Genomic DNA, 67,938 nt, shown 5'->3' on the forward strand with positions numbered 1-67,938 from the left:
AGTTGATGGATGCCCTCCTAGGATTCCTCTGTCAGAAGCTGATTTGCAGTTTGATCTTGACCGAAGGTACTTGATTATGAGAACTTAGCATTATTGCTTTTATTTATGGCATGCACACATATGAAAGTTTATGTATCCTCATGGTAGCAGTGTACGATTCATGTTGATCTTGTGGTAGTGCTTGCAAATAGAGTTTGCCTATTAATGATAGAATGCAGTAGTCTAACTTCCTTTTAATAAAATACAATATAATTCTCAACCCTTTTGATGCAAATGTCTTCGCCATTGTGTATTAACAGTCAAGAGCTGTTTGCAGGAGGCCAGGTCAGAGCCGAATTACTACCCCTAGGAAAGAGACTGACACATGCCGCATATATTCTGGAGTTTCTGAAGGTTTTTTTTTTTTGGTCTTCAGAATTTCTAGTGTTATCGTCAGCCATCATTGTTGCTGTTTCATATCGCAGCTTTATTATCTTTTTGTGTTTAACCAGATATTTCATGACAAAATGCAGGAGTGACTACTGGAACACCAATCCATGTATTTGTACCAAATACTGATCAGAGAGGACATGTGAGTATTCACTTATTATATGTTATTGGGTCTAAATGGGAAACTTAAATGTGTTTGAACAATTCTTTAGTTGGTCGTTTTATTTCTGGCATAGCATTTAAAATGCATGCAATCTATTTTGAATTATCATATGAAAGAAATCTATTTCACACCTCTCAAGGCCCATTTTGCAATTGTAGAGGTGATACTGTTTCTGGACAGTGAATGAGACCTCATTAATTAATCAAATGATGTAACTAATAAACAGTAGTCATCAGTTAGACAATGTGCAAATATGTACTAGTCTGGAGCACAATCTAATGAATCGTTTCAGTTTAGGATCATGACCTTAACATGTGAGAAACATTTAAAGGAAATCTTACATATGAGGAACATTTGCTCAATTTTGACTTTGTTATTTGTTCTTATGGGGTCTAGAAGGATTCATTAGTGATGTCTTTCTACTTTCAGGATTACAACGAAATGTCAATAGCTTATAGGCCCTCTCATGCTGATGCCACTTATGACATGAAATATGGTGTCAGGGCAGTGAAGGTAATGCCTTTTAGTATCATCCCAATATTGTGGATTCTGCCATCATTTTAGGAGATGCAGATTTGTTTGGACCCAAGTATCTGATTTCAACTTGTAATTGAAGGGTGGTGGTAGATCTTCAGCCAGAGAAACCATTGGGAGAGTTGCCCCAGGGGCTATTGCTAAGAAAATTCTCCAGCAGTTTTCAGGAACTGAGGTATGTTTCAAGCTGGTGGGATTGATCTTTTTTATCCTTTCTTGTTATATATGATCGTAATTTACTGCATCTCTTCTCTGAAGTTACGATAATGCTTGTACTTGGTTCAGTAGTTTTGTGGAGTATTTGTTTAATTTGTTTGCACTTATAAAATGATTAATGTGTGATTTTGCTACCAAGTCAAAAAGGAAAAAGAAATGATAACTGTGACCCTGACCATGTTGTAAATATCTGTCTCCTGTGTCCAATGGATGTTTAGATCCCTAAAACATAGCTTTAACTATGTTTTCAGGATTCAATGCTTAGGAGAGCAGACTACACTTCTGTTACTGAAATGTTTGTCTTTTTTTTTTTTGGTTTCTCTTAATGTTCATTTTTTCTTCAGGTTCTTGCCTATGTCTCGCAAGTTCACCAGGTTGTGCTCCCAGATGGTTCAGTTGACCATGACACTCTAACTCTTGATCAGGTTTTGGACTCATCCCAATTATTAAGTCTTGATCTCAAACTAATTGTGGTTGGCTACATGAGTTCTTTCTTTGATTTCCCTCGATTTGATGTCATAATTTCTGAAAGGCATTTATTCCAAGATATTACACATTTCGGTCTACTTTCACCCTTCTACTTCATCTAGATTATTGGCTCCCCTTTATTACTGGCCAATTTATTGTAGCCGTTATCTAACTATTTTCAACTAAATGTTGCCAGGTAGAGAGTAACATTGTACGGTGCCCAAATCCTGAATATGCTGAGAAAATGATTGCTGCTATAGATGCTGTTCGGACAAGAGGAGATTCTATTGGTGGTGTTGTCACGTGCATAGTAAGGAATGCCCCACGTGTATGTACTCTCTCTCTCTCTCCTCATACTCACATGCTTCAAGTGCATGGGCCTGTGTTAATTTTAAAACTTTAGGTTGCTCTTGACGTTAAAATGATGGAAATGCTTTAATTTGTAGCATCCAAAGTCTCCTGGAAGTTTTCTCCAGAACTGAAAATCTGTATTTGTATGTCAGGGCCTTGGTTCACCGGTTTTTGATAAACTTGAAGCGGAGCTTGCTAAGGCTGTAATGTCGTTACCTGCAACCAAAGGGTTTGAGTTTGGCAGTGGATTTGCAGGTTAAGAAATTTTTTATACTTTTATGTTACTATTGTTGAATTTGCCTAAAATTCTTTTGAATTGAGTTGGCCAATAGGTGAATACATACTTGAAGGCTATTGCTTGTATGATTATTTAGCTGCTTTGTTGCATTGTAAATTTGTTCTAAATGCTGTCAATAAAAACTGTTGCAGGTACTTTTCTGACTGGTAGCGAACATAATGATGAGTTCTTTACCGATGAACATGGAAAAATAAGGACAAGAACCAACCGCTCTGGTGGGATACAGGTATTTGGTTTATCTGTTATTCTCCATCTCTCTCACCCTAGCATCACTCTTTTGGGCTTCCCATCACCAATGCAACGAACAATTGCTGGTTTATTTGTGTTCTCCAATTCCTTTATTGTTGGGCTAAATTCATGAGTATTATGAGATTGTAATTTTGACTTACAGGGTGGAATATCCAATGGGGAAATTATGAATATGAGAGTAGCTTTCAAGCCAACAGCTACCATTGGTGTAAGTTTGATCTCTTTTTGCTTGCTTATTTGTTTCCTACGCCGTGTGGCTATTATAGTTTGTGTTATATATCTTCATGTCATATAATATTTTATTTTCTAAGTTCTGTTGGGATTAATAAAGCTACAAGCTATGAACTTTGCAACTCTCCAAGGTTTTCATAAAATAATCCTAAAGTTTCTGTTGCTCTTCAAGTAACTCAAACTGCACAGAGTTCATCTTCTGAGTAGGCTGTTGTTTTTGTGAACTAGCAGACCTTTAATTTTGCCTGCCTATGTATATAGCCTAGAGTTACCTTGACTATGGATGAAAAATAAGTTGGCTGAATGCTCTGATATAGTTGGCAGTTATGAGCATTGCTATTCTTTTGCTGCTCAGCATCATAAAGCCTCTGCCACCTAGGTTAACTAATTACACTTGTTGTATTAAAATGGAATTTAACTGCAACTCTAATTTTGTTTTACATCATGCATTTCAAAAGTTTTGGCTTCTTAGTTCAGTTAAAATTGGTGTCTTTTTATGAAATTTTCTGCAGAAGAAGCAGAACACAGTGACTCGAGAAAAGAAAGAGATAGAACTAATCGCCCGTGGTCGTCATGATCCTTGCGTTGTCCCCCGAGGTATAGGTTTCCCTTCCTTCTTTCTCATCTGTCCAAGATTTGTTTTTATTGTCTTTTTTTTTTTTCTGTAATCCCCTATTTGCAAGCCTTTGCAACTGCATTTTTCAACGACGGCTACGTTCCTTGAGAACTATGATGAATTTCTTACATCCATTGTGAAATTGTATTAAGGATATTTGATCTTCACCCATTTTTTGCGTATCTTCTTGTTCTTCACTTCCAAACAATATCTAACTAATAGTTTGGATTTCCTCTGTATTTGATTGGGTGATGCAGCGGTGCCTATGGTGGAAGCTATGGTAGCCCTTGTGCTTGTGGACCAATTGATGGCACAATATGCACAATGTAATTTGTTCCCCATCAACCCAGAGTTACAAGAACCCTTGAGCTTGAATTTCCCGAATTTTGAGCCGGCAAATATATAGACTTGAATGGTGGCAAAGTGGCTGAAATATCTATCTAGGTTGTTATCAACTCAAATCTTCTTAATTTCAAGTGTTAAATACTCCATTTTGAATGAGAATGTTCAGGTTTTAATCCACCTAGTGGACCAAGAGTTCATGGCCATTTCTTTTTCCCCCAACTTTGTTATGTGTTTTCTTTATAATTACATGGTAATGTAGCTTTCATATCTTGACTATTATTTGATTTCTTTTCCCCAAGCTTGTAAACGAATTTACAAGACATTAATAAATGGTTGTTGGAAGAGTTGTGAAATACTTTGATTTGATGGTCTTTTCTATTATGCTATATAATTTCTTTTTATCCTTTTTAAGGACTAGTGCCAAATTGATAAGATGAAGCCTTGCTTAATTTCCATTTTTTCTTTTTCTTTTTTTATTTACATAGTTTCTATATCTTTTGAGAATGTAACTAAGCTGGACCAATTGTAGAACTGTCATAAACCCTAAATTCTGCAAATGTAAATTTTCTTCTATTGAAGTTTTATCTGACAATATTTTGATAGGGAGGTACCATACTTTAAGGCCCAGTTGCCACCAGGCTGAAGGAGTGAAGGGTATTTAGCCAGGCCCCTGTCAAGATTTGGATGAATCTGGCCCAAAATTATGTAACCTATAATTTTTCTCTGTTTTTTTAAGTTCAAAATCTTCATCCAAAAACCTTGATTTGACACTAAAAGGCAAATTAATGGGTAGAACAACAAATAATTTCTAGAAGTCTATAAGGTATTCTAGTCGAATTAGAACCTTTTTTCGTGACAACAAGATCAAGTCAAAATCTGATTTTTATGAAACTGTACTGTCATGTTAAAATAATCTGATATGCTGACCTTGCTACAGTATGTTTTTCTGTAAGTGATATTGTGATCTGTAATCAATTTCATTAAATTTCTGATGCAAATGATCCACAAAGGTGAGAAGACAAAAGTTGGGCAGCTGTTGTTCAAAAACTTCATACCTAACTCTTTCATGCTCTACTTACAACCCATTTGTTAGGTCCATTGATTCAGGAGCCAGTCTAGCTTGCCAATTTGGATGACCTTTTTGTTCTTCTTGGAATGCCAATCAGAATTATGACATTTGTGGGAGGGTTGGTACTTCATGTTTGAAACTTAATTTGTCCACTTACTGCCTATGCAATACAGTCTAAATTTTGTCTTAGCCATGAATGGTTAAATCCTGTTGCTGATATGCAGTGCAGAAATGACTACACATTTTCAACCGACCGACTTTGTGTATCTTCAACATAAACAGTAAGCAATCTTTCCCATCCATTTTCGGTGCAGGAAACAAAGACTAGTCAGGTCAGTCAAGTATTGGTCAGTTTGTGGCCAAGTCAAGCTTACAGCCAAAACATTTCATGACCCTCAATATTCATAGCTTTGCTTAGGCTTCTGTGGTTAATTTTAGGGTCAATGGAAGCATATGACTGCATAATTCAAGTCAGCCAAGCAAGAAGTTTGCTGAGCATTAACTTCAGTTAGGAGTTAAATCAAACCTACAGCAGCTTGTAGCCAAATACTTTCTGCCAATGGCCCTTGTTCCCAGCAAAAATGTCAAAAAATAAAAATAAAAATAAAAGAAAAAAAAGACCGGTCAAAGGGTCGATCTTAATTTTACGATTTGAATTGGACTTACGAGTCACAAAAATCAAACAAAAAGATAACCGAACATTTGATTCAATGATAAGTGTATATATTTATCTATTTAAAAGAATAAATTTGAATTTCTTTACAAAATTTAAAAGAAAAAAAAAAGAACTTGACATTTGATTCAATAGGGTTAGGTTTTTCTTGTTAATTTTAGGTTAACATACACAGCAAATCTCAGCTGTCAATTTGCCTAACTTCATAAACAAAATGATGGTGAAAAATGGGTTCCTTTCCAAAAGAGCTGTCATCTACAGTTTTCTGACAGTTAATTTTCTCATTGCATCTTGCATTTTTCTTTCATGACTTCATGAAAGAACAATGTGAACATAACACCTACCTCTGAAAAATGCAAAAACTCTGGGAAAAAAAAATTTAGTATGATTAATTTTTAGCTGTTTTTGAGTGAATAATTACCATCTGCCAACTCAAATTAACCAATGAAAGTCTTCTAATTAAGGTTGTGAGAGTTTTTATTTATTTATTTATTTGAAAAAGAATAATTTCAAATGAGTTTTTTGAATAAGTGCTTGTGTCATAAACCTGTATTTTTAATTAAAAAATATATTTATTAAGTAAAAAAGATTTATTTATAAATCTAAGATTCATCTCATGTGGGATTCCAGATAATATATACTTACTATTAAATCGAATATTTAGATGTAAGAGATTTTAATTAAAAATAAACAAATAACAAAAAAGTCTTCTGAAAAAATTAATAAATAAAGATTTTTCTTAATTTAGCAAATGTTATTAAGGACTGTAAGTGACAAATTCTCTTCAAAAAGAGTATAATGACAATGTTAACTTTTAGTTAAATTTGTTCAATGACACAAGTATTAGAGGCTATTTCTCTTTAGAATTCAATAATTAACAAACACCAACCTCACAAATATGTTACTCTTAATAGCATGCTTCAATTATGATTGAACAAACTGCCATCTCCCTTTTACTTGAAAACAAATAATTAAAATAATATTAATTTTTTTAAAAAGGCATTTTCACAAATAATTCTAGTAATATGCCCATTTGATCACATCAAAGCTCAATTCAAAGCCATTAAAACAAAGAAATCTTTCATATCTTTCTTCTGAAAGTGAAAGAAAACGATATGTCTATTCTTTCCCCAAATTACATTACCTTAAATTATCTTTCACAGACTATATAATGTATACAAACTGAAAAGGAAAAATGTTCACATGATTCCCCTTTTTTCATGTCATCTTGTTCAGTTAACATCCCATTAAACTAGCTAGTCACACACTTTTCATATTTCATAATCATATATATAATAATAATATAATAATGAATCATTGAATATGTTTTATTTTAATTTAATTAATTTCTTGATGTTTATCAGTAACCACTAGTCTTTATCTACAAGAAGAATGAGTCAGCATGGTCATCATCAGAATATTAATATCATATTGTCTTATGTTAGACACCCTAAGCACAATCCTAGTCTATTTCTTATAAAGCAAAGGGCAACGTCTGAATAGGAAAATAAGTTGGCCAATAACCCTAACTAAAGGATGTGATCCCTTTAATTATTATTATAAGAAAAAGCAGATTCCAATCATAATAATAATAATAATAAAGTTAGGTTTCAATAGAATACACAAAAACCAGATAATATATATATATATATATATATATATATATATATATATATATATATATATATATATATATATATATATATATCATGCAAGAGGAGATAAAGGGGAGATATGAATGAATTAAACTACAAAGACAAAGGATGGTATAGGACCCCAATAATGCATTCTGTATTTCAAAGAAAAGGAAAGTTTGTAGGACATATGACCTAACAAGGACAAAATGGAACATATTCTTATCCTTTGTTTATAAGGAGCTAGCATTTTTTAAATGACACATGGTATTTGGTTTGATAAAAATTGTAGGTCGAGAAAATGATCGATAAATACATAATCAATTCGTGACATGATCAATAATAATTTTAATCAATTTCAGATGTAAATTAATTTCATTTTTTCTAATTTTGTTTAACGGTCGGTTTGGGTAATGGTATATATAATTAGAATTATAAATAAGGACTTGACTTGGGAATGGTCGTACTAAGTCATCAACTAGAAATGTCAGTTTAGGGTTCATATTGCTTTAATTTTCTCTAGGTTTGGCTTGCTTGATTATCCAAACCTATTCAAATTTTGTTCCTCATCATCATTTTCCTTTTCTTTATGCCTTGGGTAGGAAGTATTTACTATAATAACAAAAAGAGGTCCAAATTAGGGATATTTTTTCTCCACATGATTATTACAATAATTACATCCTGTGGTCTCCTTTTGGCATCTTGATGTAAGCATAACATATAATAATAATAATAATAATAAAACAAATTTGGGTCTTTTCACCTTTTTTTTTTTAGCAAATGCATTCCAACCATCATTCCCTACATTAATCAAAAGGTGGAAGAGAATAGTGAAAATTAAGGGCTAAAAACAGACATGCTGAACATGTTTTCAACCATTCAATTTTGTCAAAAAAAGGGGGTTCTCAAAAGGGGTTTAAAGCAAAGGTGAATTTTGGGTGAAAATAAGCTGGAAAAGAAAAAAAGTTGGGATTGATTTCTCCTATATCTAGGGTTCATGTGCATGAAAGTAGGATGACTTACCCAATTCACTTTATTAGATTTTTTATTCTTTTTTCCACACATTATGTTATCATTTTGTTAGAATGTTGCTGAAATGAAGATGATGAGAATTTTGGTTGGTCTTCAATCAATTTGTGAAGAAAGCCTGTTTTTGTGGTAATTTGTCTGATTAAGCTTTTAATATGGTTGGTGAAGGGATATTCATGCTTTGATTAGACCATGATCTGATTGCTATTTTTTCCATAATTGAGATTAAGATTCACCAGCTGGTTTTCCTTTTTTTTCCTTTCCTTTTTTTAGCTATAGATCTAGGGAGACAGGTCAACACCAATTATTTGAAGCTTTGGGTATGTCTTGTTTCCTTTTCTTTTCTGTTTTTTATTTTATATTTATTTTAATTTTTAATACATTTAATTATTTCCTCAGTTAGGGTCAAAGGTGTGATCTTAATAGATCATGCAGACGATAACCTAATAACATTCTATCGACATAATCATTATATTTAGTTATTTACCATTGTTTCTTAATTTCCTCTTTGTATAATTAAATTTTATTATAATTGAAGTGACCCTGTTACAGAAGAGAGTTAAGAACATCTCCAATAGAACACCTCAATCGTGAGAACATGATAAAATGTCTTAAATTTATTTTTTAGAAATAGAAGAATTAGGGTTCATAGCTAATTTTTCCATTTGATTCAAGATCATTTAAAAAAAAATAAAAGGTGGAGGGATTTAATAGTATCTTATACTCTATGTACCAAAAAACAATGATAAAGCCTCTGGCTACCAAATTGCATCAACATTTATAAGGGTTGCTAGAAGCCTAGTACGCTAGCATGATGCCACTGCTTACACCATGCCAGTTTGGGCATCAATCATGGACTCTAGAACCATTGAGTAAGGTTTAAAATTCTTGATTTCTAACATTAATGTTTAGTCGTTTTAACATTACGTATTACGTAACATAAAATGACATATTAATATATCATATTGAATAATGATAAGACATGTTGATTTAGTGTGGTGATATGATTACATGATATTTTCACTTCCCATATTAATATTGTATTAGTATTATATGAGTATAAAATGATAAATAACGTTTCGACTAACTGTTAATACAAATTTATTTAATTTAAAATAAAAATATAGAGATTTCATTAAATGAGGAACAATAACTTATTTAAATTTTTTAATAAATTTAAAATTTTTTAAAGCATTATGGCATTTTTTTTATATGTTTACAAAATTCGTCTAATCTTATCATGCTTTGTTACAAAAGATTTTCAATTCAAACTTGAATATCAACATTAGAATGAGTGAACAAAATAAATGAAATCAAGGGTATCTTGTTATGTAACTTAGCCAATAAAATTAGATAAAAAAGAAGAAGAAGAAAAAGTAAGACATCCCTTTGAAACAAAGTATGGTATGTCCTCAAGGATCAATTTTGGACCTTAGATTAAAAATTAATTTTGCTTTTTCAAGATGCATTTTTGGAACTTAGATTAAAAATTAATTTTGCTTTTTCAAGATGCATTTTTGGAACTTAGATTAAAAATTAATTTTGCTTTTTGAAGATGCAAAGGGAGTAGAGGGGGTGGTGGGTTTCTAATTTATGGACCCAGTAAAATGAAATGCTGAGCATTCTAAAGAGAAAAAAAGCCATATGATATGGCTTTTTCATATGGCTTTTTTTTTCCCCATTTGGTATGGGCACAATACAATAATTTTCTTTCTTCTTTCCCTTTACTTTCCTTTTGTAACTTTTCTTGAAAGTTGTTATAAGTCAATTTTTGAAGGTTGTGCAAGCACCCATGCCCTTTCTTTTTCTTTTTTTGTTTTATTAAAGTCAAAAAAAAAATCTATATGAAGAAACTCTTTTCCCCTTTCCTAACTTATGCCTATCTTTTTCTAAATGCAAATAGCCTTATACAATTATGTGTTACATCTCCCACCCCCATTGCCCTCACAACCCCACGTGTGCTTTTCTATTAATTCATTCAGTCATAATCTAACAATAATGTTCATCGATACCCTTGAATGATTGTCCAAATCAATGAAAAAATTGGGTATAAATTGTTAGCTAAACCTATCTAATTTTGCATGTTGAAGTCCATAAACTCCACTCATTAGCCTTGATAAATTGACAACTTACCCTATCACTTTCACACTAATGAGTTTATTTTTGGGAATATTCTATCCGAGTCAATTTCAAAAAGGTTGAGATTGAGAAGCCATGCCCAATGGAAACCACTAATTGGATACTGCCCCAATAGGGTGTGAGGGAAAGGCATGCTCATAGTCCCTAGGAATTTTCACCTGCCATCATCCTTCTAGAGTCTAGAACTCAAGAACCAACACAAATCATTTGATAATATTTTAAGTAGGGAGGCGAAAGAAAAAGAGCCAACAGCATTAAGAAAGCTCAAGAAAGAAGCAAGCATCAACTACCACCCACCAGCACTCTTTTAAGATTAAGTAAAAAAAATTTACAAAAAGAAGAGTTTGCAATTTGTTTTTGCTTCAAACAATCATAAGATGATGAACAATTTTTGTAAAGGATAAAACTAAAAAGAGGAGAGTCCTACACTTTTAACAGAGTTTCAAGGTGCAAGAATGAAAGTTGTCTACATGTAGAAAGGGTTCATTCATTTCCCTAGCCTCTGTCCAATGGTGGCCCATCCACCAATCCTACAATCTCAAAGGATAAGGTCGGTTGCTTGAGAAAAAGATACTCTAAAATCCCTTCTCCACCACCACAATTTCTATGCAATAAATTTAAAAATGAGGAAAGACAAAACATGGAAAGGAAAAACCACAGGTCAGACAAAGAACTTTGGCTACGTTTCTGGGTTTGGGAATAAGAATTGATAGGAAAAGGGAAGATGACAAGATAAAAACAATTAGGATTTGGGAGAAAAGAAAAAGGTGGGGAATAGGAAGAAATATATGAAAACAGTTTTTCCCACCTCATAACTTTCATTTTTGTTTTGAAAAATCCAAAGATTGTACAGCCGGATTCTAGTTTGACCTCCAAAAGCTTAAGACTGTTGCTGCTTTTGATCTTGGTTCCTAGCTACCGTAGAAAGGTTGAGTGGACACCATCATGCCTGTCCTCTAGTAGGCAAAGTATCCCACTAAGATCTTGCAACCCGTTTTTACAGTAGTTTGTTTCACTCAATTCCCCTGGACTCTTCCTTTGCTCATCTTCACTTAGAAAAAGTAAAAGCTGCTATGTTACTTTCTGCTTCTTCTTTCTTTTTTTTAGATATCATTTTTTTAACCTGCAATTTAAAAACAAAATTTACTGTAAGAAAATGTCTTTCAAAACTGATATGCTAACCAGGCAACAATGTAAAAAGCAATTGAAAAATGTGCTTTCTTGCACTTTCTCCTCTTTATGAACAAGCATACAGGGCTCAACCTTTTCCTTTGTTTTTTTTGGGGGGAGCGGGTTGGTTTACCATCTTTATTTTGTCTGTCACTATTCAAGTTAGTTGAGAGTTCTGGACCAGTTTTTAACTTCCTGCCTATCTCTAAGTGTTAAACAGTAAAGAGACTTGTTTAAAACAGTGACAAGTTAAATTCTACCATAACAATTGTCAGATATTATTACAATCTTTAAAAGAATGAAAGGACAGATTGCACAATAAAGAACATATAATCCACATGATCTTTTTATAAACTCAAGCTATCATATTTCAATGGTTGCTTGATTGTCCTAAAGGGTATTCAAAGGGGGGGGGGGGGGGGTCCATAATTCCTCTAACTTAAGCAAGAACAACTGCTTCACTAAACTACAACATCACAAAAAAAATTGCATGGACCAGTTGAAGCCACGTGCACGAAATCAAACAAGGGCAACAAAGCAATGGAAGAATTAAAAAAATAAAAAAAGAAAGAAAATTAAATATAAATTACATGAATGTTGTTTTGAATCTTTTCTCTGAAAGATTTATGCCTGGTTTTTTGTGGTAGATGAAAAGCAAAAGGTGGTTGGTTCAATTGTTAATGGGCCAAAGAATTTTTTATAGCTTTTCAAACATAATATGATCACAAAGAGCAACCCTTTTTCCGGACTACGGACAGACCCTTTTCTATGATATTGATTCTTCTAATACTCAATGACCATAAAACCCTTCCTCCAAGTTCAATGACTGTTTTGAGGTTGTCCCTTCAAATGACTATAGTACCCCTTTAACCCTTTCAAAGGATGAGTGTCGGTCGACAGACAACATGGAGAGCTGTCTTCCCCACATCACTGTTTCCCTCCTTGTTCTTGTCCTCCACCCCCCTCCCCCTCCTTTTATTTTTTTTTTTTTAACATTAGCATTTGAACTCAAAAATTTCATGTTACAACAACAGCAACAAGCAGCAACCGGTTAAAGAAATTGACAATTCAAGCCTAACAAGCACAAAAATGTTGACAAGTCTAATACCTTATTGGATTACTTGGAAAAGTATGCGTATGCTAGAAACAAGTATTGAAGATAGAACAAAAGGAAAATTAGGGTAAGTTGACTAAGTAAACTCTGATGCAAAATAGCTCTAAGGATGGCCAGGCCCTAAATGGTGCTGATTTTGCTATTAGGTGTGGAAATTGGGTTTTCAATTCAATTGAAAGTGACATTTCAAGAGTTGAAAAGGTAAATTTGGATTTGGGAGTCATGGTCAAATGGGTCACTCTTGTTGTATTATGATGACATTCATGAGAAGAAAAAGAAAAAAGAGAGAAAAAAAGAATTTATATTTGACAAAATCAACAAAACTCTTATAAATCTGTTCACAGCTTTATAAACATTAAAAATGTCAGCATCTTCCTTATAAAACATAATACAGGTGTCCCCATTTCATCATTTTCATTAATGCAGGGTCCACTGAGATGCTTTCTTTGAACAGAGACATTAAATAAAAAATGGGGAAAAATTGAAGAATATATTAGTAAGCATGGAAAGGAAAGGCATACCTTTTGTTTTTTTTTTTTTCTCTTTCCTTTAGGTTTTGGTACAAATTTTTGTTGAGAGTAACTCCTAGTTTGTCTTAGGGGTTGCTTGCTTGAAAGCAACAGTGGGAGCTATCCTACAACTCCTCCTTTGATGCTCAAGCACAAGTTCTCCAGCAAACCAATCCAACTTCTCAAAGTTACTTTGTTCTCCAATCCTTTTACCTCCAAAGAGGACTGATTCAACATTTTTCTGCTTCAGCATTTCCTCAGCTATCCCTATCAGCATAGTTACATTGCTGGGGCTGGGGTCTGTATCTACATTAGGGCCACACCGACCTAAACTGGACCCATTTGCCTGTCACACCAAAAATTGATTGGAAAAGAGGAAAAAAAAATGATCAGTGATTCCATGATTTACAACAAAACTAACATCAATGTCTTAAAAGACTGATGACTAAGAAAAACAGAATTTGTTCATCCATCAAACATAGTAAATTAATCAAAAGGTCCCAGAAATCATGGTCCCTGTAGTTTTAGCTTTTCCAACATAACAATTAAGGTTGTACTGAAGCAAAATTAAAATACCCAAAGCCCTGCCTCCAATTAATTTGTCTATGAAACCGACCAAAAGGGCAGGAAAAACAAAACACCAATGGGCCAAATTATTATGGAGTCCACCATTTTTTGTTTCATTTCATTGGTCACTTGCCAAACCCCCCTTTAGTGGTTCATTAAAATGGCACCTAACCAGATTGTTTTTCCGCATTCACCTTTATGAATTCTACTTTCATCAGCCACTGAAAACTATCATACAAAAAGCTAGTAAATGCAATACAGAACAACCTGCATACAGCCTAGCTTTTTATCACTGGCTATTGGGAAATATATGACCACTCAATTTCTTATAGTACTCTTTTGGGTGAAAATTGACTACTTCATATGACAAATAGAGAGGCCAGGCCATGGTCCAAACTAGAAGAAACTTCCTCCCCACTCTTTTTTCTCTTTTCTTTCTATTGGAGTGTAGTGTATGTACTTAAGAATGGCAATATAAGAGACCAGGTCCTGGCATGTTAACAGTGCAGAAAATATTTTACCGTAAGCAGCCTAATAATAAAAGCTAAGCTAATCATAGAAGGCGTGTTTACCCCTTTTTAACTAATACAGGGACATGGAATCATGAATGGCATTTTCTGCTCACTCATGATGTCCCACCACTCTTATACCAAAGCTTGCTCTAAACAAACAAGGCAAGATATCCCCCACAGCATCAAATGACAAGTAGTTATAGTTTGAAAATTTGTTCATAAAAGTATTTAAACATTCCCATATTACGCAAGAACTTGGCAAATGAACCAAAGCTTTCCCCATGGATTGAATTATGGAAAGAGAAAAAGAAATCTGAAGAATTCTCTTTGACCAAAAGAATCTTCTATTGCGTAAAGCGAAATGTGAAAGCTTTTTTCTCAAGACAATTCAACAGCTTTGGGTCCCTGTTCAAAGAATAACTGACAATTTTGACCCAAAAAAACACAACTTGGAAGAAGGTGCAGCAATGTAACTTTAGTTTAACTAAAACAACCAAAGCAGCAGTAGGCCTTGGGTTTGAGCCAACCAAAAACGCCTCGTTTTAGGAGTTTTGCCAAAGAAACAGTGCCCCCAAAGCATCACGTGCGACCCAAAACCACCATGCCTGCCCAAGGCTGAGGTCCCCTGTTTACCCGTTGGCCAAAATAGGGCATAGATTTCCATGCTTGTGCTCCATGCCCTAAACCTTACACTACTAAAAACACAAGCATCAATGACCCCATTATCCAAGGTCAAAAACAAACGTTACCATCAACATTTGAACCCTTAATTCAAGAATTCCAATGTGCAAAGGACAAGGCCCTTTAACTCCAACCAGCCTGGCTTCCATTGTCCCTTTTGCATTTGGCAATGACAAAAACCCTCATCAAAATCATCACGAACAGAGTTTGCTAAGGACAATCACATATGTTCAACTGTCTAGTCTTGATAAAAAAAATGTAAAAAATAAAGGTTTTAGGATCAGAAGGTACCAAACATCAAACATGCTTGTGTAGTGCCATGAATATACCTGAATTCTGACGTAGTTACTGCTTCTGCATTGTCCGAACGCCATGGCTACGGCTTGGTCCACCGAGTCGGCCGAACCGTCACCGGATATCCGGGCCATTGGCTTGGCCCAATCCTTGACCCTCCAATTCTTGACTTGCTCATATTCATAGCTAACTTCAAGTAGCTGACCGGTCCCCAACGACAGCACCAACAAATCCTCAACGCCTCTAACAAAAGGAAACTCCTGTTTATTATGCAACACGTGCGTAATTGCTGCAGCCGTTGGGTTGCTCATAGCCAACCCACCATCAACCGCCACGCACCTGGTCTCACCGTCAACAGACCGCATCAAAACCGGGTCGAATAAACCCGGTTCAGCTGACGTTGCCCGACAAACCTCCCATAAGGGAAAATCAAAACTATCCGTCTCCAAGGCGTCCGCCCTTGAAAACAAAAATGGCGCCGTGCTGGAAAGATCATAACACGGAATCAAAACCGGTTTTAGAGTATCCTTCAACGTCAAACTCCTTCCATCCGCTGCGAAAGCCTCCTTCATCGCCTTCTCCAAACCGGTTGAACAGGACCCGGTCGAACCGTTTTTCAAAATTTTCTTCAAAATACCGCCGTTTTTACCCGAACCGGAACGGTATATCCGCTTCCCATTATCAGCAAGGAACCGCCACGTCTCCTCAGCGGTATAAATCGGGCGGTTGTTATCTTTGGTGCCGAAAAGCATGGCGGTGAAGATACCACCAACGCCAGAACCGGCGGCGACGTCGAAAAAGTCGGCGATTCGAGCATTTGGATTACCGGACTTGGATTTCAACGCGTGTTCGAGATAAGCCAAAGCTTTCCCACAAAGAATCCCTCTCATGCCACCGCTATCGATACTCATAATACAGATTTTACCTCTCTGGTTCTTGATAGCTGACTGGGAATTCTCATCACCCTGTTGAACTAACGGCTCAACCTTCTGTTCAGAAGCCGGAGAGATCGGCTTTGGAATCCATAGCTTCTGATGATCATCGTACCCGAATAAAAATTTACTTTCCAGAATCGAAAAGATTTCGTAACTCAGCTTATCTGTGTCGATGCTCGGTTCTTGCATCTCTGAGGAAGTATTCGATGACATTATTACTTGCTGTCGCACGTTACACAAAAACCAAGAACCCAAAATTAAAAGAAGAAAAATCTCTTCGCTTTAGGAAGAGAAAATTCTTTGCATACTCCAAACTGGAATTCCTTTCTGTTCTTTCCTTTGTTTACTTCCACCTTTTCAGAGTATCTGACGCAGACTCTGCCGCTGAAGGAGTTGAGTTAATGAAAGCAGCAGTTATAATTTTCTGCTACCTTGCCATTCACGCCCGCCCAGAAGAAAAGTTTTTCTGCAAATGGTAAAATGATGAGTTTAGCTTTAATACAATAATAATTATAAGAATAGTATATAAGAATTTCCAAAGTAAGTATCACCTTATTTGACAGGAATGCTCAACCAACATTTATCAGCTTCTAAAATGGAAAATCACTCCCCATTGCGCAATCGTTATCATTATCAAAAAAAAAAAAAACAAACAAACCAACCCGAAGATCCCCAAGCCTAATTCTACCAATCCACGCCTTTCGCCTGCTTAATTTTTTCTCTTTTCTTGAATCTTCGGCTGAGAACTCTATCTATCTATTAATAATATCTTTTGTTTTCTATTTGGTTAACTAACCATCAAAGAAAACCAAAACCCTTAACAAAAAAAAGGCCAAAACCCCAAAAGAAGACAAAGAAAAGAACCCAGAAGAGAGACAGTAAGAGAGGCAAAGGTAAGAACACCCAGCAGCAGTTTGCTTCCAGAGGATGTCTGTTTATTTTAGCTTTTAAAACAAAAAAACCATTTTCTTTTTATTTAATTTTTTTTATATATAACCGCACTTACCGTTTTAAAATCACCAAATAGGTAAGCAACGGCTCTAATTGTTTGTTGGTTTTTGATCAAACGGTGGAGTTTGTCTCATTTACTATTGGTCCGTGATCAACGTTCAAAATAAGTAAAAAAAAAAAAAACTCTCTCTAACTTTTTAGTATTTTTTATTTTATTTTTAATAATCTCCCGCGCTTGTCGTTAACCGCGTGGGGCCAAGGCGTCACCACCGTCGGCAAAAGAATGGAGGAGCACCACTAATTGTGGGCAAAAATATAATTTTTTTTGGACAAATTCGCCCTTTGGGTAAAAAGTGGGTTCAATTTTGGATAAAAATGTGGGGTCTGCTTTTTGGAAGGCTGTGATAATGGTGGAAATTTTTAGTTTTTACTGTTTAACTGTCCGGTGAAAGTCAGGGGGGTTATTAGTGAAAAGAGGTGATAAATAGTGGATAAGATGACTGGTGGGAGACAAGGTGGTCAATGAGTTGACTAATTAGAGTTGTAAAGAATTTTTTTTTATTTACTGATTGGACCGTCTTATTCTATTCTAGTATTGGCTAAATATACCAAACTAATATTTATCTTACATTAATTTTAATTACTTAAATTAAACTCACACTTTAAAGTTTTATCTATAAATGACTTTCCAAGTGTTAAGCATGCACAAATTCATGAAGAATCAAAAAGGTTAATAAGTCATTAAAATATATTATGATAATTAATACTCACACCCCTAAAAAAGAATTAAAAAAAAACACTATATTGCACCCTCACTATGCAAGAGCTTTTATTTTATTTTATATAATTATTATAGGTATAATTTTTAGAAATAGTAAAAATAAAAAGATGGGTTTTTCTTCTTTTACTTTTTAATTTTATTTTTATAAAATTAATTTAATGCAACTCATAGAATGGTTAAGTGGGGCTACAAAGTAATTTTAAGTGAAGGCCAAAACAAAGTTTAGTCAGACGTGTAACAGTAGAACTTGTTTGGTTCTTTGATTTGAGAGGGACTGTTCATGACGTGAAGTCCTCTTCAATGCTCTAATTTATTTATTTTATTTAAAAAAATTATTTGACATTTTCAAGTATTCCTTTCAATTAATATAATTTATTTTTTTTCCTTTTTCTTTTTTGTTTTTAAGTACCGTAAAAGTTGATTTTTCGATTAAAGTCAAAGGTGTGATCAAAGCATATTATACAAAAGAGAACTCCGTAAATTTTTGTATTACTATATTTTAGAAAAATTTAGTATTTATTAATATGTTCTTCCTTTTATTTTTAGTATAAATGAATTAATTTAAGATCTGACTTGAAATATTTTGTTTATAAGAATAGTATGGATTTAAATTCAAATATTTCATATTTGATATAATCGATTACGTTTCGAGACATAATTCAACAAACTCAATAATTTTTAAAAAATTTTAAAATTTTATTTATAATAAGAATTGTGTAATTAAATATTATCGACGAAATTGATAAAGAAATCTTCAAACCTTTATATCAATTTATTTTATTAAAATGTATGTTAAAAATTATAAAATTATAATTATAATTTTTGTTGGTGCATTAACCAAATGTGCATAAAATTTAATTATAATTTTTTTAAAAAAATTCTCCATATTATTATTGTCTAAAAACTCTGGAGAAATGAATGTTAAAGGTTGCATTTTAAGTTATAAAAAGGTTTATGATTCTATTATTTGAATAAATGATAGTGATGAACAAGTTTTTCTATGATCAAATCATTGAATTCATATGCAGCATTGGACCCAAAAAAATCAAAAACATGAGGAAAGATTAAATCCCATCACTCTTCCTGAGGAGTGGAGGGATAAAGACAGTTCCACATTTCTTTCGTGCAGCAAATTAGTGTTGTTATCCTGACTTGTTATCGATAAGTGCAGCTTCCCACTGCTAAGCTTGTGGCCTAAAATCGTTCTCCACTAGCTTTACTGCTCCTAAGCTTAGTGCTAATGATGAAGACATTTACCTGGAATAGCATGATTTTCTTGACTTCTCCGAGGATTTAACCAACATTTTCCAATTTTTTCAACTCTATTTTTCCAAAAAAGTTTGAAAGGCAACACATGCTACTTTATCGAATTTGGAACCATACGTCACGAAACTTGTGTTATTAAGTGATAAGATGAATTTTTAACTTATGAATGAAATCTTTTTTTCACATGCTTTTTTAATTATAAATACGAATTTATGATAAGTAGTATTTGAATTTATCTACTTTTTTATTAATGTAAGATCTCAAGTCGAAATAAGTTTGGATTGAATCAAAGTGAATACAAAAATATTACAATATAATTGAGGAAAGTAGAATATCACGAATTTTATATTTTTTAAGGATGAAATGAACTTTGAGTTTTTTTTTGTGATTTTTTGGGAGAGTCGTATATCTCTTTGTTCACATTAGTATCTATATGCAGTGGTTAACTTGTTATTTTCCATTGTCATTAGCTTATTCGGCCTGAAACTCATCCATGTTTGAGGGATTCCATTGGTGCATATACAGCTTTCTTCTTTAGTTTCTGGTCTTTAATGGCTAATAACTTGCAAGACAAAAGGCATTTTTAGTCCACTAATCACGGCAGTTGGTCTCTATTTGCATGATTAGATTAAGTGGGATTTATCAAAGTCACAAGTGACCAAAGTCATTGATTTGGGAAGAAAATAGAAGATAAAAAGTCCCCATTAAGTAATTAACCTTGGATTGGAATAAATTATAGTTGACGCCAACTAGGCTCCAAATTCAGCTTTATGCTACTTCTCTTTGAGGTTAAACACAGGAATTATGATGTCCTTAATACTTCAAATACTATCTATGCTTCACAATCTTAATATTTGTCAATATCAATTAAACAAAATTATATACTAATCTTGATATTTTAGCACGAGAATCAGGGTTTTATTTTTTTTTAAAGAATTGGGTTTGAATTTTTTTTTTTTTTTACAAAATTTATAAAGCTTTGACCTCCTAGTCTCATACCCAGCTATCAGTTGCTAGTATCTAAAACTTCACCCCCCACATCCCTCTCCTCCAAAACAATTGAAAGACAAGAAAACAAAAAGCCACACTGAAAACAGCTGTGGTGATGTATGCACGTGTGGGAGAGTGTTAATGGTGTGGTTTGGCATTTATTGAGGCAGGGGATGGGCGTGAAGGGTGGTGGGGAAGTCACTCACTCACTCACTCAGTCCAGCTGCCAGTGGAGGACTGAGTGAGTGTGTGTTTGCAAGGTGGGACAGCGGAACAAGATAATAAGATAACAGTAAATATCATAGCTTTCTCTTGAATGTTTCTTGATGGCCTTCCCTTCTTTTTGTTGGATTGCCATTGCCCAATCTTCTCAAATTGCCAGACCCCTCCCTCACCCCTCTCAAACTCCATAACTCTCATGGTCACTCACATTTATCACCAGCCCATTACCCTATTAACCCTACCATGTCATTTCCCTTGTGCCCTTTTGACAATTTGTTGACAAAATGACAATCATATTCCACCTTATTTTATCAGTTTCTTCTTTTTTTATCTTCCGAAATTTTAACCTCTGAATTCGGTCCTACACTCCGTAACCAAAAGAAGAAAACTTATAAAGCATCTAAATTAGGCCATACCATTGCCAATTGCCAAGTAAGAGGCCATTATCAAAAGGTTAAGTTTTTGGCCCATTTTCTTGCCATTCAAAATCTTAGGTCCATAAATTTGTGTACCCAGGTCATGGTTACATGGGCCTTGGAATGAGCCTGGTTTGAATTAGCAAGCTGGACAAAGACCCATTTCTATATGTTGGTTCTTTGTTAAGAACCAAAAGAATTCATAGATTTTTAATTTGGTATTTGAGAGATGGAATAGTAAACTGATACATTATGAATTATTTTCAGTCAAATTGAACAAAGAAACACAAAAAAGTTGAGGTAATCTGTGTCCAAGATCATGACTTGAAAGCACAAAGTGGCACCATTGAGTAATAGAATGCACTAACATTGAGAAACCGGAGGAAGTCTTAGATGGTCCCATATATATAGACAAATTTTTCTGTGGCTAAGCAATCAAAGTTCTAAATTTCTAATGTGGTCCACTTCCAAGATATTTGGGATGCTTCTATCCATTTCCACATGGTTTTCACTCTTCTGTCGTCCATGGATAGAAAGTGCATGCCTTCATCTTCTTCCCTCACTCCCAAAACGCACATAAAAAATGCAAACATAATTCCAAAGTGGGCACTAATTCACCAAAGAAAGAACAGAGTTTGCCTCAAATTCAGGATGTATGATGTAAATATTACCTTCATTTCAATATTTTTCTACATGATCAGTTTCTTTACCCCTTTTTTTTTTTTTGGGTTGGTCCTAGCAGCAACAAATATCCTTGTGGTTGCCAATGGAAGCAGAAGGGAAAGACATGGAGGACTCAAAGAATCTATGTGACAAAGGAGGGAGAAAATCTGATACGAGTGAAAAAGGATCCTGTCAAGGGAGATGGAATAAAGGGAACTATAGCTGGGGCAGTTGCTCTTATTATTGGTACTAGTATTGGATCAGGGATACTTGCACTCCCACAGAAGGCCTCTCCTGCTGTACGGTGCTTTCTCTTAACAGGGTGTATAGTTTTTAAGTTTTTGGGAATAGTTTTGCCATGTTGGTTGTAGAGTGTAAGTAATGTTTAACTTCCTTTTCACTTACAGGGTGTGCTTCCAAGTTCAATATCCTTGATAATTTGCTGGGCATTTCTGCTAATTGAAGCACTTTTGCTCATCGAAATAAACGTTGGTTTGCGGAGAAAGAAGGGGAAGAAGGAAGAGGAGAGTGAATTTGAGGTAATTTCCATAAGGACAATGGCCCAAGAAACACTGGGAGATTGGGGTGGAACTTTGGCCACAGTGATCTATGTTTTCTTGGGTTACACTTCAATGATTGCATACAGTTCCAAGTCTGGGGAAATCCTCTTCCATTTGATCAATCTTCCTGAATCAGTTTCTGGCTTCTTGTTTACTGGAATTTTTACCATGCTTATCTCTGTTGGTGGAACCCAAGCCACTGATCAAGTCAACCAATGGCTCACTATTTCCACGATAGGTAGGATTTAGACAACATTTTAGATTTTTATCTTGATTGATTATAGTTGGTAGCCTTTGATTGGAAATACCCTGTTTAGCAACATATGGATGTTGAAAATGTGGAGGAAATGATATACAGGTTTATTAATTGCAATTGAAGCGCTAGCAGTTGTGTTCGGAGGGTGGTCAGGGCTGGAGGGAAGTGGTGATTGGGGGAAAGTTCCAGCCACCATTCCTGTCATGATATTTTCTTTGGTATACCATGATATAGCACCCGGTATAAAAAAGACTACTCTTTTAAGATGAAGCTTCAGATTTTTCCAAGCATTGAAATAATGCCTCTTGGTTTATGATTTTAGTACTTTTCTTGCAGTGCTTTGTGCTTATTTAGGCAGTGACCTTACCCGGTTAAGGGTTTCAGTTTTGCTTGGTAGCGTTGTCCCATTGTTGGCATTGCTTGTTTGGGATGCTATTGCACTTGGCCTGTCAGCACAAGCTGACCAGATTGTTGATCCTGTTGAACTGCTTATGAGGTAATTCAAACTACGATTCTACATGTTACATTGCAAATCCTCTCAGTAAACTATGATTGCAAAATCCTCCTTGCCTAATCCTCTAAGGGTAAAATGGAGTGGAGTTTCCTTCATGGTAGAAGCATTTTCACTTCTGGCAGTAGGAACATCAATGATTGGCACTCTCCTAGGCTTCTCAGAGTTCTTTAAGGAGCAGCTTAAGAACCTCTCATGGCATTCTTCTTCAATGCAGGTTAACTTATAAACTCCCCCTTCCACTCATCCTTTTCTTTCTCTCTGACGTGAACTGAGAATTGTGCATGCAGAGGGATATGAAGAAATAAACTTTCCGTCTTAGTATAGAATTATTTTTTCACAGTTCATTCAACATACTGTGTAATTGTTAAAGCTATACAGATAGCACCATTGACACCGGATGACCTACAGCAGAAACCAGACAAACCCTCAGGGCTGACAAATTGGTGGGGAAGAAATAAAACCAGCTTCACAGCAATGGCGATGGTTGTCACTCCAACTCTTTTAGTCTCAACAACAGTTCCAGATGCATTCTCTGCTGCTACAGATATTGCTGTAAGTTAAGAGGACCATAGGTTGGCTTCGTGAAATGGCATTCAGCCTTGGGCTTTTTTTGATCTTTTTGCTGGTAAATTGGTGCAGGGGGGATACTGCATGACACTGCTGTATGGAGTTCTCCCACCAGCAATGGCTTGGGCCATGCAAAACAGAGAAGGTGAGGATTCTCATCAGAAGGCATTAACAAGACCCAAGCCTGCACTTTTTGGAGTAGGACTATTTGCCTGTGCGATAGTGGTGGAGCAAATCCTACAGGATTTCTTGGCGTTGCATTTCTGAGAAGGATAAACATGCCTCCTGCTGCATCTGTCTGTATTATTATACCAATTGCTTAATTGATACTTGCAATTTGTTTAATAGTCCATTTACCAATAGTCTTTGGAATATATTAAAGGTTGTTTCTATTACTTTTCCCTGTTTCCAAGAAAATATACTAGCAACAATTGGGAAAAAGTTTGGTGCTTAAGCTCAGGATTGGCTGAATAAGAGAGCCTGAATGGCACCTTCTGTAATACTGGCATCCCTTCCATTCATAAACTCATTTTATCTATTTGAACAAATAGAAGAAATGTTGCTATATTGACAAACAGGTTCCAAATACTTCTACATAGTGCCATTGGATTGGCAGGAAGTTAAAATGCATAACTCATCAAGAATAGAGATCAAGTTCCAGGAACTGATTTGGAAAACCTATGTGATAATTGTTTTCCATTAATAAATATAAAGAGAACTGACGTCATGGTGCACACATCAAACTTTATTTCAGAACAGGAAAATGATCTACCAATACATGTTTTAAATAAGATAACCACAAATGAAATAATGACATTAAATTGTAGCCAAACATTAGCTCAATGTTTTGACATTAAAATACAGGCATGAAGGCAGTAGACACCTTCAGCCTCATGGAAGATCCTAGTTCCTCACAGTTGTGACATGCTTCAAAAGCATCTGTACAACATCTTGAGATATCCTTGCAGCTTCATTCTTCAAGTGATTGATCTTTGCATCTGTTTCTAGCTCAAGCCGCTTCACATTGGCCCCTGAGTCTCCACTACTCTGTATGGTAATCCATGAATACACCTTAGTTAAAATTTGAATCACAGATACTTGGGTCTCAAAGCAATTCTATCACTTAGAGTTCAGTTGCAGCATAAATAAAGATTTCAGATAACTGTGGAAATAGCAAAAGAAACCAAGGAAACATGCAAATGAACGAAGTTATAACTGAGTCAATGCTCAATCAATAATTGTGAGAATCTAAGCAACATACAGATTCCACAAAAGATTCAATTATTTTTAAATTTTAATTACTATTGTGATGGAAGCCAAAAAAGGGTTGGCAGCTCATATCTAAGATTTTTAGCACATTGCTGTCATTTGAACAGATAAAAATCAATATTTTCCAATTTTTTTTAGGTTCACTAGTTCATACCTCTGCTACCTTCTTCTGAAACTCGTACTCAACTTGAGCACGAAATTCAGTAATCTCTTTCTCTGCCTCTTCCTTGGCCTGTTTTAGTCTAGCCATTTTTGCTGGATAAATAAAAAAAATGAGTCAACAACAGGACCTCCATAAAAAGCAATGACTACCACAATAACAGCAACCAAGAAAGCCAAATCAACTACTCTCCTATGTTTACTACACATCTTAGCCTTCATGAAATGGTAGTAGCAATAACCAAACAGCAAAGCATTATAGTTATGATATTTTATGATAGAAGAGATGAGATCTGATTTGGTACTAAAAGACCAGGAAGAAAGGCTGTATGTTGTGGAAACTATTACAACCAATTTAATTGAGGATACATTTTCAAATTATGTGTGTCTTTGTTGTTTAACCAAGTGTCTATATCAAGTGAGATCATGTGTTCAAAATATGTTCTGTAATTATCAAATATAGCTTCTAAACAAATAAACAGAACCGCCACATAAACTAGCATCTCATTATTCTTGAACTAAGATTGCATCAACGCAACACAATAAAAAATGCATAAAGATTAGAAAATTTCACAAGTCCAGGTATGAGAAATATAGAAAATGAGATGACTGCTTACCATTTCTTGCTATATTGACAATGTGCTGAGCTTCTTGTTCTGCAGCTAGCAGCTGTTGAATACCGTTCTGGCCCCTGCTGGCTTCCATACTTGCTGAATTTTGTTACAGGTACTCTGAAATTAAGAATTGATTTTCTTTATGACAAAAATAGTACTTTAATAATTGAATAAATTGCAATAAAAACCAGTAACAAAATAAACAAAACAAAACCATTGGAATGACAGCATCAGGTAGCAAAATTGGGGTCCTCAGAGTTGGAAGTTAGTAGTCAAAAAAAGAACAGTCAGAGGTCAAGAACTTAAGAATAAGAGGTAGTAAACACAGCCTCCAATAGAACAGAGACATAGGATGGCTATATCTTCAAATGTGGTTTCAGTGGTCACTAAAAGCATTCCGTTGTGTACATGAAGGCATACATATAAGCCTGCACATGTGTTTAGTAACTTCATAAAATTCATCAGGGATCTTTATTTTCTACGAACATATACTACCGCAACCAAGAGAAGGTGCCAACATTTTCCAAGATCGATAACATCCAGCATCATCAAAGACCACTTTGACTTGATAAAATGGAAAACTTAAGCTTCAGACATAAAGTCTTCCCTTCACAATCCCAAAACTTATGATCGAATAACTAAATTTTTGCACAAAAGTCATCAATTTCCAATGGAATTTTAGATCCATAGCCAAATTAAAATTCAAAGAAACCTCCAAGACCCCAAGGACCAAATTTTCATGCCTATTGCAGATTAAATTTGTTTTCAAGGTAAAACACTACATTTTATGTACTGATCCAAATCCATCATTACATAAAAATATTATAAAAAACATTATTTGATCACCAAGATAAGTTACAATAATGCCATAACCACCACCACCACCACCAACAACAACAACAACAAGAAAAAAACAAAGTTTAACTCTTTTAATTCAGAATCAGCAATCTCCTTCCACAATATCAAAAACCCATTTTATATTAGCTCATGTACAATATCATTAAAATGACCACCATCATAAACGAAAAATGAAACTCCAATTTTTAAGCAAATTGGTATCAATAACTAACCCCTTGAATCTAGGTCCATACAAAGGCAGGAAAAAAAAAATACCCATCACGGTTTTTTCATTGAAAAATTCAAAACTTATGTGTTTGTCAAGTAGCCATTAACTGAATTGCCAGATCAAAGGGGAAAAATTAGAGCTTTAGATTTATACAATTCAAATCGAATTACTGAGTTAAAAAAGTAGTGATCTGGAGTACAAAACAATAGTAAAATATGGGAAATGAGAAAATGATAGAAACTGTGAAGAAAATGTAAAGAAATCTAAAGAGAAAAATCGAGAGTGAGAGAAGACGTACCAAAAGAACCGGTGTTTTTGGTTGAGATTTAACGAGAAAATTGAGGGGTTGGCGTTGCCTACTTATTCAATAGAGTTTCAAAGACCCAAAAAAGAAAAGAATAATTGAGTTTATCAAATGCCTATTTTGCCCTTGTTTGTAGTTGTAAATTACGAGTATGCGAACTCTATTTTGACACGTAATATTGAAGATTTCTGCTTTTTTTTCTTTTTTTAGCATTGGCAACATTAAAACAAATTTTAATTATTTATTTTACAAATAAATAAAATATTTATTTGCTGAGAATAATGAATTATGGAAAATAGATCAAGTACTTTTTCTATATTCTCTTATTTGTTTCCTTTTTATTTGCTCTTTTTGCAGCTATTACTAAAGAACAAATCCAAAGGGGTCCTTTGGATACTCGCGAGAAGTTTCACTCTGCTAGAAGTTGAGTGACTTTATAACATCTTTCGGCGTATCTATTCTGTTCTTTGTTCCTATATGTCTGATATAATTTTAGGAGGCAATCCAAAGAGTACTATATGTATAATTTACTTTGTTTCTATATATAAGTATACTTTTTTATCTAAATTTTAAATTTAAACCTTCTCTAACAGTCTAATCTCTTTATTCTAATTTTAATAAATTTAATTGTTATGATTTTATTAAAAATCGATTTAAAAATAATTGGTAACAATGTTAAAAATTTTTTTAACATGGATGATAGCGATATTTTTGTGATGACTTGTCATGTTAAGACGGATTAATTTTTTTGATTATATGACATATGTTACAATTCTCACATAGGTGAAAAATAAAGTAGGCTTTGAGAATATAAATATTAGTTTTTCACCACTTATCAAGCATGTTTTTTGAATTGAGAACGTAAGTTCATAATTTATAGATTTACTTAAAGTTCTTTTTTCAGAATTGAAAGCTATATGGGGTTGGGCTTAAGTTTAGACCCATGACAAATAGTATCAAAGCCGACTCGAATCTTTACTAATGTAGAGCTTCCATGAAAGATACAAAGATGATCCGGGTCTCCCATGAGAGATACAAGGGTTGAGGTGAACCTAAACTAGTGTAAGAGTCTCTCTCCTCTACCGGTAAAGAGTCAATGCAACAGGAACATTGTATAATTGGGTGGGATAGAATCAATAAGAAATGGGATAGGTCTTGGAAATATAGTGTTTCACCACCTATCAAACATGTCTTTTGAGTTGAGAATGTGAATCCATGATTTATAAATTTACTTAAACTTTATTTTTAGAACTTAAAGTCACATGGGATTGAGCTTAAGTCCGACTCATGACACATATCAATATCAAACTATCATATTTTATTTTAATTAAACAATGATTAATATTGTTTTGAAATTCTAAAAAATTAGATATTTATAAAAACTAAAATTATTTTTGTACTATTACGTGTCACATGATAAAAAGAAGTTCAAACTAGCATGTCCTTTCATCAGTAAAAAAATGTATAGTCAAATTGAACGATAAAAGTTCACTACTATTATGAATTGTTTTTATTAAAATTGAAATAATTAAAACCGCAAAATTATAACGATAAATGGATCAAATTTAGACTTCAATATATACTCTTCAATCATCATTAAAGGCTGGATTTGTTGTTTCTAAAAGAGATATGAATGCTTGGACAAGTTTTTCATGAACAAGAAAATGTTAAAAGATGGTACTAAAACAAAACAAATGACTGATTATTGGAGTAATATTGATGCGAGTAACATTATTATAAAAGGAAAAATCTTGTATTATGAAATTGTATATATTACAGAAGTAAATATTACAAAAAGTAAATAATAACAAATTATATAAAACTAAATTTAACTTAATTAATTAATAATATTGTAAGCTAACAAGTTAATTAGTCATTACTTATAACCTAAGTAATCAATAATATTAGGATTTCAGTGGGTGCAGTTGCCCTCATCATAGGCAAAGACTAATTTAGGCTAAGTACTTAAACATGTTTGCGTTCTCCTTGTCTCTCTCCAGATATTCTTGTGTGATGAGGTCTTCAATCTGCTTCTTGATGGCTTTAATGTCAGGCTTGAACATCCGACTCAACTGCTCAACACACTCTGAGACCAACTGTTGGTAGCCCAGAACTTTCCGACTCTTCATTACGCGCACAATTGCAGCATCGATAGCGTAACGCCGTTGTTTACCGACATCATCCACAACTTGCTTCCTTTCATCCACCGGAGGGAGAGGGATCTTAATCCTCCTCAGCTTGTCCGTGAACTTAGAGTTGAACTCAAAGTAGTCACTTTGGGAGATGGTTTTTGTGTTCGGCTCTTTACTTAGAATCTGGTACTTGGCACATGACAGCGAATGTAGTAATCTGACCAAGTCATCATGGGTCAAGTTCAACTGAGCCATGATCTCAGAATAGCTCAGACGATCAGAAGCATTGAAAAGCAGGAGGACAGCAGCCTGGTAAGTTGAGACAATCAGTTCAATAGTTTTTTGCTCGAACTTGCCACTAATGTGGCAGGTTCCCAGTGAGTATATCCATGTCAGCTTTCTGTGTTTTGTTTTTGTTTCATAAAACCCTTTGAAAACTTCTACGCACTTGACCATCTCAGCAGGGAGATTGAGATCAGATGATTTGTAACTTGGCCAGAATCCTGTGGTAAGAACAGTAACTGTTAAATCAATCCCAGGACGTGCAGCTGAGTTACTCCTAAGATAGTCCTCAAAGTTGGCCTGGTTTTCTCTTGCCAATGTCAAATCTGTGACCATGCCCTCCATCTTCGAAGTGAACTGTCCACCACGTTGCTGCTTTAGCTTAGTCAGAATACTCCTTTCGCGATCGTCATTAGCACTGCGGTCAAAAAGCAGACGCCGAGCAAGCGTCTTTCTGTAGAATTCGGCAAAGAGGTCTTTATCACTGATATAGGCAAGCAGCTTAACTACCTTCTCAAGTGTTTCTTCAATGGCTTCATCACTTAATTTCTCACTTCCACTCTTCTTGAGGACATTATCACAGAAAGTTGTCAAAAGCTCCGCACTTGAGCTGCCAGCAACAGTTTCGTTGCAAACTACCTCGAAAGCCTCTTCCAAGGCCTTGTGGAACAGAGCATGGTTTTCAAAACAATCAGTCACGTACTCCACATACTTGTCGTGCAGCTCGATTATTTTCCTGATAAGGACCTGTTCCTGCACTCCAGCTGCAGCATTTGAGGCTTTGCTACTTGCAGCATCTTCCGCCTGTTGAACCAAAGCTATACCCTCAGCAGTAATATGCTGCTTGAATATATCAGCAACAAGTTTCAAGCCTAGAGGTATTTTACTATAAAGCCTGTACATCCTGGAAAGATCCTCCACCTTGTCATCTCTAAGCAAGACCCTGCATCCAGAATGCTCCTTATCAAGTAGCTGATTAACATGCGTCACCAACAACTCATGTTGCGCTCTCTCTGACAATTTTGTCTCACTACTTGAATGCAGGTAATGACCCACTCTGTCCCTTTCCTTCTTCAAGCACTCTTCAGACTTCAACATGTAATCTGGACAAGAATCTTCCAGAATCCAGTTTGATGCCTTACGTGAATAGTAAGCACCAGTGTCCTGAAGCATGTGTGCTTCAAAATCTTCTTCATAACGGTTCATCTGTCCCATCCCAATCTCAACAAAAAAATCCAACACATTCTTCAATAACGCTCGGTCTACCTGCTCTCCCTCACGTTCTTTATCAATAAGAGTAATTACAGCATCTCTGACTTTGACATGCCCGTCCCGATATACCAGATCACGGAAGTAGAGCAGCCCAACTTCTTTAAGAGAAGGAAGTGATCTACAGGCAATCAAGTGGCGATCAAGGTAATAGAAGAGGTGTGATAGCCACCTGAGCATTACTTTATGGTTGGCCCATCTCTTAACAAGCTCCTTCAGCATGAACTCATCGTGCTTCGCTCTTATAGATGGCAATACCGTCGAAGTAATATACCCTTGTATTGCCTGTCGGTACTTGTCGTAAAGCTGCTGAGTATGATCATCAGGAGGCGTTTGAAGACACATGTTGTAGATAGTCGTGTAAAGCTTCATGTATTCTTCTGAGTTAAATGGCGGCTCTGGCCGACCTTCCAAAATCCTCTCAATCTTTGTGATCCCATCCTGCATATAACCCAATCCCTCTTCTAATCCAATAATCTTGCGATTCATTGTCGTAAAAGAGGAGCTAAGATTTCTTCAAATTAAAAATCAGAAACACAATCGAATTTGAGACTACTTCTGCACACACACACACACAAAATCCCTAAACCTAACGGAAAAGTTAATGAAAAACTAGAGAAAGACAAACAGACTTGATGACGCTAAAAAAATTGAATATATATATATATATATATATTACAGAGATGAATGATGTATGTATATGTAAAGTTAATCCTATTTATAATCCAATTCTATTTAATTAATAGTATTGTAGTCTAATTAGTTAATTAATTGTATTGTAATATATCTGCAACCTACATTGTTCAGAACTCTTATTTGAAGGTTGGGAAAACTAGAAAATCAACAAATATATATATATATATATAACCCTTGAAAACTTGCAAGTTGTTCAATTTGAAATGGAAAAACATAGTTTAGGAGCCTTGATGGACTTCCAGTGTAAAGGGGATTGAGGATGCTGAGTGGAGGGGATCTGTTCAAACCCAAGCTTCTTCTAATTGTTGATTCTTACAAGATTTATTATGTAAGATTACTAATCATGATAATATAAAGAGATATTTTAAAAAATAACTCTTAAAGATAAAATATTTTTAAAAATAATTTTTTTTATAATTTTAATTATTTTTAATTAAGTTAAACAAAATTACTCTTAATAATGTTACATGCTATTACACGATATTGCAAGTCATATTAAAAAAATGATATTGTTACACATAATGTATAAAAATATATTACACACTATCGTTAAAAAAGGTTACTACACGCTATGTTGAAAAAAAAAATTTATTATACGTCATATATAAAAACATGTTACACGCTATGATTAAAAAATGTTATTGCACACTATATTGAAAAAAATATTATTGTTACATGTCATGAACAAAAACATATTACATGCTATGGCTAAAAAAAGTTGTTACACATTATGTTGAAAAAAAAATATTATTGTTATACGTCATGTACAAAAACATGTTATACGCCATGGTTAAAAAAAGTTGTTATACGGTATGTTGAAAAAAAATATTGTTGTTGCACGTAAGGTACAAAAACATGTTACGCGTCATATTGGAAAAAATGTTATTGTTCACGCTATATTGAAAAAATATTATTGTTACACGCCATGTTTAAAAAAATTTTGTTACACTTTAATGCATAAAATGTTGTTACTTACGAACCAAACTCCAAATCCTCTCAACTCTTTCCATTTCTTTTTGTTTTTTTTTTTTTTTACAATTTGGCACCGATTAAAGTTTTTTTAACATATTTTCATAAATCAAAATACAAATTTTCTTATTTAAAACATCTATTTCAACTAAAAATTGAAAAAAATTTCTTTTAAAACCTTAGGTTTATAAATTTCAAATTATTAAGTTTATTGGTATTTAAATCTCGAATTAATCCAATTAAAAGTTATTTCAAACATATATGATCATTTTTATTATTTTAGTGTCACCCAAAATATTTAAAAATTAAATTCTCCAAATAACCACCCATCCCAAGCACATCAAAACTCTTACTTGGCATCTTGAAAGCGCGGGAGAAAAAAATCAAGAATATAACAAATGAATGTCGAAGAGAGAAATCAACAAAATTAGAGAAAGTTAGACGGTAAGAGAGAAATCAAAAGCACAAATTGAGAGAAATTAAAATGAATGATTTAATTTATTTAAAATAGTTTTGAAAGTATTTTTATCAAATTATGACTAAATATGTTAAAAACTATTAAATTTATTTTAATAATTATTTTTGAAGGAGGTTATTCCTTACAATATCCTCTAACATAAACAATGGAGAACAGGCCATTGCTTTGAAATTACTGACAAACATAATTTCCTTTGGCATCCCTTCCTTTAGGTCTAGGCTATATGTGGAAAGGAAGTTGGATCTGAGGCATGAGAAGGTGTGTGAAGCCTAAGAATTTGCTCTGGAATCAGATTCGACGCGTAAGGAAGCTTGCCATCCAAGAAATCCTCACCAAATGACTACAAAAAGTAAGGAAGACAGACTTAGAATCTTTGAGTGCATGTCATGAATTTTCAAGGCTTGCTAGGAAGAAGGAATGAAGCAAACTGACAATCAAAGGGGCCATTCCCAGTGAGTTTTTTCTGCATATAGCTAAGTAAGTTGGGGAGGATAAGGATTCAAACCTTAATTGTGCTTGCGGTTATATCACCATTGAATACATATTTGTTACCATGTCTACTCCTTGCTATAATCTGCACAGAAGCAGACCAAGTTGCTCATGATTAGTATTTAAAATGAAAGAACTCTTTCAACTACTTGGAGTAAGAAGTAATATAAGAGACACATAAAACTATATTATCTTTTGTTGGGTTTGGGGAAGGTAGCTGAATGGGGGATGAACAAACTCACCCTTGGAGTATCTCCAGTTAATTCAAAATGAGCTGCAAGTCGTCTCCCCATATCATCATCGCTTATCTCTGCATAGACAAAGAGAAGCTGCAAGGAAACCAATGAAAATTTCATTAACTTAAGGTCAGTTCCTATCCTATTTGCTAGAAACAAGGTCATTATCTTATTAAGGTCAGATCAAAGGAAGTACAACAGAAGAAACACTATAGATTGATTTGGCATGAAAACTAATAAATGTTTGTGCAGCATTGTCTCAAAGATTAAGTAACTACTTGGGGGTAAAACAAGTATATATGTTAATAATGCAGGAAAGGGAAGCTCGGACAGATTCCTTTCAGTTATGGTAAAAGCCATTTCTTTGCAGCCAGGAGCTGTGCTAGACTTCATACGAGCTATATGCATTGTCACCTTGAAATTTTTGTGCTAAATGAGAAAAACTCTTTACAGAAAAGGTAATTTATTTAACCAGTTCTAGGATAGGTGGTTTCACAGCAGTTAAGGCAAAGGCTTATGGTTTCTCCACTTAAATGGATTGAACGAAGCTCAGAAAGATGCACACATGTATGTAAAGTGCAGTCCATCAATGGAAACATTGTGCCTTTGCTCTTCCTATCTAATTGGCTGTGGCTTTTCCAATTTTTCAGAATGGAAGAGAGTAACAAATGTACATGCTGCTTTATCAAAAATAGCAAGGTACCCTCCCAAAGAAAAAGATCAGGAGAGCTAAGATCTCCATGATTTACATTAACAACTTTCTGCTATCACAGCAACTCCCAGCAACTTTTGCATCCTAACTTCTACCTGTGTTATCATTTCAAGATTTACCCTCTTTTCACATCCCATGTCAAATAAATTCAAGGCCAAAGTTAGTTTCATTATTCAATTTCTGAAGATATAATAGATTACTCAGCCACCAGAAAACGATGTTATTCCATAACAAGGTTACTATAAAATACAGTACTGACCTCTTGTCCGAGTGCTTTGGATGCCTCTTCAAATGCAGATTTGACCTCCTTTGATCCACTTTTAGTGTCAAAAAGCCATAACTGATAAGGAAGTTCCTAGAGATGTCAAATCCACAATTGCATTTTCTGGATAAGAATATTGTTTTAATGACATAAGGTATTACCTGTTTTAGTGAGTTTTGAAAAATTAGTGGAGCTCTTTCTTCTGTAAAAGTGGTCACGAAAATAGGTTCTGCATCATCGTTTGCTGTTACATTGAGAACACGAATATTGCTCCTTACCCAGCTCACAATCTCATTCCTGGAATTAACCATGTTAGACTAATCAATTATGAATTACAAAGTGAGTTATACAACAGATGAAAAAGGGTGCTGTGTTTTTTTTAACACTTTTGATAATAATTGCAGGACTTTAAAAAGCAAGTCATCAACCCACTAATGCATCAAGCTTAGCATTTAGAGGGGAACAAAGAATTGCTATAAAAAAAGGGAAAAAAAATTGAACAAAGAATAACCCTTGTTATTGGTATGGGTTATCATGCAGATGTACCAGTATATATATAATGATTAATGCCTATATATGGTCCAATATAAGTCACGGTTCAGTACTTCCTGACAAAAAATGTGGATGGCACAAACAATGGACTCTCAACCAACTTTTGTGATCATTGCTTAATGTTTTGCATAAAAGAAATTGGATTCCAGGGATACCTACTATACTTTCCTTCCATGTCCCCACTTTTTCTAGGTGAGAAAATTATACCAGGGGTAATAATCTCTCTCTATATATTTGTATGTATGAGGGAAGCAGTTCTTTTACAACACTCATTCTACTTTTCTCGTCTTCTAAGTCACCTATTGTTGAGTGCAAAGACCAATTTTGGTCATCAAAACAATCAGAGTTCTTGAGACAAAATCCAACAAAAACAAATCAAACACAAAAACATACCTAGTTCTTTTAGAGTCATAAGGCTTACAAACTCTACCCGCAAGCAAAAACACTGTGGGATATCCAGAAACTTTATACTTCACTGCCAACTCACTTTCCCTGGTAGCATCAACTTTTGCAAAAGCCACCTGATCACCCTTCAACAAAGTGGCAGCTGCTTCAAATTCTGGTACCATTTTTTGGCTCCAACCGCACCAAGTGGCATAGAAGAGAACCATCACATATTTATTCTCGGCTATGAAACTGCTGAAATTCTTTCCAGTCAAAACCACCACATCTTTCTCTCCATGAACAACAGGTGGCTTGCTTACATGTAAATCTTGAGTGGTAAAATCAGTGAAATCTATGATTTCTTCATGGCTGGCGGCTTTAGAGGAAAAGGCTGCAGCCACTTGCTGAAGATCACCATGAAAGATAACTAAGGGGATGAGAAGAAGAATAAATCTTGTTGTAGACATTGTTTTTCAGGGGTCAAACTAAGGGAGACAATTGCATGGAGTCTTGAAGAAGAACTTTGTATATAGAGTTCAGTGGGGTCAGGTGACTCCACTTGTATCGATAATATCTTCATCGATTATATTTTTAAACTATTATTTTACATTAATCTTTCCAATGTATAAGTAAATTAAATTAGAAAAAGCACAAAGTGTTAAAGTACAAAACAATGGAATGATTCTAAATAAAGGAATTTGGGTTATGAAACCTATGCCACAGTGGACATAACAACATTCTACTCTGCATAAACTGCTCCAGCATCTTCTGATAGCACATGGAGTTGAATTCCCTTTTGCAAATTTTCTCTGCTTGCTGGAATTTTTCCAATTTTAATTGAATTTGTATAGCAACAGAAGGTTAAGCAACTTAAACAGGCTTCCCAAAGGGTTTTTGGCTCCAACATTAGCCCTTTCAGATAAGATAGCATCACTTGTCTTGCAATGGTTGATGTTACAACAGATGGTTCTTTCTCTAATTCGATTTGCATATACTCTTTAAGACGACAAAATAAAGAGAAAAGAGGGCATGAAACGGCACTGTTATCTTCTTCCTCCTATTTCTTTCTCTATTAGCTTCAACATTTCTGAGACCTGCAAGAGAGAAAGAAACAGAAACATAAGGAAACCAGGTTGTCCCCAAGAAAAAGCAAGTGAATGCACTAGGAAACTGAACATCACCCACCTCAAAAAACTGCTGCAATACTGGTGAATGTCGATGCATTGTTACATAGATCTTCTCAAGTAGTCCTAGAAGTAGATCCACTTGATCACCAAGAAGGTCTACCTATTTTGCAGCATAAACTAAGTCAGGAACATATTGCTGCAGGAAAGAAGAAAAAAAGAAATTGAGTGTAGTTCAAAACCTCTGTTTCAGCCATTTGGAGATTTTCACATCTCCTAATAAAAGCCTTCCTGTAAAGCGATTCCTTTTGGCTGAGTGAGGCAGTGCGTTCAACAAGCAAATCGAGTTGATGCTTCAGTTCTTCCAACCTGCAAAGAACCATTACAGTGCTTTGCTTAGTCCATAAAGGTCCCCTTAATTCTAGAAAGTTTTTAGTGTAAAACTCCAAGAAATTCATAGTCTCTGGAAGTACATATTTCAATTCTAGTAGAAAGAGTATCATTTATACAGATAGTATAGTTAACAAAACCTGATTCAAGACTAGGCAAATTCTACAAGACATATAAAATACCATTCACTGCTTCTTTGACATCCATTTTATATTCTGAGAGTCTATACTTTATAATGCATTTAGTGGCTAACTATCTCCTAACTAACAATTATGCCATTAGTCTCACACTCAAAATATGTCAGTACATTTTTAGATTAGGATTAAACACAAATCATGATAGTATGATCTCAGCATGCAGTGATCAGTGATTTCTACATGAGTTAAACCAAAGATCAGATGAACTTTTTTCAACAAAAATAGCAGCATTAGCAAGCAATTATAGTTAATAGACAAATTGAAATACCTAAAAATATGCCTTCCTAATCTTGTACATGATGAACACTCAAAGCCCTTCAATATTTGTGATAACTCCTGGATGGGGTTTAAAAGAGATTCATATATATTTATTTTCGCCTCCTCAACATCTTTTGCTTGGTAAATGGAGGGATTCTTGCAATGTGTGGTGTCAACAAGCGCAGTCATTTCACTATGAAGCCATTCTAAATTGCCAACTGTTATGCCTATTCGGGATCCCAACTCACTCAATATTGCCTTACCAAAATCTAAGTGCTGCAAAGCTTTCTCAAGTTTGCTATTTGCTGATTTGGTACTGTTTTGCTCATTAGTAAATAATCCCTGAAAATGCTCATGTCCATCCAACTCATCAAATACAGACCGAACAAGGTCAAGGTGCCTCTTCTGCTCCTTCATTTCAGAACATGCACTTAGTATCAGAGCTTCCTCCTCTTCCAAAAACTTCACTAGTCTATCCAATGTTTGCATCAAATTCTCTTTCCCATTTTCGTCTAGACTTGTCCATAACTTGTTGACAGGGAGCAAGTTGTTTGGATCTCTTTCTTCATTCTGGTCATCAGCTGCCTCCATAATGCAAGCTTCTTTCACTGCCTTAGCAACAAGAAATTGGAGCACCTCTTCCCTAATGAGACTCTCAGTACTGAACGCATCAATTTTCATCTTCCATTCCTTAATCATCTCAGCAAGGAAAACCTTCCAAACATCATCCTTGATAGACATTGCTGCACTTTCAAAAAATTTGTTGCTGAATTGGAAGTCATAATTGAAACTGTCATGAGCTTTGATCTCTTTCAGTTTGCTTAATGCATAATTGGCAGTGTTCATAATATCTCTGACGGTCTCACCAAAGACAATGAAACATAGTTCCTCCCCTAAAGCACATTTAGACTTGTAACTTTCTTTATTCTCATTCCATTCCCTGAGTATTTCCTGTAAGAGGAATGTGTAAACATCCTCCTTTACCATATCCTCCAAATTACCGAAGCCACTAAAGTTTTGGTCTTCTAAACAATTACTTTCAGCCTTAGCATTCTGGTAACATGCTGCTCTGGAGTTATGAGAAGAATCAAGATCCGTCACTGCCTTCCTGAACAAGGAATCGTATTTCTCTTCTCTGCTTTGTACTTCAATTCTGTCACTTCCAGTTTTCTCATTCCTCTCATTTTTCATTTCCTCAATAAATCTTTCATACATTCCTTCTTTTACAAGGCATTGTAACTGATGATTGAGCATCTCAATATGAAATTCTTCTACTAAACTTTTGAAAATAGTTAAATAAATCTCTTCCATCATCATGGTTTGCAGATTTGCATCTTTCAATTCTTGTTTCATAATTCTCACTTCACTGCATGGTTCTTCATTTCCTGGTTGAGAAACTGAGGTTTTCTTCACATTTGCCCATACTTCTTCCATACTTTCAATGCCTGATTTCTCTATACCCAGCTGATCACCTGCAGATAACCTCACCTCAGGAAGAGTTTCCACCTCATTATCACAAGTACAGTCACTAAAAATATCACGAAGCCAAGGATTCCAGTTGATTAAACTCTCCAAACTCATAATAACTTCTTGAATCCTTCTTTTTGGATTAACAGAACCTTTTTCTCTCCCAAGGGATGCAAACCCTCTTTCACGAAGAATTTCTCGCTTCAGCGAATTCAGCTCTTCATTTTTTCTCCGGATTATGGACTCATGATTCTTTATCATCTTTGCAACATAATGACCACCATCATTTTCTGAATCCTCTTTGCAGGGCTGCCCCATTGTACTTGCTTCTTCAACCTTCAATAAGAAATTGCTGGAATTGCCAAAACTGTGCCCTTCTGATAAACATCTTCCTTTTGCTTTTAGAGAATCCTTAGCTTTTGAACTTTTCACTTGAACCTCATCCTGATTACTAAAAAGCTCAAGCTCATGGCTGAGACAAGTCATCTCTCTCATCACATCAGATAAATGCTTTCTCAGCCCAACTGAAACCTGCATCTCTCTCTTCTTCACTTCCTCTTCAAAATTCTCCCGAAAATCTTTCAATGAGCCTTTAATCACAATAGCAGCTGTACCTCTCTCTATGTCCCAAGTCCATTGATGCTCTATTGGCCCAAGCTCAGATAAGAAAATTGCATTCTGCATCTTACAAAAGGCAACATCCAGAGTTTCTTTCAAAATGCTAATATCTGATCCCATCTGCTCAATCTTCCTGTTGTCAATTCCTTGACTTCTTTCTTCATCTCTGAGTTGATAGTTAGGCTCAAGCTGTTGTTGTATGTTCCATACCTGCTGATCAACCGAACTCTTTAACTCACAGAATTTGCCTTCTCTATCTCCATCAGTATTTGCTTGGCCGCTAAGAATGAACTCCTCAATGCCCTCACTCTTCCTTTTTTCCAGTTTAAGGTCAGCATGAAGAGAATCCAATTCTTTTTCATTCATCTCCAGTGCCTTCCTAAGCTTCAATTCATTTGCTAATATCTCCAATAACTCTTTATCCTTCTCTGATATAGCCAGCTCTACTTCCTTCAGGCGTCCTTGAAGGCGGTCCCTAATTTCTGTCAAGTCCTCAAGCAGCACCTGGTGGCAACTTTCAAGAACACAGTTATCTGTTTCTTCTTGAACAAACTTCAAACACCCCTCTAATTGCATCACAGACAATTCATAGAATTTTGATATCTCATTCAAGCGCTCAAGAACCCCATTTTTGGACCTTACTTTTCTATATGCTTTGTCCATTGCACTGTGCACAATCTGCATCATTGTTGACTCAGTTATGGAGACTTTGATCCTACTGTTGGTACTACGCATATCTATCAGATTGAAAATATGCTCCATCAATATTTCAATATCCAACAAAGAAACTCCCTTGTTACTCCTATAACCATCCAAATAAAATTTTGAAACATGCAAAGTTTTTATGCTAGAACCCATATCTTAACAGCCATTGAATCTGACAGAAGAAGAAAGTAGAAAAAGAACTTACAGAAACAGAACTTTGAGATAATACATTGATTTGTGCAATGCATAAACAATTTGGAATGTCTGTTCTAAGTTTTAGTTCTTCATTGTTTTCTTTCCTTAGAAAGTGGATGATCTAACTGACCTATTCTAAAATGTTACATTGTCCACACATCCTTCACAATCTCCGTTGAGTCTAATATTCCAATCTTAATTGAGTCGACAAGTGAGTATACTCTCCGTGTTTGTTAATTTTTGAAATCACATAAATTTTGAATATTTATATTAAAAGACAATTGATGCATATTTAATCAACTACTAATTTATCTAACCATTTAAAGCAATTGACTACTAATTTTATCTACCTATTCGAAGGAATAATGATGAACCATACAGCTCTTTTTAGGTATTATAACAGAAAGATATAAAAACTTTAAATAATGCAATTAATTTGAATTTTAACACCTATTAACAACCTTGGCCATCCACTTGATGTGACACTATTATGGGTGGCCATGTTCCAATTTAATTTACTTCCAATAAAACATTAATGGGTCCTTTGCACATAATTGATGTGGGGCACCTAACATTAATTCCAACCTCTTGGAGGTGCCAATTGGCCCATCCTTTTTATTGTACATAAATTTATTAATACACATCCATGTGAACTAACAAGTGATGAAAATCTTAGTGACAAACTTAAAAACAAATTGTAGTGCTCTATAGCTTTAGTAAAAGAATACATGTATACGAAATTTACACTAATACATTAAATTGGCACATAACTATATTAATCTTTATTGAGTTGAGACGATGATCTCGATTCATATTTCACGATAAAACTCATATATGACATTAAAGAATTACATGGTTATATTTAAAAAAGATAAATACATTATGTAAAATAAAAAAAATGTGCTATAGATGTTTTTGTACATACAAAATTAATTTTTTTTATTTTACATGTTTTATAGGTTCATCTGCATAAAACAATTTGCTATTATTGAATAAAACCTATTAAAAGTAAATATTTACATTGAGAAATATGAATAAATGCTTTTTATTAATACAAAACAAATTTCTCATTGTGATTTTACATGTTTATAAATTCTTGCCACGTCAAATACATTAAGGAATTACTCAATTCATTTTTTTCTTTTTTTAACTCATTTAATGGGTGTTAAAAATTTAGTCAAAACCATAAACTTAGTGTATACTATGTTAAAGCCAAGAACTAGTCTGATTTGTATGAAGGGTATATTACATTAATTAAATTGCACAAAAATAATTTTAAATTGAATTCTATTTTTCTTATCACCCTTTTTGCCTAATTTTTTTTTATTTTTTCCTCTCAATTTAAGTACTTATTTTAAATTTTTTTGACATATTCGTATACAATGAGTATGCAACAAGCAAAAAATACAAGATATATACATATATATATATTATATTTAAGTACTTTATAATGCATAAGAAATTAACTGATTGAATTATTATCTAAAATAAAGGGGCTTTAAATATGAATATCATTAAATATTTTACCCACATGGCATGCTCATGTTGGTCCACTCAAAGCTACACAACTAATTAACTACCCAACTATGCACTGACACTGCCGACAGCAGCGCGTGCACTACCGTCACCGTTTGCCTCGGCGGTCTGCGAAGCTCGACTTTTAAGCCATTCCACCATTTCCCCAAACACCAACTCCACACCTTCCTCTGGCTCCCCAATCAGTTGGTGCCACATTTCAGGATAAATCTTCAACGTCTTGTCCACGCTGGCGGCGCGTTTATAAAGCTCCTCGATACAAGCAGGATCACATACGACGTCATCACCACCGTGCACAATAAGCAATGGCACATCCACTTCCTCAAACTTCCCTTGCAAGTCGTTGCATATCCGAATGAGCTCGTAAGCCGTGGCGGCGCGTGGCCTTGCCACTGTCCTCCTCGGACTCGCTATTGCCAACTTCCTTTTCCACGGCTCTTTAAATGAAACTTCCGGCAAAGACCCTCGCGTGGGAACCACTCGCCAGGTGGGCATAAGCTTGGCGGCTATGAATAAAAAATGTTCCAACGGCCATGGAGGCTTGAATTTAGCGCTTATCCCGCACATTGCGCCGTTGAGAATCAATCCATCCCACGCGCCTTTTTGTCTGAGCGAGATATAAAGCGCGATGGCTCCGCCAAGCGATTCCGCGTACAAAAAGGCAGGCAAATCTGCCGCGTGACGAGCACGATAGGCGTCAAAGAACTGAATACAATCGTCGACTACGCCGTCGATGCTTGGAATGTGAGCTTCGAGTCCGTCGAGGCCTTCGGAGAAACCGTGACCCTGGTGATCGATCGCACACGCGGCAAATCCCGATTTGGCGAAAAGAACGGACGTAAGTTGGAGTAACCAGCTCGACTCACCGGTGAACCCGTGGACAACGGCGACAATTCCGGAGATTGGAGTGTTGAGTGGAGTCCACCACTGAGTGAAGAGCTTGAGGCCGCGGGCATTGGTGAAGAACTCGGAGGAGTGACTCACTGAGTGGCGCGCGTAAAACTCGTCCGGAGTTAAGGTGCCGAAGGGACTCTTCTCGTCGGCTTCAGCTACCGGATGCCGCGCCATTTTTACTAAAATGCGCAGGGCTGGGGGTCAGCTCAAGAAGGTTTTGAAATTTTTTAGTTGTGAGTTTCAGCTAAGCGCTGGAAGATACTTATCGTGAAAGGGGACAAGTGATCTGCTGCGTTATATATTATTTTCTTATCCAGCACACTAGCCTCGTGAGCATGCCAAGTAAGAAAAATGATGAGGAAATTATGAAGAATAATATTTTTTGATAAAAATATTTTTAAAATAATTATTAAAATAAATTTAATTATTTTTAATTATATTTAGTCATGATTTGATAAAAATATCTTTAAAATTATTTCAAATAAATTAAACCATTCATCATAATTTTTCTTCATTTGTGTTTTTGATTTCTATCTCTTCATCTCAATCTCTCAAATTTTATCTATTTCTTTTTTCGACATTCATCTGCTATGCTTCTGATTTCTCTCTCTTGTAATTTCATTTTTTTTTCTTATGTTTTTAAGACACCAAATAATGGTTTTGATGTGCTTGGGTGGGTGGTTATTTGAAAATTTTGATTTTTAGGTATTTTAAGTAAAATTAAAATGGTAGAAATGATCACAGAAATTTGAAATAGTTTTTAATTGAATCAATTCGGGACCTAAACATCAATAAACTCAAAAAATTAAAATTTATAAACCTAAGTTTTTAAAAGAAATTTTTTTTTATTTTTAGTTGAAATAGGTGTTTTAGATAAGAAAATTTATGTTTTGATTTATGAAAATATGACAAAAACACTTTAATCGGTGCCAAATTGTCAAAAAAAATAAAAAGAAATGAAGAGAGTTGAGAGGATTTGAAATTTTAGTTTGTAAATAATAACAACAGTTTAGACCTTAAAGTGTAACAAAATATTTTTAAATATGGTATGTAATAATAATATTTTTTCAATATGGTGTGTAACAATAGTTTTTTTTTTTTCAACATGGAGTATAACGACTTTTTTTAACCATAGCATGTAACATGTTTTTGTACATAGCATGTAACAACAATATTTTTTTCAACATGGCGTGTAACAACCTAACCATGTCACATGTTTTTGTATATGACGTGTCACATGTTTCTGTACATGGTGTGTAACAACCTAACCATAGCGTGTCACATATTTTTGTACATGACGTGTCACATGTTTTTGTACATGGTGTGTAACAACCTAACCATAGTGTGTCACATATTTTTGCACATGATTGTAACAACTTAATCATGATGTGTAACATATTTTTGTACATGGAGTGTAACATCATAGCGTGTAATTTCATTAAGGATAATTTTTTTTAACATGGAGTATAACAACCTAACCATGGCGTGTCACATATTTCTGTACATTGTATGTAATAACCTAACCATGATGTGTCACATGTTTTTGTACATGACATATAATAATTTAATCATAACGTGTAACATATTAAAGATAATTTTGTCAAACTTGATTAAAAATAGTTAAAATTATAAAGAAAGTTATTTTTGAAAACATATTATCTTTAAGGGTTATTTTTAAAAATGCCCCAAAAATTAATTGTGTTTCTTGATTTTAACTTTTATTTTTATGCACATGGAAACTTGGTTTTGTTTTTTTTTTTTTTGGAAAGCAACTTGGTTTTGTTTTTAATTAGTATAATACTTTAAAAATTCTTTCAATTATATTTAAAAATTCAAATAAATTTTTAATTTTATTATTCTCAATCGAATTTTTATAATTTTATTTGTAACCAAATAAATCTTTATAATTAACGATTGACTAATTATCGTTCATCAAAACATCACTCGTCATTTTATATTACATGATATTCACATAATAGATCAACATGTTCTAATAAATTGTAATGTGATATTTTGATGTGATATAATAAAAATGACAAGTGACTAATAATAGTTAGTCAACCGTTAATTATAAAAGTTTATTTTATTTAAAATAAAACTATAAAAAATATTCTAAATGTAATATAAAAATAAAAATTTATTTAAATATTTTTTTATATAAAAGGAACTTTATTAAACGAGGGAAACTAATCCCCAACATATCATTCATGAGAAAAGATCTAGTGTCTATGGGTGGCACATCGTAAAATTCGTAATCCTCTTCTATGGAGAAGCCTTTCTTTGCTAAGAAGTCGATGAGAGTGTTTTTTTCTCTAAATATATGTCGTGTTTTAACTTCCTATTGACACAGGAGTAGATGTTGGATAACTTCAATCAAATCTGAATTTGAACACGGATGACCCTTGGGGAAAATTATGGCTTGCACCACTAACTTGCTATCAACTTGGAGCTCTATTTTACGATAACCCAATTCCCAAGCTAGGCTTAGACCTCGATAAACCCCCCACAACTAAGCTCTTTTTTAAGAATTATTCTTTTCTAATTAAAAAATAGCTAATAATAACTTTTACTTATTTTATAAATTTGTTTTCTAAATTTAAACTAAGGGTCATAACATTAAAAAGTTTAAATTTTTAAATAAAAATATCACTTATCATTTTATACTATATGGTACTCACGTGACAAATCAATATGTGATAATAAATGGTGGTATGATATGTTGATTTGACATAATAATATGATCACGTGACATAATAATATGATCACGTGACATTTTCACTTTCCATATCAACGTTATATAATCAAAATGATAAAATAATATTTTAACTAATAATAATTAATCAACCATTAATCATAAAAAACTATTTTATTCAAAATAAAAATATAAAAATTTTATTGAATTTTATATAAAAATAAAATTTTATTTAAAATTTTTTGAATAGTTCATAAACTTTTTAAAACATTATACTTTTTTAATTAAAAAATACCTAATAATACCTTTCACTTATTTCATAAATTAGTTTTCTAAATTTAAACTTAAGAGTCACAAAATTAAAAAGTATAAATTTTTTTAATAAAAAACTTGAAATCTCGATTGCTTGTGATACAAATTTATTTAAACTAAAAATTTTATTAAAAGACTAAAAAAATTGGTAATTATCGTTACGATAATATCTCAATAATTAAAACTTATTACAAGTTTTAATTACCCAATTTGATAGCTACAACTTACAAGTTTGAATATTGAAAAAAATTATGGACTGTATAAGACTTCAGGTAAAAGTAAAAATAGTAGGTTCTCATATGTATATGTATATATCAAAAGAAACAATAAAGAAGTTGGTTAAGATTCTTTAAATTTTCCTTTTCGAAAATTATAATACATGGAATTGGAATTTCTATGAGCTTCAAAAGTGTAATGCAAGTTTTATTTTTTGTTATATAAGAAGGAAAAGGACATGATAAGTTTCTCCTTCCCTGACTCTGTGATCACTCTTCATTGATTATTCAAATTAAAATCGACGTAAGAAAGAAGACAAGAGATTTACGTTCAAAGAGAAAATGCTTTGTCCAATCAAATTGTTTGTTTTGTAAGAAAATAGATAAAGCGTGAGTGTCCCGAATTCTAGTTCTTGTAAGAGCCGAAAGAGTGATTAAAAAGTCGCTACGTATCTAACCTAGAATGGCGAAAAAGAGTACCAACAAAGTGTTGCATTTAAGTTTCATAAAAAGGGGGGTTGGTGGCTGTTACTTCATTAGTAGGGGTAGTTGGCAAAGCCCAAACCAACACTTCTTGCTTCTTCATTTCCATCATTTGCTGGTGGGCACTCACTTTCTGCTTTGCCCTCATGGAAAGGCTCTTTCACTCACGATAAAATCATTCAATACTTTGGAAATCTTTGCTGCAAAAGGTCCATGGCGGGCATGGCACTGCAGAAACAGTGTTGTAGCAAGGTTTATCGTAACAAGTGCTAGTAAGTTACTGTAACACAACAACATAAGATCGTATAAGTTAAACTTGATCAAATACTGTTTTCAAGACCCAAGAAGGCTTTTGAAAATCAAAATTCGGTTAGAATACTTTGATCTATGTTTAGTACCACAGATTGCTTATTTATGGTATTCCTAGATACCTAACACTTGCCTTGTTATGTTGGTACCTTCGTCCAACCTTATTGTGGCATTAGGAGAGAGGCGCCAAATCTCAAAGTCCGTACCTCAATATGTGCTAACAGGAAATGCTGTATAGGCCGGCTTTATGGGCGACAATAATGATCCATCCAGCATAAAATGACTTGATGATAAGTAAATTGTATCAGCTACGTTTTAGTTTGGCAAAGAAATGCATCCCCCCCTCCCCCTCCCCCTCCCCCTTCTCTCGCGTAAGTTGTACTGTACTCACGAGTAGTTCAGCTAGGTAAGTTGTAATGTATCAGCTACGTTTTAGTTTGACAATCGATCTGCTCACTCTAGGATTTCTTTTTTCTCTGTTGGCTAAGCCTGTTTACTTTAACCAGATAATAATCCCATGACTTGCTTTCAACAGGAACAATCTGCAAGGGAACTTGAGGGTGTTTTTCCGGCGATTTTACCATATAACAGATTATCGAAATGAGGATCCAGCATATCATTCACTACAAGACCCGAGATGCAGATGCTGATTAAAGCAATGATACTCCTATAACAGTCAAATTTACTATACAAGTCTGATAAGAGAACAATAGAACAAGGGTTGTCACAAGACTACTACAACTATGAAGTACAGAGTCATTTGTATTCGATTTGTACAAAATATTGTTCAGTTTGTTTCTTCCTTTGTTATTTTGTACAATGCTGTGGTCAAGGGATGGAATCAGTGCCCAAAACCACAGCATATACCGTGTCAGTTTTCTTCGTGATCAACGCAAGCTGAAAGAGGAAATTCACCACATCAGGTGATAAAACTTAGGTGACAATAACAGGTTAAACAATGCACAAGCAAACAAATATGTATATATATAAAAAAATTTAACGAAGAGAGAGAGAGAGAGAGAGAGGCAGCTGGCATAAAGAAGGAATTGAAAGTTGACATTATCAATATAAAATGTGATCAACTAGCAAAGACCAAAAGCAATCCTAGAAATCGCAAGGATATGGAACATTGAAAAGTCAAAGAATATCAGGTATAGTAGAATAAGGACCAGAAATAAACATGTTTCAATGGAAGCAAAACTTGACACTATTTTCTGGTTTCTGTTTTTAGTGGCAAGCATAAACCATCTGAAAGTATGGAAAGTTAACGGCTTTATAATCCCCATTCTTTTTAACTCCTTATGCACCCACGGGTTCATGCATGTGTGCCACTTTTAATAAGTGTATTAACAAAATATATAGAAAGACGTTTGCTGCTATCTTTGATTCTTGCCTCAGCTCACTAAATACAAACAAGAAAAAGGAAGGTGAAAGGTTACAGATCTTCAAAGTCCAAAAGCTTAAATTTCGTCTATTTATTTGCCTCTAGAAGAACAGAATAAAGGGATTCATTCCACATGCATAGACATTTTGGAAGCATCAATTCAGGCAAGAAGAAGCTTTGGAAAAAAAATTGAAAGCATTGCAAGAAAATCCCCATTACCAAAGACTCATCACTCAAGTACAACAACTCCCATGAGCAACATCAAAAGAAAACCAGCTTTGAGACACTTTATGATCCTTATTAAGAACACCAACATTCAAAGTGCTATCCAATTCTTATATTCTCCAAAAATATTGAGAGCTACCAGATTACCACTATTCTCATCTCAATATGTTATTGGCAGTCTAACCAAATTGATATGGCCCCTCTGGAACTTAGCATGTTCAAACCACATGATACACATCCTTAATCAAGGCTTCATAGATGAAGTCACCACTTCTAAAATCTCAGACTGACTGAAGAACTACCATTAGATTGTTTTCAATTTTTTCCCTAAATAGCTACTATAAGACCAATACATGTTACAAAGTAGGTGTTACAGATAGCATGATCAACCTACTTAGAGCTTAAAATGGTGGTAATAAATGTCCAACCAATCAATTTCAGGATTGACATCTCAACGATCACAAGTAAGAAAAGCATAAGATGAATCATTTCCACAAGTTCCAAATACCATTCTCAACTACAACTAGTGGCTGGTGCTATGGCTAACTCAAATTCTCAATCTTTCGTGGTACTTGGTAAGTTTATTTATGTGTATACGGAAGATATTTGGGCTCTCAGACTTCTAAAAGTTAAGTTTATATCACCCATATTAGAAGCAAAATTGGGCACTCTTTGTTTGCTCAGTTCACTTATCTTTCGATCCACAAGTCAAAGCTTGACTTTAGGTTGTACCAAACACAACTCATTTTCACTTGCAACATTTAACAAAACTAGCATGAGCTTTGACCATACAAGGTATGCTCCAAAAGGCTTGTACTATTGCAATGCTGAATTACACAGCCTAAGTCATTTTGTTTTTGTAGGAATCACTGAAATATGATCCCAGGGATCATTAACACGCCCATCCAACAATTAGACTGCAAGCATATGATCCATCATTCTATTCCAGTGATTGGGCAATTTCTTTAAATAAGATGTCAGGAACAGGAAGTCAGATACAACTTTCAGAAACAGAAAGTAATTTGTTAAGAATTATGACAATTCGTACTAAATTGCTAGGTTGGAATAATTAAAAAACCTCATAAAGGACAACCTAGAGTTCCCAAACCTATCAATCAAAACACAAATAAAAGTTCAATCATTCACAAAGCAAAAAATAAAGTAATACAAAGAAAATGCCATGAATTTAAAGAACCCATCTCCAAAGAAAACACCCAAAAAAACTAAAGTCACATAAAATAAAAATAAAAAAACACAAAATACACACACATTAAACCAAAGACCCATATAAGAAAAAAAACGTGATCTTTAACAAGAACAGCTACAAGGAGTCAATAATATCGCAAAAAATAAAAAACCCATGACAAAAAAACACAATAAACTGACAGAAAATCAAAAACCCAAACTTAAAAAGACTAATCTTTCAACAAAACTTTTCCAAATAAAAAGGTCAAAGGGGAAATTTAGAGTTATTTACCTCCACAGCAGAAGCAACAGTAACAGCAAGAAAGGACCATGGAAATCTCTCTACAAATCACAATAAAACTTGCAGAGCAACCAGAAGAAGCAGATGCTGAGTCAGCAGCTTCTTTTTCATTTAAGAGTTTTTGTTGGTTGCTCGGAGTCCTTGGAGAAGAAGAAGATCGTTTCTCTGATTTCATCCTATGGAGGTTCCATTCTAGTTTTCTTAGATAAGCGGCCTTGAATGAATCCCTTATTCTGACTGAGGGCCATAAATGCATTTCTGTCTCTCTGTTACTTACTCTTTTGATCCTTTGAGATTTCAGACAATTAAAACAAGAAGAGAAGGAGAAGAAGAGAACCGCAAGAAAGCAAGGTCCTCGAGTTCTGACTCTGACGATGAAGAAAAACGGTTGAAGGCTGTTTCTTAAAAACGACGTCGTAAGACTTATCTCTGTATTTATTCTTAATGTTAATTATCAGAGTTAAACAAATTATACCCTTATAATCTTTGAATGAAACAATTTTTAAGTATATATTTTTTGTAAAACTCAATTAATAAAATATTTAAAATGATTGGGTCAAAGTTTGAAGACTTTTTTAATAAAAATTATATTTACGAGACAAAAGAAGTATGCCTATACACAAAAATATATAATTAATGATGATTAAAATGGTGACATAGACATTGAAAAAGCAATCTTCAATACATAAAAATTCAAGCATCTACATAGCTACTTTGCAAATTAAATTACATATTAAGAAACTGAACCTTTAATATTAAATGTAAGATTTTACAGTCTTTCTCATAGTGACCTAACATGAAAATGTACAATATGCAGCATAAGATAAATAGTGTCAGGGGGAAAGCCTGAAACTGAAATTTCTTTGGTTTGTGAAGAGACTCTGCAGTAAAATGGCATAAGCACCAAAGCAAAAAGCCTGCAGTTGAACAGCTCCCTGTGTGAGTGTGACCTTCCATGAAGTACTATATGATTGAAGATAGGAATTACCTCTTCATGAAAGTGTATATCCAATTTGCAAGAGTTGAAAGGTTGGAAACTCAGGATGAAGGAAATCCAATCCAGGCATGGATACAGCCAGAGAGTTCTGAGAAGCAAGAATATGGAATGCTAATGATCCTGCAGGACTGAAAAGGAAAGAGAAAGCATCAAGGAAGAAGAAGAAGATGGTACTGATAGGTGCCATGTTTTTTGTCTGTAAAAATGGACTGGAGAATTAATTATATATATATATGGGTTCTTTTAATTAGGCCTTGGAAATGCTTGTTGACTTTGTTGCTTGGAGTGTTTGCTTCAAGTTGCTTTGGAGTGTGTAGATATTAGCTTTATTGGAAAGCTTTAGACAAAATGATGGCAAGTGATTGCATGGGTTGCTTGTTTCTGTAGGAAAAAATGATGTAATGTTTTTCTAGGGTCCTGCTTACAGCATCACGAGTAGGGGACAAATTTTGGGTTAAGATAAAGTTGAAAATAATTTAATCAAATATAGAAAGTGTATTACACAAAATGTAATATAATATGATAAATTTTCGTAAATTTTATTTATTTATTTATTTATTTTGAAACATGAAAAATATTTTTTATGGATTAAATAACATTTAGACTTTAAACTTTATAGGATTCTCTTTTGACTTCAATATGTTAAATGTTTTTTAATTTTAATTTATAAATTAACATGACAATACTTATCTTATTTAAAATATTCATTATTAAAGAATTTTTTTAAAAGTTTATTAAAGAACATGTTAAGAGTTTAAATAAAAAAACAATCATCTTTTTAATTTACATCATATAATCTTCAATTTTATTAATAAATATAATATTTTTAAATTCTTTTCTTTATTTTACATATATATATGTTATTTATAATTAACTTTCAATTTTTATTATATTTTACAATATGATAATTTTATACTAAAAAATAAAATTTTAATAAACGATACATATTTTGAATTAACAATTATGATTAAAAATATACAAAATATTATTGGAATGAATGATAAACATCTATAACTAGAAGTATGGTTGGAGGTTGGATGGGCTAGGCTTAGCTAAAGCTATATTTAGTTTGTGTTGGGTCCAAAGAAAAATTTTAACCAGCCCATTCATAAAGTCTAGCTGAGCCAGGTTTGAAAAGTCTTGCTGTGCCCAACCCTAAACATGTTAATTTGTCTATTCCTAGTACAAAAATGGGCTTAACCTGCACCTAGCCTGTCATTGTAGATATCACCTAATTGGTGTAATATTAACTCAAACAATTGTTTAATTTATACTAATATTTAATACCATGTAAAAGAAGATAAGAACAAGTTTGTGATACGGATATTACCAGTGCAGTGTCACACTCTGATGAAAAAGAAGCAGCAACAACTTCCATCCTCAGCTTTATAAAGCCATAAATGCAAACATCTTGCAGTTGAATTTCACCTACTGTTCAAACTTTATAAGTCATGTCCTGCAATGCGTCCTGTGAGAGAGTTTGCACATGATCTGAATTACGGTCCATATCAATTTACAAGGTATTATTCGTTTTAATTCATTGAACTTCACAATTTTATGTTAAAAAAAGTGGTATGAATACGTAAAAATTTAGTCTCATTATATAAGATTCACGGCTCTCCTTTGAGACTATGATCAGGGGCAGAGCTAGTCAACCTTTATTGAGAGATCCTCGACAATTGTGGTGAGTGATCCCATCTTTCCTTGTCTAAGCTAGTAAGCTTATGAATCTTTTTTAAAGAATGCAGTGTGTTTCGATAATGAGTTAAAAAAAAAGAGTAAATAAAAATAAAAAGACAAAAGAAAAAAGAAAGAGAGAGAAAGATATGCGGAAAAACTTAAAAGTTAAAAGAAATAGTTGAGTGACACATGTAGAATCATTTTATTATTCTTTAGTTATATTAGTTATTAAATAAAAAAATTATTTTGAGAATATCATTAAGAGAAAAAATATATAGTATATAAAAGATTTTAAAAATTTTGGAAGCCACACCGCCTCATAACTATACAAGCATCTGCCCCTCACTATGACATTCTCTCCTATTCCAACAAAAGTCCACGATCAATAACACGTCATTAGTATCCTAAAACCTACTCTAATATCAATTGTTATGATTTACACCGACTTATAAAGTATTGTTCACTTAAATCCCTTAAACCTTACGATTTTATCTCACAAAATATACTTCATAAATTGAGGATGATGTGAACACTAAAACACTCAACGTTACTTTAATACATAACTGAGGTAAAATTTACAACTCTACTTTGAGACTTTCCTCTAAAACCGTGATGCTTTGCATGCAAATATTTGGATCGGCATGGTCACAGTTACATGTTACACGAACAAAATCAATAATAAATGCAATCAAGTTGTAGCCACAAGAGACACACAGGAGATAATATTGTAGAGGAGAATGTGCAGGGAATTGGGGGTCTGCTTTGGGAAATTTGAGGTTGACATTAAACAAATGTATTAATACGTCCGAAATGTGGAACGGCCATGTGGACTGATCTCACCAAACGAAGCAATTTCTTTTGTCCTGATTAGGTCAGCTGAATCACCACATTTTGGTTTTGGACACCCTTTCAGACTTCTTATTGGCTTGCTAAGCCCCCACTGCATCATTCCTCTTAGTAATACTATACATACAGTATATATATGAGACTTAGTTAGGCAAATCTACTTCCAATGAGGATTCTCATGCTGCTTTTTGGTTCCCTTTGTACTTCTTTAAATTAAACCAATATTTTTGTATATCCTTTTCATCTTTGGAATCAGCAGGAGGAGTTTGACAGTGAAGTGAACCCCTTAATGAATGAGCAATAAGTGCAAATTGAGACACAAGTAAAACTAAAGATAACAATGTCCAATACTTTTCTTAAAGCATAAATGAGCACAAATAAGAGGATGAGAAGAAAGAAAACAAAGAGAAGGGAGAGAGAGAGAGAGGTGAAGTAAATTCTAAGGAAAGTGCTTGAAATGACAAAAGGGATACTTAAAAGGCCCCCTCCACTTCTCAAACAGACTTTATCTACATTTCCATGACCCTAAAGTTCCTATAATTTTCAACATCCACAAAGGGAAGTTGAAAGGAGGAGGTTTGGGGACAATTGCCAGACACAAAGCATAAAGCAACTTCCTTCATTATTCACATTTTTTGCCTACATATTTTTTTGTCCTCTAAAAAAAAGCATGAAGGAAGGCAAAAGAGTTTGTCAAGATCATCAAACATGGGTCTGGCTCCTGAATGACCCAAGAGCCTTAGCAGCTCCTGCTCTCAAGATGAATTGGTGGTAGAAAGCTGCAATGGCTGCTCCAATCATGGGACCAACCCAGAAAATCCACTGAAAAAAAAGAAAAATAATGTCAAAGGAAAACTAAGTTAATGAAGAGTTAAAAGAAATGAAGAGCTTTGGGAATTGAGAATTATACTAACATGATCATCCCAGGCCTTCTTGTTGTTGTAGATAACAGCAGCTCCGAAACTCCTAGCAGGGTTAATGCCAGTGCCAGTGACTGGGATGGTAGCCAAGTGAACCATGAACACAGCAAAACCAATTGGAAGGGGAGCCAAGACCTTAACACGACAAGAAAGTATATGCTCATGACACTTAAAAACATACTAACTATAATAGTTAACTTAAACAGATGGAAATATCTCATGGATTTGCTAAATAGGGGAATTAAGAAAAGACATATTGTCCATGAAGACACATGAAGGACGCTTGTTGCTTTTAATTTTTTAAGGTTTTAAACCCACCATTCACGTTGGGACTGAGAAGGGGAACAAAGGAAATGCCTTGTGTCAAGGGTAAAAGCCAAAGCAAAGTAAACAAAGAACTTTTGTCCAAATTCAAAGAAAACAAGAAAAACGAAATCCTTTGCCTAAGCAAAGATTACATGTCCTTCAATGGTAACCACAGAGTTATAATTGGCCAGCTCATGCTACTGTCTTTTTCTTTAACTTCATCTGTCAATTGGGTAGAAAATCTGATTCACCCTTCTCATTATATCTTTGGATCTATAACATAAAATATTTTCATATAATTAAAAAATTAAAATTATATATATATATATATATATATCTCTCTCTCTCTCTCTCTCTCTCTCTCTCTCTATATATATATATATATATATATATATATATATATTTTATATATAAATCTTAAGAATCTTGGAATGTCTAGCAATACCAATATTATAAAAATTTTGCCTTAATGATTCCATTGTCATTATTAACATGTGAAATAAGAGTGCAAATGTAATGTTTTATGTCATAGCCTCATAGGTCACATATAGATTTTGTGATGAAAACTCTTGCAAACAAATTTAAGACTTAGAATGGACGTTAATCTTGAGAGTGTTGAACAACTTATTTATTCTAAATTTTAGGTAAGACTTCTTTACAGTCAAAAGAAAGATGGAGATGTTAAAGGTACTTACTGGGACATGAGAGTCTCTAGCCTTCCTCTTGGGATCAGTAGCAGAGAAAACAGTGTAAACCAAAACAAAGGTTCCAATAATCTCAGCACCCAAGCCAGTACCAGTGCTGTAGCCATCTGAAAGAGTGTTGGCTCCACCTCCATACCTGTTGTAGAATGATTTTTGGAAAGCCTTGACCAGCCCTACCCCACAGATGGCTCCCAAGGACTGAGCCACCATGTATGCAATGGCTCGGATCAATGAGACCTTGCGGGCCACGAACAGCCCAAATGTCACTGCTGGGTTAATGTGACCACCTGTTGTAACCATGGCAGGAGAAGTCTTAGCATAATTAAGGTCAGAAATCAAATGACTTGTGAACCTAGAATTACTTTACAGTACTGTTTAAGTTTATTAATAATTTACGAAGTCAAGAATAAATCAGCTTTTTTCTTTCTGGTGAGCGGGTAGGAGTAGGAAAATTTGTTGAACTTTTGCCAAAGCTGTTCATGGAACTTTTCATGGAAAATACAGAATTTTTCTTTTTTTGTGTACATAAAAATTTGTTAGGCTTGAGCTCATCAGAACAAAAAAAACCCTATTTAATGTCTTTTTTTTAGGTTTTAAATGTGTATATTCTAACGTTAAAGCGTTTTTCGAGACAATATATATATATATATATATAAAAAAAAACCAAATAATCTATATGTTGTAAACTCCAAATAACCATTTTCCATCTAGAAAAAGCACACAGAGCCAAGCCAAAGAAGAAAGAAAGAAAGGAAAAGAAATGAAGGCAGGGAGTGAGAAAAACTTTACCAGAAATACCAGCGGTGCAGTAAACAAGAATGAAGATCATGCCACCAAAGGCCCAAGCAATACCAAGAATCCCAACACCAGCACAGGAGTCATTGGAGGTGCCAACCTGGCTCTTGTTGCCTATCACAGTCAAGACTGTGATGTAAAGGAAGAGCAAAGTTGCAATGAACTCAGCTATCAAAGCCCTGTAAAATGACCATTTCTTCAGCTCTGCTGCATCAATCAAGGGTGCTGGTGGAGGGTCGACATAGTCCTTAGCATGAAAGCCATGCTCTCCTTCCTTCGCCATGCCTAGCAACAGAGATAAAGCTCAAGGAACCAAAAAGAAAAGGATTTGCAAAAGCTAGAGAGGAAAACAGAGAGAAAGACAGAAACAAAGAGCGTTCTTTGTTTGTCTTTGTAGAGAAATGGTCAGACGATGAAGGCGGTGTGGGGGTATATATGGGTGAGAATGGAGCTATGCATGAGGCCTTTCTTTCCGTTTCTATTCCTTCCCTTTCATTTCCTTTTTTTTTTATTTTTATTTTTAATTCATTAATTTCATAATTTTTTAATAACCAAAAAAAATCACTTAAATTTGTCATGTACTTTTTTAAAAAAAAAATTAAAAATAAATTTATCGTGTACAAAACAAACCATCTTATCAATTGAAAACAAATATTTATAAAATAATAAAAAAAAGGAAATCTTTTAAGTTCATTTAATTTCTATATATAGCAAAAAGCCTTTTGAGAGGAAGACAACTTGAGTTTGAGAAGAGTTTCTTTTATAAGTAAGGTGCCTTGTTTGTGATTATCTTTATACAAGCACCTAGACTTTATTTCTTCTTTTAAGTTGATAGTTACCTAGAGAAATAAATATTTGTTTCTTAATTAAATTGATAGCTAATTTTAAACATGTCATTAAAAATAAGGGTACAATTATTAATTAAGTAGAAGGTGTTGTCTTGATTGCTTCTATAATATGCACATCATTTTACGTATAAAATTATGAAATTTTATATATAAAACAATAAAAAATAAAAATTAAAGAGTGACAACTTTCATTCCGTTATCACCTTGACTTCATCACTGTTTATAATTTATTAATTAAAATATTAATTTATAAAATTAAATTTTAATTATTAAAAATTAAGATTCTAATTGAGGAGTTTAAAGATGAAAATCGAATTTTACGTATTAAAAAATCTTGTAAATTTATTTAAAAAAGTTAATTAACGCAAAACAGTACAGTGCACTAAGTTAACAACGGGATAGTTTCACTGTCACCTACCCTACTTGACTCTACCATGCCACCATGATCCACCCACTTCCTTCTGCTTCTTTCTGCCTTTTGCCAGTCACTTTGTCCTTTTACACTTTTTGTTGCATTTGCTGGCCTTTTCTTCCGCCTAGCAGTTTCTTCTCTTAAACCCTACTCTCTTTCGTCCTTTTAAGTTTTAACCTTAAAGGCAAATAAACCAAGGGTCAAGTTTTCAAGTTGTTGTTTTTTTATTCTTTTTTTTTTTAATGGCATTATGAAAACAAAGTCACCTTTAATTGTAGTACATTTTTGTTTCAGTCCAATGACAAGAAAAATGCCATTTGTTAGTGAAAGCAATGATGTATTGCTCAAGGGAAGTTTTTTCCTTTGAAACCACCATTTCTATAATCTTCTTCCCTTTTTCCTTGTTTTTATTAGGCATTCTTTGATTTTCTTCTTTGCTTCACTCTCAATTTCAATCACTTTCAAACTATAAATAATACTCATACATGAATCTCAACATACATACCAATTCCAATGAACATGATGACTTTTGTTTGATTTTTGAGAATTTTAAAACAAATAAAAATAAATAAGTAATATCAAAATAAACCCATTTTTTGTAACTCTTTTTAATACCAATAAAGGGCAAGAATAAGCAGTAACAGGGGTGAGGTAGCGGTCGTTATCGTTTAGTTTTTAAAATTTATTATTATTATATGTATAAAATTTAAAATATATATTTATGATATTATATAATTATTTTTAATTATTTTTCATGTAAAACTTTAAATTCGTCACTGGTCATAAATAGTCTTGAGTTAAACTATCGTGACTCTAGCATTAATCTTAAAATAAACAACATATCTTGTCTTAATTTGACCGGAGATTGAATAATTTATTTATTTTTGAGATTTCAATTTCAATTTTTTTTTTTTTGGAAAGAATTTGAAGTTATACTTTGGCATGCTATATATAAACTGATATTCTTCGCATCAGAAAAAATAAATAAATAAAATGTTAAGGGTGTGTTTGGCGTTTGGTACCAATGTACGGTGCGGTGAGGAGGCCTCCGACAATACCAAAACTCCTCCACTTTTCCCCTTGTTACTTTTCTCCAAATTGCTACTGAATCTGTCCATCGGTTCTCATTTGGCATCGGGCTGTGCTGACAAACGGCACCTAAATTAAATATGATCATAAAAATATTCTCACGAAAATTTGAAAAAAAAAAAAAGGGGCAAGAACTCGTGGGAAATCACGTGAAAAACATTAGGGGGCCAACCAGGTTTGAAGTTTGAACCTTTATTTCTCGAACCCACCCGAAAGGCTAAGGACAGGTCACGGTGCGCACTGTATAGAGCCAGACCCACGAGCTGCCGTACCTATGCAGCTTTAAGGGCTCTAGTGCCCTTAGTCAATAACCGTTTTTTATGGGACTGAGAAATGTGAGTCAGTAAAGATAATGACAACGTGGCAAAATATTTGTGGAACAAAATTGTCTGGCGGTTTCCCATCTTGAACGGTGGGAAAGAACTGTGGGAGCGTGTGGTCCACATGGATATTTTCAAAAAAAATAAAAATTATATTATTAAAAAATTATCTTATATGCATGACATTATTATAATTTTAAGGCTTCATTCATTATTTGGAGGTAAAATTCTTTTATACAGAATTTAAAAAATCTCAAAATTATTTTAAAAATTAAATAAATTTATATTTTTTATTATATTTAATTGAATTTTTATATATTATTTTAAATTAAATAAAATTTTAAAATTAATTATTATTAATTAAAATATTACTTATCATTTTATATTACACAACATACTAATATGTCATAATAAGTAATATGATATATTGATGTGAAATTACAACATGGTAATGTGATATTTTTTATTTTTTATGTTAAACATGAGTATAAAATAATAAATAATATTTTTATTTATAATAATTAGTTAATCATTAGTTATAAAGATATAATTGATTCAAAATAAAAATATAAAGATTTGATCAAACATAATAAAAGTATAAAAATTTATTTAAATTTTTTTAAATAATTTAAAAAAATTTCAAGTAGTTTGACATTTTTTTCTTTTATTGAAACATAAATACATATATAAATTTGATAAATTAATACATAATAAGTTTGCTCCATTAAAGAAGGAGGATGGTTGTGGCTACCACGCCTGTCAGCAGAGTTAGGAGAATCTTGGATGACAAGTCAGTTGGTGATGGGTTAATTTTAAAGCACTGTTTTGGTTTTTACAGGTGCTGAGACTTTGAAGGAGTGTTGTTTAAGCAAAGCTTTAATTACAGAGTCAGAGGATACTCCTTTGCCCCCTTTCATGCCTCACATGCTTTGATTTATCTTCATTTTTTTTAATTTTTTTTTCAATTTTAACACATTGTATTATTGGCTTCATTAGGATTCTTTCCATAGAATTGCATGCAATATTAATACTATAAAGTCATAATGCTATCTCTATTCCTATTTTTCTAGTAACATTTTAAAGCACATGAATGATTTAATAATATAAAGTTAAATACTTAATTTAAACAATTCCCCACGACCCTCACACATGCCCAATTTCCTTGTGGCTTGGGGTTTCTTAGGGAATAAAGGGAGGAATAGGAATATATTTATTAATTAAAATAGCAATTAATATTTTCACTACAATCTTTATTCTCATCCCATTATATCCAAACCTTTTTCTTTTTTTTTCTTTCTTCCCTTTTGTGGTGTCCTTATTATTAATTTATTTTGAGTTCTTAACACCACATAATTAAATTAATAAATAAATAAATATGAAATTTTAACAAAATAAAAAAGAATAAAAATAAAATAAAAAGTTTACTCTTTTTATATATATTTTTTTTGCTTTTTGCTCTTTGGGTGGTTTTCTATTTGGGTCATTAGCATCACATAAATAAATTAAAATTTTCAACAAAAAAAAAAATTGGAACTAAACTTTGGAAAACCCTTGAAGATCCCAGAAGAAAGTGGGTCTCACAATTGACAGAAAGACATTTGTCATTGGTCGGTGAGCCAGCTAAGCAACCGCTACAAGCACGTGGAAGCCCATTGAATGTGACCCCGAATTAGCTTGTCCTAAACCACCTTTTATTAAGCTACCATTTTTTTTTTATCTTTAAAAGTAAACCACACCTTTTTTATTAATAAATTTAAAAAAAAGGAAAAGAAAAGAGGGGAATCCAATCTAAACTCTTGCTTCCCTTTGGATTCTAGGGAAAAAATGGAATATGAAGGAGAAAAAACAAAGGTAAAAGTTGGAGGAATTAAACCATTTTCTAATACATGTTGGCCTTTTAAAAATGAAATTAGCTTTATAAAGGCATTGGCATCCCTCTAGGTTTTGTTGGATGACTTGGATCTTACCCTTCATGTTATTGTAACATGTAAAATGTTAGTATCTTAATCAAAATTTAACATAAGATATAAAATTTTTCTCTTTATTTATAAGATAATTATCTTTACTATTTTTATTTGAAACGATTTAATCATTTGATTATGTTCATAGATAACGACGGATTTAAGATTTTATATAAATAATATCTAAAAGGTAATTATATAAAATTATAAATCTAATCAATAATTTAATTCGCACAAAAATTAATTATTGAAGAGGTGATCGCCGTCACGTCCTACCAATCCGCTTCTATATTATTTATAATTATCTACTTGTAAACTTTGTAAAACTTGTATATATTATTATTATTATTATTTTCATGTGAATGACTTTGGGATTATTGAAAAGACAAAGGCATGGGAGTGAGCAAAAACATTATCCAAATCAAGACCAAAATGTTTCCTTTCCTCATATATATATATATTCTAATCCATTGTGGACGTGCATGGAAGAGCCAAGTGATGACAACCTTATGAGGCTTAATCCCCAAAACCCTTTTAAGTTGCTTGATCTTCGATTTGATTCTCTGTTTCTAATCATTTCAACTTGATTGTGTCCTAACTGGCTACATCTACAATGAGGTGGACAAAAGGAAAGGAAACAAATTAATCACAACTTTTAATACAGATGTGTTAAATGATTCGAAATTTGTAATAGAAAAAAATATAAATAATGATATAATATAAGTAAATATTACAATTATAATTTCTCTTGTCTCAATATTTGTAATTATATTTTTTAAATGAAATCTCAAATTATAACTATTAAAATGTGGTGTAAGACATGAAAAAAGTAATAATATATATGCATATCTTTTGCATTATCATGTAAAATTTATGACTTTTTTATATAATATCTAAAATGATTCTTGATTATTTAGAAAACTTTAAGTAAGTTTTATTTTTTTATTACATTCAATTAAATTTTTATATTTTTATTTTAGATCAAATGAGCATTAATGATTAGTAATCGAATAATTGTTGTTAGTGAAAATATCATTTGTCATTTTCTTTTACATGGTGCTGACATTCATGTTGACATGTCATAGTGGATACTAATATGATATACTGATACAGTCATATGATATTTTTCACTTTTTATGTTACTGTTACGTCGGCGTATATGATATAAAAAACTGACAAGTGATATTTTGATTAATAATAATTAATCAATTATTAATCATAAAAATTTACTTGATTTAAAATAAAAATATAAAAATTGTATTTAAACGCAATAGAATATTAAGAGCTTATTTATATTTTTTAAAAATAGTTAAGAAACTTTTTAAAACATTTTGTCTCATTTCTTTCCATGTGAAATTCATATGGATCCCACAAAATAAATTATTGTTGAATTAAAAATACTTGTTAAGGCTGAATCTTGGATGGATTCATGTTATTATGATAAAGTAAAAAAGAAACCCTAATAAGTTCGCATGAACCGAAAGTATGATATGCCATATCTTGTCCAAAGATCAAATTTGCATGATTACTGGACACAACACCTAGTGGACAAGAAACTACAATTGTTTTTTAATACTAAAATGTACATGCATTTCCTCAAACATTAATCATGACCTATGAAATATGGGTTTTGAACATGTCTCAAATTCCTTCCACTTTCAACAAAAATCACAAAACAAAACACTTCTCATGGCAACAAGCCCGACGAGTTGATGTTACAACCAATCAAGCTATTGCTTGTAAAATCATAATAATAATAATAATAATAATAATAATAATGATTTGATTTCTTTTTTAGAAAATAATTGATTTAAGCCAGAAATGTTGATTTGGTAGTGATTAGTATTATTGAGATAATGGGCTGAGTAAGGCATGAAATCATTTGTCCAAGTGCATGCTTATGTTGAAGAAGAGATCATATGCACCTAATTAATAATTATTTTGAAAGATCTTTGTGTTTTCTTGTAATTGCTATGATTGCATGACAGATAATTAGCAACCTAATTTCGTTTTTGGTAACCAAACTTAATCACTCAATTCCAATATTTTTTATATATAAATAAGTATCTTCTGATATTGATTATGTGCTTAGATTTTGGTTGTCTTGTCCCAATAAACTAACCTTTATACCTAATTATATTAACATTACAATTTCAAGTATATATGTAGAAAAATTATTTTTTAATGATTTTTTAATGCAATTTATATGTCTACTAGCTAACCTAATTAGAAAACAAAGGGGAAATGATCAAGCTTTTTCCAAACAATATATCACCTAACATTCCTACTTGGAATTTGGATCACTCGATGCTACATATATATATATACACACACACACACCAATTACTTCAAAAATAAGGATCAAAATTCATATCACATGATAGAAATTAATGCATCAAAAGAAATTAGTTGGAATCAAAATTTTAAAACTCACATGAGAAACACAAAAAAAATCGTTTCACATTATCTAATGCACATAATACTAATCTAATTTTGTGTAATTAATTGTTGTCGAATAAATAATTACTATAACAATAAAAAATTGATTCAATTGATTCATCTGTTTGTGCTGAAAGTGAGAAGTCTTAGATTCCCGTCTTAATCATAACCTCTCCTTAATTAACACTAATCTCAAATACCGAACTCTTGCATATGAGATACAACACGTCTCGTCATAACTTACGAGAATTGGATAATTAATTTATTTTAAATTTTTTATGTAATCATAAATTTATAAATTTATATTATTTATACATAATATCATTATTTAAACAAAAATGAAGGACCAAAAGAATGTTGTATTTATTAATTATTAAAGAGACAATGAAGAGCCGACCATGAACCCAATTGGACCCTCTAATGAATTCTAAGTCACCAAAGCACTCAATGTGAGGCCAATAGTGATTTAGAGTGAGGGCACCACCAAATTTCCATAGCCGAATTTCTCGTGCTGCTGCAATCGTACCACCTGCCCAGACATAGCCCAAAGTCTCATTTTCTCCCACTTGCCTTCTAAGCCTACATTCGGGGGTCGGTGGCCGTAGCATTGGACTTTAGAAAATTCACATATCTATACTTAACTGGAGCTAATTTTGCTTGATTGTTTAATTTAACCCTAAGTGTTGGCCTCTCAGGTCAAGTTATCCTTTTCATTTTTAATTCTATTTCTTTTTCTTGGTATGATCTGTAAGAGAAGCCGGGATTCGAATTTCCTACATAAATCCTTTCAAAGGTAGGTACCCTTAAGTTAAATATGAGATATTTTGCTTCAATATATAAAGAATTACAAGGGTTTTGATTGCTGTTTTTTTTATCATAATTGTAATGTGTAAAGTAAATAAATAACAAGGTACGATCCATTTATTTAGACATAACATGATACGGTTAACTTATATGAATACAACAATAAATTACTTTATATATTTTAAATATTAATAATTAAATAAATGAGTTTCAATGAGCTAATCAGCTGAGAAATGTGAATATGTATAAATGCGTCGCATATAATTAGGCAAGTCAACTCACGTGAGACATGAATATTGTCCTATTGTAAATGAGTTAACATGATGTGATAGGAATACAATTATGCAAAACTCAAACTCATTTATTTTTGTACATTCGAGCATTTGACTCATTGATAAGTGTATTATTTTCTTACCTAAAGAGTAATGTTCGAATCTCTTCTTCCTCAATTAAAAAAAAAACTCATTTATTCTTGTATTGTATTAATGAATTGTAACAAAATTATCACACCTAGGTTTTATAAATATCTACAAAACAATTAGATATGAAGAACACTAATTATATGGCATAGTTTTAATTAACTTGTCATTTGAAAAGGTTTCTTTAATGATTTACATAATAATCATTTTTATCACATGAAATAAAATATTTGTAATAACAAAATGCAAATATTGAAGATTCCATATTAGGTATTTCTAATTTAATAATTACCTACAAATTTGTTCATAGTCACAAGATAAGCATATATATATTTTCAGGGCTATAGAACAATTATCGCTTTATATTTTTCTAAAAAAATTATACTTAATTTTCTATTTTTTTTCAAGTTCTAAAATTCTTGAACATTTGAATCCCATGTTCCTTATTCTCATCAATTCCCGCCATCCAGCTGCTAAGCTTAATTTGATTTTTTGTTCTCAATAAACCAGTTTTCATGTTTCTAAATAACCATAAAGATACAAGGAATAATTACTTTTTATTTTATTTTCAGTGGTTTAATAAAATCAAAGTTTTACTCCTCTAGAACAATTTAAATCCTTTTTGCAAATGGAAACTATGTATAACTTAAAAACATTTGAATCTTTTTCTTTTCAATGGAAAATAAAATTCGAGATTTCAAATAAAACAGCTTGAATTGTTTTATTAATAGATATTTTCAACAATAATAAGTGTGAGACACTATCCCGTGTTACAATAGAAAAAGAAATAAAAAAAAAGAGAATAAGTTCATAATAATTCGATTAAAGTGGGTTAAAGGGCAAATTGAGTTACGACTAGGTTTTCCGAACCGTGGTCGGTACTCGGCACTTGGACACGTAGACAAGAGATACACAAAAGATATTTTAGAGAAGAGCGTTGATATATTTGTTAATTCATTGACCACCCAAAATGGTGAATTCCCAAGAAATCAAAACCATGAATTTTTTTTCCAAATTACCGTTGTAAGCAAATGCGTTATGAGAAAGAAATTTGAATATTTGATGCTCACATTTTCAATATGTTAATTTCTATAGGTACGTGGCTCTTGGGTTATCTAAATTTCTCTAAGTATTATTAATTTAGTTATTTGTTGTATAACAGAATACTTGATATCAAAGTCTTGACATTTTGTGTGAATCGACGATATTTCAAATTAATCACCTTGTCTATTTATGTATCAGAACAAAAAAATCATTAAAGATGACGTGTAAAGTTGAAAAAACAAAGGAAGAAAACGAAGAATCGTGGAGCATTCAAACGGTCACATTCCCAAAAATTACATGACCTTTTAACAATATGTTTCAAACTCTTTGTGATGGTAAGCATATACGTTACAGGAGAAGAAATTTGGATGTGACATGTTGAAAATCAGATACCCAAAATTCATGACCCTTGATTAAAGTTTTTGCACATGTTTGAAGAAAAAGGAAAACAAAACACAGAAATGGAATGGAAAGGGAGTTTGGGGTTTTAAGGAGAGAGAGAGAAAGAATCCCAACATGGAAATGAAGCCGACGAGCCACTGTCAGGGCTCAAGAATCAGGAAGAGGACCACTCTTTTTCTCACACTCTACAAGGCCGAACAAAATTTTGTAGGGTTTCAGTACTGGAACAAGATCAGGGCCTCTCAATTCTTATCTAAAAGGAAAGAATCAAGGATTTTTTTTTTTTTTTGGGTTTTGTTTGTTTTTTTGTTGAGTGGCTGTTAGGCCTTTGCTTGTCGGAAATTCTCATCTGTAATTGTCCTCTTTGTTGTTTGTATGTTTTTCAGCTCCAATTTGCAGTTGAGCAAGGTTAAAACACAAAAAGGCCAAAAAAAGAAAAAAAGGGGAAATCTAATCTCTCTTTTGATCTCGTCACTTATTATCACATGAAATTAATTTAAATAAGATCGTTATCTCAAGAACTCAATTATATATATAAATTATATGTTCTCTATCGTTTTTGTCTTGTCAATTAACTTATAAATTATAAGTGACTATACGTTCGGATTTCAAATTCAAAACTCTTATTTTAACTATCTAGAAAAATGAAGTGTGTCAAATAATTTTAAGATCGTGGTAGGAAAAAAGTTGAAAGTATTTAAAAGAATCATTTCTCAATTCTAATGTTCGATATCAATTACTTATTTAAATTGGGTTTGGTTAACAAATCACCTTTTCATGTTAATTAACATACTGATAGTTAATGTGATAAAATTTAATGCATTCAGAGAAAATGAGAGTAAAATAATTGTAGTTTGATTTTTGGGCATTTAAATTTTAAAAAATGAGTGAAAGTGCTACAAGAACAAGATAGGGAAAGGGCTCTAAAGGGGATGTGGACAAGAATAATCCATGTGATTTATAGTGAGTTAAACAAGAAGTCCAGATGTAGATGTTGAGTTGATGATGAATGATAATATTGCTGATTTGAATGGTTATGGACAAAAAGCAAAGCCCATAGTATACACCAGGAATCGTATCCACTAATAAATGCACATCAATTTCATTTCTCAGGACCACTTTTTCATATATATAGCCGTTTTTCAGTTCTAAGCCTTCACCATATCCAGCTGTGGAAGTTTATCTTTCATGGTGGTCCAATCAAAACCTGCAATCATACACCACTGCATGCTTAGCTGTAATAATGGCACGAAAAGCACCGAAACCCAGAATTCAAGGAAAACCCATACTCATTTTTCTCTTCACTCTTTTCAATGATGTGGTTATGTTGTGAAACTTTGTTGACTCATCACCTCTACCCATCTATCAGTCTACTATATCAACCATATGCTAGTTCCTTCTTTTTCTCATGAGAATGCTAGGTACAAAGCTTTTTCCAAAGCAACTTCCCAAAATGCATATTAAAACTAGGAGTTTGCATACCAATCATCAGGAAGCTGAATGAAATAGCAGACCTCGGGTCAAAGAGGCAATCATCGTATACAAATTTTAACAGAATCTTCGAACAGATTTTATAGATTTTCACAAAGAAATACAGGTCATTTTGCTTGCAGATGCCTAGGAAAGACAGACAAGCACTAGTGTGGTTTACTCAGCGCCAAACAAGCAGTTCTAATAAAAATCTGGGATCGCTACTGCAGAGGCAAACGATACCAATAAGAACAGAGAAATACAACAGTAGATAACAAAAATCAACAGAGTGAGCAACGTTTAGTCATGGGGCTGTTAGCATAAAAAGGGACTATATTTCACCAGTTTAACTAACAGAACAATCAACAAGAACTGCATTCGTTGCCACAAAGGATTTTCTGTACAGAATTTACATGTCAAACAAACCTGAACATCTGAATCTGACACAAGAATATACAACCTGTTGAGGCAACAATGCTGTTTGTTTTACAGATGAAGTTCTAGCAACTAACCAAGCAGTCCCAGCTATGTGAACAGAAAACATGTCACGAAAAGGCCTTGGTCTGATCTTCAAGCAGAAAAGCCAGCTTCCAATGCTCTTAATATTGCAGCAGTGTCAAATCTAAAGTTTCTGAAGCTCTTTCCAGGACCAATGTTAGGTGGGTTAGCATCAGTCACAAGCTTATTAGATTGGCTTTCCACAATCA

General features: G+C 33.3%; 10 protein-coding genes, 1 long non-coding RNA gene and 1 pseudogene across 18 annotated transcripts in view; 2 read left to right on the top strand and 10 right to left on the bottom strand.

Moving 5' to 3' along the window:
• EMB1144 (chorismate synthase, putative / 5-enolpyruvylshikimate-3-phosphate phospholyase) overlaps positions 1-4,253 on the top strand; it is a 5,346-nt gene extending 1,093 nt beyond the window's left edge. The window contains exons 2-13 of one of the 2 annotated variants that reach the window (XM_018129588.2): positions 1-66; positions 317-393; positions 513-571; positions 1,022-1,105; positions 1,209-1,301; positions 1,687-1,767; positions 2,007-2,138; positions 2,314-2,416; positions 2,591-2,685; positions 2,851-2,916; positions 3,452-3,536; positions 3,813-4,253. The exon at positions 1-66 is cut by the window's left edge and continues 85 nt beyond it. In XM_018129588.2, the coding sequence (XP_017985077.2) occupies positions 1-66; positions 317-393; positions 513-571; positions 1,022-1,105; positions 1,209-1,301; positions 1,687-1,767; positions 2,007-2,138; positions 2,314-2,416; positions 2,591-2,685; positions 2,851-2,916; positions 3,452-3,536; positions 3,813-3,961 (1,090 nt within the window). In that variant the 3' untranslated portion in view covers positions 3,962-4,253. Of the gene's footprint in view, positions 67-316; positions 394-512; positions 572-1,021; positions 1,106-1,208; positions 1,302-1,686; positions 1,768-2,006; positions 2,139-2,313; positions 2,417-2,590; positions 2,686-2,850; positions 2,917-3,451; positions 3,537-3,812 lie in introns of those variants that run through there. The other variant, XM_018129589.2, reaches the window with a different exon arrangement.
• Positions 4,254-10,787: 6,534 nt separating this feature from the next.
• PLP6 (PATATIN-like protein 6) lies at positions 10,788-17,171 on the bottom strand. Of its 4 annotated transcripts, XR_001929892.2 has the most exons (4): positions 16,778-17,165; positions 15,327-16,692; positions 13,250-13,583; positions 10,788-11,567 (listed from the first exon to the last, which is right to left on the bottom strand). XR_001929892.2 is itself a non-coding variant. In XM_018129393.2 (3 exons), the coding sequence occupies exons 2-3, from the start codon at positions 16,437-16,439 to the stop codon at positions 13,314-13,316; spliced, it is 1,383 nt and encodes a 460-aa protein (XP_017984882.1). In that variant the 5' UTR covers positions 16,440-16,692; positions 16,778-17,165; the 3' UTR covers positions 13,027-13,313. The 4 variants fall into 4 exon arrangements, 3 of the variants coding, with proteins under 3 accessions (XP_017984882.1, XP_088658678.1, XP_017984883.1); XM_018129393.2 differs by lacking the exon at positions 10,788-11,567 and having other exon boundaries at positions 13,027-13,583; XM_088802552.1 differs by lacking the exons at positions 10,788-11,567; positions 13,250-13,583 and adding an exon at positions 14,245-15,235 and having other exon boundaries at positions 16,778-17,171.
• Positions 17,172-21,309: 4,138 nt separating this feature from the next.
• LOC18586386 (uncharacterized) lies at positions 21,310-23,912 on the top strand. 4 transcript variants are annotated; one of them, XM_018129482.2, is made up of 8 exons: positions 21,310-21,505; positions 21,595-21,814; positions 21,923-22,313; positions 22,434-22,571; positions 22,668-22,827; positions 22,915-23,059; positions 23,254-23,397; positions 23,485-23,912. In XM_018129482.2, the coding sequence occupies exons 1-8, from the start codon at positions 21,354-21,356 to the stop codon at positions 23,677-23,679; spliced, it is 1,545 nt and encodes a 514-aa protein (XP_017984971.2). In that variant the 5' UTR covers positions 21,310-21,353; the 3' UTR covers positions 23,680-23,912. The 4 variants fall into 4 exon arrangements, with proteins under 4 accessions (XP_017984971.2, XP_017984972.2, XP_088666854.1 ...); XM_018129483.2 differs by having other exon boundaries at positions 23,257-23,397; XM_007009760.3 differs by having other exon boundaries at positions 21,312-21,505; positions 23,224-23,397.
• Positions 23,913-24,077: 165 nt separating this feature from the next.
• On the bottom strand, positions 24,078-26,953 carry LOC18586387 (V-type proton ATPase subunit G1-like). Its single transcript, XM_007009761.3, has 4 exons — positions 26,819-26,953; positions 25,458-25,571; positions 24,836-24,936; positions 24,078-24,459 (listed from the first exon to the last, which is right to left on the bottom strand). Exons 2-4 carry the CDS (start codon positions 25,543-25,545, stop codon positions 24,316-24,318), a joined length of 333 nt encoding a protein of 110 aa, XP_007009823.3. The 5' UTR covers positions 25,546-25,571; positions 26,819-26,953; the 3' UTR covers positions 24,078-24,315.
• A 1,782-nt stretch (positions 26,954-28,735) lies between these two features.
• Positions 28,736-31,034, bottom strand: LOC18586388 (cullin-1 pseudogene; annotated as a pseudogene).
• A 1,741-nt stretch (positions 31,035-32,775) lies between these two features.
• Positions 32,776-35,824, bottom strand: LOC18586389 (protein disulfide isomerase-like 1-4). The gene is made up of 6 exons (XM_018128695.2): positions 35,295-35,824; positions 34,511-34,646; positions 34,347-34,427; positions 33,382-33,468; positions 33,156-33,224; positions 32,776-32,990 (listed from the first exon to the last, which is right to left on the bottom strand). Exons 1-6 carry the CDS (start codon positions 35,750-35,752, stop codon positions 32,865-32,867), a joined length of 957 nt encoding a protein of 318 aa, XP_017984184.2. The 5' UTR covers positions 35,753-35,824; the 3' UTR covers positions 32,776-32,864.
• LOC18586390 (WPP domain associated protein) lies at positions 35,816-40,375 on the bottom strand. The gene is made up of 4 exons (XM_007009764.3): positions 37,265-40,375; positions 36,652-36,778; positions 36,471-36,572; positions 35,816-36,379 (listed from the first exon to the last, which is right to left on the bottom strand). Exons 1-4 carry the CDS (start codon positions 40,195-40,197, stop codon positions 36,329-36,331), a joined length of 3,213 nt encoding a protein of 1,070 aa, XP_007009826.3. The 5' UTR covers positions 40,198-40,375; the 3' UTR covers positions 35,816-36,328.
• A 1,339-nt stretch (positions 40,376-41,714) lies between these two features.
• LOC18586391 (caffeoylshikimate esterase) lies at positions 41,715-42,938 on the bottom strand. Its single transcript, XM_007009765.3, has one exon. It carries the CDS (start codon positions 42,841-42,843, stop codon positions 41,824-41,826), a length of 1,020 nt encoding a protein of 339 aa, XP_007009827.3. The 5' UTR covers positions 42,844-42,938; the 3' UTR covers positions 41,715-41,823.
• A 4,334-nt stretch (positions 42,939-47,272) lies between these two features.
• On the bottom strand, positions 47,273-50,171 carry LOC18586393 (uncharacterized). The gene is made up of 2 exons (XM_007009767.3): positions 49,767-50,171; positions 47,273-47,577 (listed from the first exon to the last, which is right to left on the bottom strand). Exons 1-2 carry the CDS (start codon positions 50,029-50,031, stop codon positions 47,552-47,554), a joined length of 291 nt encoding a protein of 96 aa, XP_007009829.1. The 5' UTR covers positions 50,032-50,171; the 3' UTR covers positions 47,273-47,551.
• A 3,456-nt stretch (positions 50,172-53,627) lies between these two features.
• On the bottom strand, positions 53,628-56,437 carry LOC18586394 (aquaporin PIP2-1). The gene is made up of 4 exons (XM_088802446.1): positions 56,018-56,437; positions 55,220-55,515; positions 54,213-54,353; positions 53,628-54,120 (listed from the first exon to the last, which is right to left on the bottom strand). The coding sequence occupies exons 1-4, from the start codon at positions 56,304-56,306 to the stop codon at positions 54,001-54,003; spliced, it is 846 nt and encodes a 281-aa protein (XP_088658572.1). The 5' UTR covers positions 56,307-56,437; the 3' UTR covers positions 53,628-54,000.
• Positions 56,438-57,210: 773 nt separating this feature from the next.
• LOC148760287 (uncharacterized) lies at positions 57,211-58,699 on the bottom strand. Its single transcript, XR_016023227.1, has 3 exons — positions 58,563-58,699; positions 58,306-58,441; positions 57,211-57,460 (listed from the first exon to the last, which is right to left on the bottom strand). It is a non-coding gene; the product is annotated as an uncharacterized LOC148760287 (long non-coding RNA).
• Positions 58,700-67,546: 8,847 nt separating this feature from the next.
• DCP2 (decapping 2) overlaps positions 67,547-67,938 on the bottom strand; it is a 7,092-nt gene continuing 6,700 nt past the window's right edge. Inside the window, exon 8 of the mRNA XM_018129470.2 lies at positions 67,547-67,938. This exon is cut by the window's right edge and continues 48 nt beyond it. Within this exon, the coding sequence (XP_017984959.1) occupies positions 67,802-67,938 (137 nt within the window). The 3' untranslated portion in view covers positions 67,547-67,801.

This window comes from Theobroma cacao, chromosome 10, assembly GCF_053813885.1.
Source record: "Theobroma cacao isolate CCN51 chromosome 10, ASM5381388v1, whole genome shotgun sequence".
Lineage (NCBI taxonomy): Eukaryota > Viridiplantae > Streptophyta > Magnoliopsida > Malvales > Malvaceae > Theobroma > Theobroma cacao.

Bases quoted from the DNA above. Each gene is read 5' to 3' on its own strand.
- PLP6 (XM_018129393.2), bottom strand. From the start codon at position 16,439: ATGTCATCGAATACTTCCTCAGAGATGCAAGAACCGAGCATCGACACA. The intron at 13,584-15,326 runs GTATATTCATGG...TTGGTGTGACAG, and splicing joins GTAACTACGTCAGAATTCAG to GCAAATGGGTCCAGTTTAGG.
- LOC18586386 (XM_007009760.3), top strand. From the start codon at position 21,354: ATGGTTTTCACTCTTCTGTCGTCCATGGATAGAAAGTGCATGCCTTCA. The intron at 21,506-21,594 runs GTATGATGTAAA...TGGTCCTAGCAG, and splicing joins GTTTGCCTCAAATTCAGGAT to CAACAAATATCCTTGTGGTT. The intron at 22,828-22,914 runs GTAATTCAAACT...TAATCCTCTAAG, and splicing joins CCTGTTGAACTGCTTATGAG to GGTAAAATGGAGTGGAGTTT.
- LOC18586387 (XM_007009761.3), bottom strand. From the start codon at position 25,545: ATGGAAGCCAGCAGGGGCCAGAACGGTATTCAACAGCTGCTAGCTGCA. The intron at 24,937-25,457 runs GTAAGCAGTCAT...TTATTTATCCAG, and splicing joins TGTCAATATAGCAAGAAATG to CAAAAATGGCTAGACTAAAA. The intron at 24,460-24,835 runs GTATGAACTAGT...ATTACCATACAG, and splicing joins TTCAGAAGAAGGTAGCAGAG to AGTAGTGGAGACTCAGGGGC.
- LOC18586389 (XM_018128695.2), bottom strand. From the start codon at position 35,752: ATGTCTACAACAAGATTTATTCTTCTTCTCATCCCCTTAGTTATCTTT. The intron at 33,225-33,381 runs GTGAGTTTGTTC...GCTTCTGTGCAG, and splicing joins TAACTGGAGATACTCCAAGG to ATTATAGCAAGGAGTAGACA. The intron at 32,991-33,155 runs GTTTGAATCCTT...TACTTTTTGTAG, and splicing joins TAACCGCAAGCACAATTAAG to TCATTTGGTGAGGATTTCTT.
- LOC18586390 (XM_007009764.3), bottom strand. From the start codon at position 40,197: ATGGGTTCTAGCATAAAAACTTTGCATGTTTCAAAATTTTATTTGGAT. The intron at 36,779-37,264 runs GTATTTCAATTT...GGTTCTTTGCAG, and splicing joins TTAGGAAGGCATATTTTTAG to GTTGGAAGAACTGAAGCATC. The intron at 36,573-36,651 runs GTTTTGAACTAC...GCTGCAAAATAG, and splicing joins TCCAAATGGCTGAAACAGAG to GTAGACCTTCTTGGTGATCA.
- LOC18586391 (XM_007009765.3), bottom strand. From the start codon at position 42,843: ATGGCGCGGCATCCGGTAGCTGAAGCCGACGAGAAGAGTCCCTTCGGC.
- LOC18586393 (XM_007009767.3), bottom strand. From the start codon at position 50,031: ATGCATTTATGGCCCTCAGTCAGAATAAGGGATTCATTCAAGGCCGCT. The intron at 47,578-49,766 runs GTAAATAACTCT...TTCCTCTTTCAG, and splicing joins CTGTTGCTTCTGCTGTGGAG to CTTGCGTTGATCACGAAGAA.
- LOC18586394 (XM_088802446.1), bottom strand. From the start codon at position 56,306: ATGGCGAAGGAAGGAGAGCATGGCTTTCATGCTAAGGACTATGTCGAC. The intron at 54,354-55,219 runs GTAAGTACCTTT...TGTCGTGTTAAG, and splicing joins CTAGAGACTCTCATGTCCCA to GTCTTGGCTCCCCTTCCAAT. The intron at 54,121-54,212 runs GTTAGTATAATT...CTTTTTTTTCAG, and splicing joins AGAAGGCCTGGGATGATCAT to TGGATTTTCTGGGTTGGTCC.